The sequence below is a fragment of the Dermacentor albipictus genome, chromosome 4 (genome assembly GCF_038994185.2).
Source record: "Dermacentor albipictus isolate Rhodes 1998 colony chromosome 4, USDA_Dalb.pri_finalv2, whole genome shotgun sequence".
Lineage (NCBI taxonomy): Eukaryota > Metazoa > Arthropoda > Arachnida > Ixodida > Ixodidae > Dermacentor > Dermacentor albipictus.
The window spans coordinates 22,282,783-22,348,596 of NC_091824.1; the positions used below are offsets into that span (position 1 = coordinate 22,282,783).

Genomic DNA, 65,814 nt, shown 5'->3' on the forward strand with positions numbered 1-65,814 from the left:
TGCTACTCCGCCTTCTGCGCTCTGGGCATCCGTGATTCCTCGCCCGCTGACGCTTCCTCCGTCGTTGAACCAGCAATGGGCATCGATTGTTATGGTGATTGCTTGTTTCAGCTGGTGTACCATCTTCTGTTTGAAAAAGATGACGAAACTCACTTTCGCAACATCCCTTGTGTAAACAAAAAGGTGCGAAAGAGACTGATCTAGTGTTGGGAAATATTTAGAAGAGCGCACGATCACCGAATGTAGGCGTAAAGTTACGAGTGCAAAGACCGCAGTATTGTCTCGACGTGCATAACTGAATCCAACATTCGCTGTCCCGAGGCTACCGACACTTTGTTTTCCCTAATTTATGGCTGGTGGTAGGGTATGCAAACAGAAAGAATATTTGCTCCTATTGCGTCTTGTTGGGACAAATTATCATTCAGAGAAAATTATTTACATCTAGTAACATAGGTGCTAGGGATATTTCTTATGCTTTCTCGGACGATACGAACTAGCATGCTGCTATATATCAAGGCATATGTAGGGAGCTCTTAGCGATGGGACCAGTGTTTTCTTTTCGTGTTTTAATTCGGAAGTATGTCTAGAAGCATAAAGGAACCTATGTAAAAATACGGACCAGTTTTGACAATATCCATCAGGAGTGTTGGGTTTTCATCGTAGCGTGTGATCAAATGCACAGAAATTGCATAAATTGAATCTGACTTACGAGTTTTTACCACCTTGCTCAGGTGTTGGGGCTCATGGTAGGGACATCTTGCGCAACTCATAGCACAGGGTTGCGTGAGTTGAAAATTATCAGAGGCGCAGGAAATTATCACGGGTGTCCTTCTTCCATAGCATTTACCACAGCAATATTGCATTCGCTCGAGCCCATATTCTTCCTGCTCCCCAGAACTCGACCCGCACAGACCATGTTCTTAATGTAAAACCTATATTCGCCACGACTAACGCTTATCGAAATTCGCCTCTAGTTTTGTCTAGTGCCGAATGGAACTCGCTACCTGCAAACATTGTCTCGCTTACGGAATCATCATCACTTCGTGCAGCATTGCTAACCTTTTCAGAGTACATCAACCTGTCTGAACCCACATTTGCTTGAATATTTACTTAAACAGTGTTTTCATGTGCTTGGCACTGTATAAAATTCATTCCGTTTCATCTGATATGTATCTGTCTAGGCTGTTTACCTAAATCATCATTCGATTGTATCCTTAAACTCGTGTTCTGATGAGTACTGATTGTTTGCAGCCCATTTTAGGTTTTTATGCGTGTTTCACGCTACTAAACTTTGTATACACTCCGTTTCCGTTTTCTTTCTTTCTTTCTTTTTTTTTCTTTTTTTTTGTTTGCTTCTGCTAGATGTTTAAAGCACTTTTTTATTGTTCCTAATGCCTTCATATATTTGCATTAGACACATTTTACTCATGTTTGAACTTTTTCGTCCCCCCTATCTAATGACCTAACGGGCCCTTAGGGTACTCAAATAAATAAATTAATAAATAAATTGTAGTGGGTAATATGCATGTGGCGCTGAGCGGACTGCCACCGCTGCGGCGCGAGACCCGAGCTCAGGCTGCTGATGCGAACGCCTAGGACTCGCGATCAAGCGCTACTTGCGATCCCGCGTACGAGCTGCAATAAACCCCCTTTCATTTGGTGGAGGTGTGGGGTAGACCTCGGAAACTGGAACTCCGAAGCCGGACGCTACCTACTGCTGCGACCATGCCTGACGAAACCACCCAGGAAGATGCACCACAGCCTCCGGCGGTCATCGTTTCCGGTGTGTTGCGCCAGCGTGATCCTGCCATCCTTAGCGGCACCGATAATCATGACGTGGAGGATTGGTTGTCATCTTATGAACGGGTCAGCCAGCATAACAAGTGGGAAGACTTCACCAAGTTGCACAACGTGCTGTGTTACTTAACCGGCGTCGCGCACCTCTGGTTCCGAAACCCCCAACACGACTGCGCAACATGGAGCACATTCAAAACAAGTTTTGCAGAAGTGCTCGGGCGCCCCGCTGGCGCAAGCTTCGCGCAGAACAGCGCTTACGAGGGCGCGCGCAACATCACGGTGAAACGCTCACAAGTTACATCGAAGATGTCATTGACCTGTGTAAGCGCGTGAATCCGTCAATGTCAGAACAGGACAAGATAAAACACATTATGAAAGGCATTGATGAGGACGCCTTTCAAATGTTGTTAGCGAAGGATCCGCGTACCGTGGCTGAAGTTATCAATTTGTGCCAAGGTTTTGACGAGCTACGGAAACAACGCATCCTAGCTCGGCGCCCACCGCCTACGGAATATTCGTTAGAAGCATTAATTATTGGCGACAACCACACAACTTTGCTGACGCAAATAAAAGAAGTTGTGCGCGTGGGGGTCGCGCGACAGCTCTCGATTTTGCCGACCACGGAGAATCCTTCTCAATGTTTGGTTCCAGTGACCCGACATATAATTCAAGAGCAAGTGGCCGGAGCTCTTCCACCTGCGTGTCAGCCGGCTTCCGTGGCCGCGCCTTTGACGTATGCTGAAGCCGCTGCACGGGCGCCTCGTGAGCCGGGGTTCTCTCCGCCTTCAGCGCCTCGCCCGCCGGTGTTTTCTCCTCCGCCTTCGCCTCGCCAGCCGGCGGATCCCTTTTTCAGTGCACAGCAGCAGGGTACAAATCCTTGGCGCACTGCTGATAACCACCCAATATGCTATGCCAGAGGTACCCCGGGTCATGTAGTGCGCTTCTAACGCCGGCGCTTGCCGGCCTTCGTGGGCAGCCCGCGACGACCCAGCTCCGACTTCCGACCTTTCCGTATGCCTCAACGACCACCACTGGAAGTCTACGCTGCTGACGACATACCGGCACTAGAGTCACAGCTCTAAGGCACTCGCGGCTCGCCTTTCCCTCGTCGGCGCTCCCTATCACCCATGCGTCGTAGACCCAGCGCCAGTACTACTGAGGCGGAAAACTGATTTCCGCAGTTCCTGAGGCACGAACTGCGTCATCGTCGGAACATCAAAGTCCTCGTTTTTCCCCCGCTAGCGTTATTGAAGTGTCCGCTGATGGCATCATATCTCGTGCGGTCGTCGATACAGGTGCTGCTGTATCCGTGATTAGTGAGAAGCTTTGTCGTGCATTACGGAAAGTGACCATGAAGCCGTCGGTACCATTGCTTAGAACAGCCAGTGCACAACTAGTACAGCCAGTCGCTATGTGCACTGCCAGGGCGCTGATTCGAGACATCTTGTATTCGATTGATTTCTTTGTGTTAACTTGTTGCTTCCACGATGTGATTCTCGCTTGGGATTTTCTGTCGCGCCATCATGCCGTCATTGACTGTGCACGTGCTGAGGTTCAGTTCTCCGTTCGGTGCGATTTGCCATCTCACGGCTTTCAAGTTCAGGATCTCAGCAAGATCTGTGTAGCTTCAGATACTGACCTTCCTTCTCACAGTGCTGTATTTGTCCCTCTTTCATGCGCATCGCTTGCCGAAGCGACGGTCATGTTTACACCCGCTGCCGTCTTCGTTCGCCGCCAGCCTATATTGTTGCCTTTCGACCTCCTCACGGTTCACCATGGTGCTGCAGAAATACTGATTGCAAACCCAAATTCGTACACTTTGGCTTTGCACTGTGGCGAGACTATTGGTACCATCGAGTCTGTGGACGCTGACGCTATTGTGCATTTCCCTATTGCCGACAACGTAGATACTGCCAACGCAACAGCACTGACACCCCATGTGCCATCTAACCGAGTACCACCGGATGTTTTTTGTCGCTCCATTGCCGATGACCTTGAGCCGACACAACGTGAGCAGATAATAACTCTTTTAAATGATTTTCACGCCTCTTTTGACTGGAACCAAGCATCATTTGGCCACACAAGTACCGTCTCTTACCACATTGATACGGGACATCACGCACCCTTACGCCAGCGTCTGTACCGTGTGTCATCCACCGAGCGTCGTGTCATCACCGAGCAAGTTGAAGAAATGCTTGACCGTGGTGTTATCAAGCCATACTGCAGCCCTTGGTCGTCGCCCGTAGTACTCATTAAGAAAAAAAGATGGCTCGATTCGTTTCTGTGTGGACTATCGTCGCCTCAACAAGATTACACGAAAAGATGTGCATCCTTTACCACGCATAGATGACGCCCTGGATTGTCTACATGGTGCTGAATTCTTTTCTTCTTTGGACTTGCGATCGGGCTATTGGCAAATGCCAGGGGATGAATCCGACCGCTCGAAGATAGCTTTCATTGCGCCTGACGGCCTGTATGCGTTTACTGTAATACCATTCGGCCTCTGCAATGCGCCCGCGAGATTCGAAAGGATAATGGATAACATTCTGCGAGGCCTCAAATGGAAGACGTGCCTGTGTTATTTAGACGACGTGGTAGTTTTCTCCCCTCACTTCACCACTCACCTTTCTCGTCTACGCGAAGTCCTTACTAGCCTAGCCACCACCGGACTTCAACTTAACTTGAAAAAGTGCCGCTTCGGAGCGCGCCAGCTGACCATACTTGGCCATGTCGTTTCCAAAGACGGCGTCCTTCCCAACCCTGACAAACTTCGTGCTGTCACAGAATTTCCGCGGCCGACTACACTGAAAGAGCTCCGAAGTTTTGTCGGCCTTTGCTCTTATTTTTGAAGCTCTGTGCGCAATATTGCCTGCATCATCGCTCCCCAGACGAAGCTCCTGGCTGGCCCTGGTGACCTTCGCGATTGGACTCCGGCATGTGACCACGCCTTCACCACTTTGCGTCGTCTGCTTACCTCACCACCTGTTCTACGCCACTATGACCCGACTGCACCGACCGAAGTTCATACGGACGCCAGCGGCGTCCGTCTTGGAGCCATCCTTGCGCAGAGCAAGCCTTCCTTTCCGGAATATGTGGTTGCGTATGCGAGTCATGCCCTCACAAAGGCAGAAACCAATTATTCTGTCACAGATAAAGAATATTTGGCTATAGTTTGGGCGTTAAACAAATTTCGCCCTTACTTATATGGCCATCCGCTCTATGTTGTGACAGACCACCACGTGCTCTGCTGGTTTGCGTCTCTGAAATAGACATCTCGCCATCTTCGACGTTGGGCTCTTCGGCTCCAAGAATTTGACATTCGCCTCATCTATCGATCCGGGCGCCAACATTCTGATGCTGATGCACACTCCCGATCGCCTATGCGATCCGACGAAACGCCACCCTCATCCATAGAGTGCCCGGTTGCTACACTTGCTGTTACTGACATGCCGTCTGAACAGAGGAAAGATCCGTGGATTGTGTCTCTCATTGACATTCTTCACAGTTCTTCAACGGCTACATGCCCTCGAGCCCTTCGTCGCCAAGCCACCCATTTCGTGCTACGGGACGCCATCTTGTACCACCGAAAGTATCAGCCGGACGGTCGCAAATGGCTGCTAGTCATTTCTCGCCATTTGCGCTCCCACATACGCACGTATTACCACGCCGACCCACAACAAGCTCATGCTGGCGTCCTGAAAACCTACGAGTGGCTCCGCCAGCGCTAATGCTGGCGCGGCATGTATTCTTATGTCCGCAAGTACATTCGGTCATGTGTAGCCTGCCAGCGACGCAAGGCATCTCCTCATACGACAGGCCCTCTGCAACCTTTACCGTGTCCTGCACGTCCTTTTGATCGGATTGGCATTGACCTTTATGGGCCTCTTCCACGCACTGCTAAAGGAAATCGTTGGATAATTGTCGCAGTAGACCACCTCACAATATATGCCGCAACTGGTGCACTTGCTTCGGCTGCTGCTCGCGACGTCGCCGCATTCATGTTACAGCATTTCATCTTACGGCATGGCGCACCGCGAGAACTGCTCAGTGACAGAGGCCGTGTCTCCTTGTCCGAAGTTATTATCAAGCTACTCGCCGCTTGCCGCACTATTCACCGCACCACTACGGCGTATCACCCACAGACTAACGGTCTAACGGAATGGTTCAACCGCACTCTTGGTGACATGCTCACCATGTATGTTGCGTCTGATCATTCCAATTGGGACGATTTCCTCCCTTTTGTGACGTACGCGTATAATACCGCCGTTCAGGCTACCGCACGCTTCTCACCATTTTTCCTTCTTTATGGGCGTGAACCATCCACTACCCTCGACACCGTGCTACCATATGATCCGGATGCCTCTGAATTCACCCCTCTTTCCGAAGTTGCTCGCCATGCTGAAGAGTGCCGCCAACTGGCTCGCTCGTTCACGCCAGTTACCCAAGGAATTCACGAAGATCGCCACGACAATGGGCAGCCCACAGAGTCTTTCGCCGCGGACTCTCATGTCTAGCTTCAGCTGCCCTTCCAATCTCCATGCCTTAGCGCAAAGCTTGCTCCGAAATATCAGGGTCGGTACCGGGTCGTCGCGTGTACATCGCCTTTGAGTTATGTGGTCGGACCAGTGATGCCATCTTCGGACAAACGCCGCCGTGGCCGCGAGACGGTTCACGTCAGCTGCCTGAAGCCGTGCCACGACCCCCTTATCGTGTCTTCATCTTAGGTCGCCAGGATGGCTCCTCTTCGCCGCGGGGGCAATTGTAGTGGTTAATATGCATGTGGCGCTGTGCGGACTGCCACCGCTGCGGCGCGAGACCCGCGCTCGGGCTGCTGATGCGAACGCCTAGGACGGTAGTGATAAATTACGCCACAGCAAGGGTGTGTGGTGAAGCCGCGCGTGTGTTGCGTGTGGTCGATCTCGCGAGTGAAAGTCGGTGTGTGGTGATAAAGTGGTTTCCGGCCCACATGGGCAGTGATGTGTCGGATCGCGGCAACGCCAACAACAACGAGACCGCGAACGCGGCGGCGCGAGGACTAACCAACCGTGCCGCTGCTACTACAGCCGACCCGTCGTGGTGGTGGGAAACCAAGGACAAAATGACTTCCTACAATGAGATTGTGAAATGGTACCGACTAGAGCGAAGGACTATGCCGCCATTTCATCCGGGCTTGACCCGTAAGGAGGCGGTTTTATACCGACAACTTCAAACGGGGTCGTTATTCACCCCGGTGCTGATGAGGCACGTATGTCCAAGTGTTTATGAAAGTGATCTGTGTTGTGTGTGCCGAAAGGAACGAGCCACTGCAGCTCACATCCTTTGGGGATGTGCTAAGAATCCGCATGAAGCTGCAACAATAACAACGATCCCGCCGCGGCTCGAGGCTGCGACGAGCTGCTATGACCAAGATGTCCAAACCCAGGCCGTCCAGCAGATCTCGGCGGCCCTCGAAAGGCAATGACCGAGCGAAACCGGAGGGAGGCTGCCACCCCAAAAGAGGGGCAGGCGCGGTCGACCAAAGGGAATAGTGCGGCCGCGGCCGAAGTAGAGGCGCCACACGCTGCGAAGACGTCATGGCCGCGTCACGGTAACGCCTCCCTAACAGGGGAAGGCTAACCGTTCTGCAGGTGTTCATAACAAAGTTTCGTCACTCACTCACTCACTCACTTGCGATCCCGCGTACGAGCTGCAATAAACCCCCTTTCAAAATAAATAAGTAAATAAATAAATAACATAAAATGGTTCCACTGGATTTCTTGCAATTTTCTTGATTTGTTAAACAAGAGATGACATTTCTAAACATTCCCCACAGCGTAAACAAACCGCAAAATAGCTCACGGCGCAATTCCGAGGAATCTTTCTCATCCTTTTTCTTTATCTTTTTAGGTCGGTGTCAAAACATCGCAGCGATCGATGGGACATACCATCAACCGGTTGGTCGCAATCTCTGGAGTCGACTCCTTCGACTGCGATTTCCGTCGCATGCAGCCCGCAATTACCGGTAAGATAAAGATCGGCTTGTGCTAAACGCCCTTAACACTCGTAACGAGGACAAGCTGCTGTCTTTAATGTTAAGCACCACCCTTGGTACATTCGTGCCCTAATTTTGTTAAGCACACAGGGCAAGAGCTATGACACATTTCATTGTCATTTAGATGGTGACATTTCGAGCGAAATATGTTCTTGTAGGATTAAGCGTAAGCAAATTTTATAAACGTGTTTCCTTCATGAGATTCAAACGTGCACTGAATTGTTGTGCAGACAATGTCTCGCGAGAAGTTGTAATGTTTTCTTTTTCGGCTGAAAGCTTTACGCCATGTTGGCATCCATCTCCAGCAGTATGTATTTTGTGAGTTAGTCTGTACGAAACTGCAGCAGCCAGAATGCAAATATTGCGGATGAAGCACAGGACTCTTACGAACAGCTGACAAGCAGGGAAGCAACAAGTGGAGATATGTTTACTTGAAAGCGCACCTTGAAATATAATGGTTTAAGATCAAATTTTGAAACACATTTAGAGTAAAAATTTTGCTTAGAGAAGCCTTCAAATATTTTTTTCAGCTATTTCCTTACAGCCTCAAAAAGTTGACAGTTGCGAGCACTACATCTCTAATGGTTTCCTGAAAGTGTATCTTAGCATTGCAAACAAGGAGATGCAAGCTAACTCAACAATAATATTTGCCAACCTCGTGTCTCGTCGATCTCAATGCAAACGATAGGCGACCACTTAGAATTCGAGAAGAGCTTCACAAATAATTCAAGATGAATGCAAGATCAGCAAAGCTGTTCAAAATGTAGAGATTGAGAGCTTTTCATTTGTCTTTTTCGGAAACTTCGAGAACCTCGCCGAAGTAAACGACACTTTTGTTTGGCTTTCTCGCGGTATTTCTTGCGCGGTCGTTCGTTTTTTTTTTTTCGTCGTCTTCGATCCGCGGGGCTACACATACATAACGAATGAGCTTATTTATACATGTGTATTATTACTACAGCTGTTCCGGAGATTTGGTATCTTCTGTACTTAATTACGCATTGAAACGTGAGCTCGCACCTAAATATTCTCGTTTCGGCAAGTATACGTCGTGAAGCGCAATATTCATGAAATAAAGCAAACCAATACTAGCTTGGCCTCCCGGGGTTCCACACGCCTGCTTTGTTCTTTCTCGCTGTGTAACGTCAGCCCATCCAGAGACAATATAACAGTAAACTGGCCCGATCCAAGAGTGGTATTAAGAGGACGTGTTGTTGGGCGAGTTGGTCACAATTCATCATGGGTACTAGGCGCGAAAACACACACGACACAAGGAAGGAGACGGGACAGAGCGCCCCACAAGGAAGGACACAAGGAAGGAGACGGGAGGCGCTCTGTCCCGTCTCCTTCCTTGTGTCGTGTGTGTTTTAGCGCCTAGTACCCAAGACCCAGAGTGGTAGAATGATAGGTTGGGAACTAGCTTCACTGTGAGCGCTAGTGAGCTTGGCGTATGTTCACTCGTTTTATCACATTTTCTAGTGATAACAATGAATAAAAGCTGAAAGTTACTGACTGAATGATTATCAGAAATTCCTGTATGTCATGCAGTTTTCTTATAATAACAAGGCACTTGCGTTCAGGCAATAATTGTGTTTGTGTTGCAGTTTGCGAAAAGTGCGGTGAGCGCGGAACATCATAATTTAACGCCAATTACACATGTCGTGTGTTCTCTAAAATAATAACCTTTATTTTTAACTTTTTTCACAGCATAGGCTACGTGGAGCACTTGACATGTTATAGCCTAAGGCCCAATTTTTGTGGGTATTGTGGTTTACGCTAAGACAACATTCAATTCGGGATGGGCCTTAAATCAAACTTATTTTCTTCAATGTTGAAAACACAATGGCTAAGACTAGAAAACAGTCAAACGCAGCTAAAAAAAAGGCAATCTTTAAAGGAACTCGCATCAAACAGTGCTCCACATATTTCACCCTGTGTGTCGTCTCTGAGAACACACTATCCAGAAAAAAGAAAAAAGACATCGCAGAGTTTGGGGAAAACAAAAGACGAAACTTTAGCGCAAGACAAGATACTTGGAATAAATAGCACGTCGGCAGCAGAAATTTTTAGAGCTCGTCCACACTTTTCAATTGGGTAAAACGCGGTACAGCCTACCACAGAAACCCTAAACCACTCATAAAGTCTGTGGTTCCCGCAGAAGAAGCAAACAGCATGCGATTTTTAGTTTTCGTTTATGTGTACGGCTCTGAGTGAGCCTGCACCATGTTGAAGAAATTCAAATACGCTTGGCAAGTGAAGACTTCCGAGGCAAGTACGTGAAATTTCTATTAGTTTTTATTGTGCGCAATGAAGAAGACAACAAAAAATTGTACTTTCATCCGTACTGTGGAGCAGCGATGTGATATCTGGTGCGATTTCTTACCCACAGTACTTCTTGCGATCTTTCGGCTGGTGTCAGTTGGAGAAAACATTCGCATAAGTGTGCGAGTGAGCAATGTGGTCTTGTGGAGGCAAAATCTATCAGTGCCGGTTTGCAAGTTGGAGAGAGAGAAGGTGCAGGTCGAAGATGAAACAACGCGGAGAAACGACACGGCTGGTATGTTCTGGACGAGTCACATTCTCCGTTGTCTTTGGTGTATATTGTCATGTATTGACGGTGAAAAAAAAGACAGAGCCAAAAGAATGAGTCACGAATATAACTCTTGATTGGGTGAACTTTTGATCAGAAAAACAGGTTACTCTAATAGCGCAGCGATAGTGACTAGCACAGTCGCCCGTCGTCGAAATCTGATTGGCGGATTAAGTACGTTGGCAGTTTGAACATGACTCATTGTACATCCCACCATTATCGCTGGTCAACACGCACCTTTAGAATGTACATCACTATTTGTTTTGTGCACGCAATCTGAATAGACAAGACTCTTTCGCTATAAAAATGAAGGCAACATTTTAGAAAGTTGCAGTAAGTGAAGCCAGGTCCTGCGGCGAACGATAAATTTGTAACTGTGGTTACCCTGTAAAAAACGGTCGCCGGGTAAAGATAAACAATGTAACGCGCGTTTCAATATTAGGGACGTTGTGTGTCTCACAATTGAGGGGAGAAGCGAATGCTGGGAAAGGGCTGATTCACTCGCGGCCTTTATCTTTTAGTAGAAAATTGTGCGTCTTTACGAACCATCCTCCGCACATCCGCATTTGCGCTGCCTCTATAGGTGATGTGCACGTTGTGGGAGGGTGCTCCAATTCCGTCAGCTGCCCCATCATTGATAAAGTTCTTATTACGCTGCCGACGTATGTTCTACGACGTATAATCTACATCTAGTGTGATGTCTAGCGTTCAGAATTGGCGATAATAGGTGTTCCACTGAATTTCAGCATTCCTCTACGTACGCAGGTAATGAAAGCAGCGCATGACGTCAATACGAGGTTTCTACTAAAAGCAACCGGCAAAATTATTTTCATGCGAATTATGGCATTGCAGTATTCAAACGCAACTTGGTAATTTTATTAGATATCTACCGCACTCTCTGTTTCACTATTCTATTTTTATCTTTACAGCTATTAAAGAAATTTCGAAAATTGTCTGTTAGCGAGCCGCTTTACATGTTGCCGAAGACTGATTTATATTTCAGCGTCTACTTCAAAAAATTTAGTTAAATAACGTTGCAGCGATCGTATACAAGAAACCCGCCGTGTAGTTTTTCTTAACTGCATTTTCAGAGTTAACCACCAAGATTATAGCGGCGAGCGTCGTTATGCTTCGAGATATAACTCGGTAATTACATTGCCAGGGCGATTCTCAACTGCATTTATGGACTGTCTTTATGCAATGAGTAGCAAAAAAGGCTTTCACTCGGTTTGCAGGCATTCGCAAAATTGAGCCGCGCCACTCTAGCATAAGACCTCTCCTGTACACGAGCGCTTAGTGGCAAGTGTGAGGCTCATTTATATAGCTGTATGAGCGTCGCTAAGCCTGATCTTCGTTCTTACCCAAGCACTCTGCCACTAGATGAGTCATAAAGTTCCAAAAAATTTTTGACTGGGGCAACATAAACCACCACTTCTGCGTGGGATGAATAGGTGGTGGTTATGTGGCCCGCATAAAACATTTCTGGTGCTCGGAAAAAAAATCTCTTAATCCAAATTGCGCCACAGCCGGACGCATTTCAGCATAGTATGAGCATAATAATAATAATATTTGGGGTTTTACGTGCCAAAACCACTTTCTGATTATGAGGCACGCCGTAGTGGAGGACTCCGGAAATTTTGACCACCTGGGGTTCTTTAACTTGCACCTAAATCTAAGCACACGGGTGTTTTCGCATTTCGCCCCCATCGAAATGCGGCCGCCGTGGCCGGGATTCGATCCCGCGACCTCGTGCTCAGCAGCCCAACACCATAGCCACTGAGCAACCACGGCGGGTATAGTATGAGCATGGCTGCGCGATAACAGTGGAGCGCGCAATGGCCGAAGTGGAGCGCGAAATGGCCTTTCTGACAAACACTCTCTTTTCAACAAAATCCTGCTCCTCACTTTTTTGGGGGTTGAGTTCTTTTGTAATATAGAAGATTCCCATACGCAGCTGCCATCAACCAAGAAAAGTGTTCGTATCAGCGGGCTTTTTCCTCCTGTTAACTGTGTTATTTACTGACGCAGTTGAATAAACCGGCTGAGGTAAGCGAAAGCCACCTGTAGAATTTCGATAATGACTACTTTCGGAAGAAGTCGACTATCGTCTGCTATCGCTCGGCCATGGCCGCCCACTTAGGAATGAAATTTTTGGTAGTCTGCTTATGGGTATCGTAGCCGTCTGTTCTCACCAGCTGCGGCTGGTTTTGAACATTCAACTAGCCACAATCCACGTGACACTTACGGTCAGAGCACAAGCACGCTTGCCAGCGTGCGCTCACTCCTGGCCGCTCCCGGTTAGAAACTATGACAGACTTCACTTCGTACTGAGCTATTGATAGAGTTTCATAATGTGCAAGTTGGATCCGTCGACCAAGTTGTTGCACGACGAAGCATGTCCGCTCCAGGTAGCGCGGTTAGACTGGTCCTTATATGCACCAAGGTGCACTCGAGCGTTGTCTCACACGAAGGAAACGTTGCGCATGCGCGGTACACTTGCATGCAGCTGCGGCCTGGTATACTTAGCGTAGATACCGCTGCCGCCGCGGGTTGCAGCTACGAGTCACGCTGGCTGAGCCCACTGCGGCTCAATAAGGAGAAGGGCGTTCAGCGCGCCGTCTTAGCCACAATCGTATATAGTGGCGTCTGCGCGAACACCTACAATTAAATCTGAACTGCACACCACGGCGACATTCAGCGCGCAGAGCATTGTGGGCACTCCCGACGTCTCATATACCGGGTGTCGCGATTAAGATGGACCAAGATTTAAAAAAAGCCTAGGAACTGTACAGAAATCGCACCGACTGCATATTAGCCGTAGTCGTGTTTATTACAGCCAGTATATTTGCATCACAAAGTAAAAATCAATTGATTATTGTAATTAGTGAACGTAATTATTGCTAGAATTGCGAACATATCAAAGACAAAGCTGTAAGGCACCTCAAATATCCTCCGAAACAAACATTCCTTTCCTGCTCAGCTTTGCCTGGTTGCTCTTTCCGAGAAAAAACAAAAGCGCGCGAAACATCCAAAATAAGAAATGGATACGCGCCCGCGCACCGCTACTCTAGCGCTGCCAAGCGAATAGCCACTGATACACGGCTTTGTTAGCGGCGGCAGCTCGATAGAGGGTTTCCCGCTATGTGATCGTCGCGGTAACATGAGAACTTAACGCTGAGGCATCGATAAGCGCAGCGCCGCCGTAGAGCGGGAGGGGGGATTTCGAAGTCGGGAAGCCGTGACGGTGTACTTGGGATTGTGAATTCGCGCACTAATCTCAAGCTCTCAAGCGCACCCGGAAAGTTTGCTCCTTTTGTTCCCTGTGGCAATAGAAATAAACTTTGCGCAGGCTATGTTCATCTAATGAGTTTTGGCAGATCTGTACTGCCCACAAATGCTGTTATTGATTGCGTAAATCATTTTTTCTTAACATGTCAGTGCGTGAATAAAAACGGGTTATCTCAACGGTACCACGTCAGTGACCTGCTCTTCAAGAAGACATTCATGCCCTTCACGAATGATCCCAAAGCTAAAATGATCCTGTCTCTGGGGCGGCGCACATGTGACAAGAGGAAGACAGTCAAGCTATCCTGGATGTGGCATTGTGGAGGATGCCCTAGTCCGTCAACTATACTTGAAACGTGCAAAATCTTTTGTGAGACGGGTAGGTTCACGAGAAAGCGACACAGGACTGCGATGGTAGTTCAAGAAGCGCAAAAGGGTTTTTTGGCATTCTTTGGTGCTAACCCTCGCGGTAGCGTGCGCGACGTGTTAGTGCGGAGGCCAAAACCTCAAGGTCATCGGTCTGGAGAACTTTAAATTAGGTCATACGCACCCGTACCGTGTACACCTTCATTAAAAACTTCAAGACCGACATTACAAAAGCAGACTTGACTTTGCCGGTTTGATTTTCTTGAAATGCGAAGAACGGGACTTTCTCACTCGCGTGTTTTGGACGGATGAGGCTCATTTCTCAAGAAACGCACAAGTTAGTTTTCACAACGCGCATTACAGGAGTGATAGGAATCTCCACTGGCCGACACAAACAGGACACCAGTACCAGAGGTCGTTCATTGTGTGGTGCGGTATTTTTGATGGCAACACCATCGGACCCACCTTCTTTGACAACACAAAAGACGCAAGGACATCCTAGAGGACGCTGTGAACGACGTCTGTTGCAACGTTCCACTTGCACACCTTCTGAACATCTGGTTTCAACACAATGGTGTTCCAGCGCATAGTAGTAGTCAGTCTCGTGCGTGGCTCAACCAGCTTTTCCCTGGATACTGGATTGGCCGGCATGGACCTGTACCCTGCCCTGCAAGGTCGCCGGACATGAGAGCACTGGACTTCTTCTTGTGGGGCTGCGTGAACGTTTGTGTGTATAGAAGCGAAACTACAAGGTTTCGAGATCCGGACGTCGTTGGCCAAAGCTGCAACAGCACAAGTGTTGGAAAGAAGCAAAAAAATTAATTTTGGGGTTTTACGTGCCAAAACCACTTTCTGATTATGAGGCACGCCGTAGTGGAGGGCTCCGCAAATTTCGATCACCGGGGGTTCTTTAACGTGTACCTAAATCTAAGTACATCGAAAGGGGGCTGCCATGGTCGGGATTCGATCCCGCGGCCTTGTGTTCAGCAGCCTAACAGCATAGCCACTGAGCAACCACGGCGGGTGGAAAGAAGGATGTACTGTATTGCTTCATTCGGTGACTTGTTTCAGCACGTGCTATAACTGGCAGTGGTAAATAACCGCTGAGAACTGGTGTGAAACGTGACTGTTTATTTCATCATCATGATGTATGTAACCCTGGCCTTACATAAAAAAGCTTGCGACAAAGATAGAATTAGATAAAAAACTGCCTTGTTTGGCCTTTTTCTAGGAGTTCAAGAGACAGAGAGAATAAATGTCTAAATCAATTCCAGGTTTGGATATTTGTGTGGGGGTGGATCAGACGCCTTACGCGCTCTTGGTTCAATCTTTGTTGAAATAAACCCTTGAATTGTTTTCTGTTCTTCCTAGAGCTGTTTTCCTTTCTTTTTTCGTGCTCTTTTGTGCGCACTATTTTTTATAATATTTTCAATTTCTTTTGCAGCTTTGTTTCAGGATACGCGAAGGCTACACCTATCCAAAGTCCCTCATGATCGAGTACAACATTCTTGCGTCCGCAGATGTTGACACTTATCGCACCCTAGTTGGGTTAGGAAATGCCTCGAGCCATTCTACATGACGACGCGGTATACGATGAGGCGATAAACTAATGCAGGCGCATATCTTTCAAATGTTGCTTGGAGGTGCTTGAGTAGCGGTGTGCGAGCGCGCACCATTCTCATATTTAGCGTATTTGGCGGGCTTTTGCTTTGAGAAAAAAAAAACAGCGCACTTCAGCACGAAATAAATGTTTTATTCGGTGTTTCTTTAAGGTGCCCTACAACTTTCTAATTGACATGTTTGCGATTGAAGCAATAATTGAAAAAGTGAAAAAAAAACAGTGGCTGCAAGTGCATTGACTGCCGCTACTATGCAGTCCGGACAATTTCTCTAGAGCTCTTGGTTTTCTTTTTTTTTCTCTAATCTTCGTCCAAGTTAACTGACACACCGGATATATAGAAGGTCTGTGCAGGCTGCTTGATAACCTGATGCTACTTGGACCTAAATTTCTATTGCAAAGCCCGGCATGACGAAAGCGCTGACGTCGAAATCTCCACGGCTTATTCGGTAGCCTCTCCTTTTTTTCGACGGCACTCTGACCTGGTAGCATGACGTCACAGATCGAAGTGCACCGGCCTTGGGTTATCTAGGAGGCTTTGGCACGCCCCGCTTCGCCGCAGCCTTCGTAATGCGGGGCATTTACGAAGAAGCGGGGGCACCGCGACGGGGATATTTAATTGTAAATAACTCCGCTTCTGATGAACGCATTCAAGTACTGCTTGTCGCAAAGTATTTCTGAAATAGTGTATGTTAACATGAAATGCATTAGACGACTTCGATAAACAGCAGTTTACGGCTTCTTTAAGCGTGCAAGCATATGTGCGCAGCCTCGACAGCCCACTCACTTTTCTTTCTTTCACATCTATGCCACCAGCCCCGAGATACTGTGCAACAGCATGTCGTCAGAGTTACCCCTGGAATCGGAGAGCGTGCATGCGTGGTCTAACGATGCTCTGGCTGCACTACAAAGGAGCAGGAAGTGGCATAAGCCACACCTGGACACATAACCTTGCGTGAGTTTGTCTGGTTGTAACGCGATAGCGTTAAGGAGCTCGTGTCGCAGAAAAGCCGGTGTCGTCGGCGTCGGGTGTCGGCGTCGGTGTCGGCGTCCGCGGCGTTGACCGTGAGCGATAAATAACGGCAGGCACTTCATAAATAAAAAGCAACTTCCAAGATGGGCTGGGTGGGAATCGAACCAGGGTCTCCGAAGTGTGAGACAGAGACGCTACCACTCAGCCACGAGTTTGATGTTTCCAAGCGGTACAAACGCGCCTCTAGTGAATGCCGTGTTGCCTTCGAAACGAGCCGTGGAAAGTTATACTGCAGTGTATATAGGTAATTATGAACATGTAACTTACAGAAGTCGCAATTACACGAGTAGCGAAGTGCGTTTCCACTGCATTTCTTCTGCGCTTTCCGCACACGCAGAGCCATCTTGCGGCAAACACAGAAGACGCCCTCCTCTCCATGTAGGGCGCTGCCTCGACAGATGGCGCGCCACGCGCGCATTGGAGCTGTGGAAGGACCGGTGCGAGGGGGGTCGTTGCCCGGACTCTCTCTCCCCTGACAACGCTTCGCCTTGCTCCCTCTGTAGAATCAAGCGTCCTTGCTTTCTTTAGATCACTATCTGTCTATCTCTCTGCCCGTGCCGATCACGACGTTTGGCTGGCGTGCATCATTTCCCCCTCCGAGATACCGAGTTCTTTGGTTCGTTCCGCTTGCTCAGGCGCACGTTTCGTTGCTGCGCCGAACGCCGCGTTGCTCGACCATATGGCTCGACGCTCACTGCGTCCGATGCGGGGCGCCTCGTAAGTGATGGCTGCCCTGTAGCCCATTGTCTTACACCCCTTGGCGGGTCGACAGGAACGCTGTCGCGTTCCACTCTTGAAGGCGAAGCTTAAGCGTCCTCCAATTTTTTATTCACCGATGGCATTAAACAGCTCTGGAACTTCCTTGCTATTTTCCTGAGCCATTCCACTCTGTGAAGGTGCTTGATCAGCTAAGCTGTTTAGCACACCACACGGAGGTGACATATAATATTGAACAAAAGTACGAACTCCGGGTGGTCATCGCGACGAAAGGTACGCACACTCATTTATTGTCTTCGTCGGTGGTCATTAATTCAGTCGCTACTGCAATCGCATTCATTGATAGCGTCAAATCGATGCACGTACGCTGCTGTGTGGTTGGGTTGGCCGGATCGCTGTGGCATCAAAAAGGATATGTCTGAAACACGGAATGCCTATACCATTGAGTTTCTCACTATATTACCTAGAGGGAAATCCGGCGCTGCTGCGCTGTGGTATGCATGGGAATGCCGGTATATTGTGACTTCGGATTGGCATCATTCTCGTACAGCCAGGCAAGCACCGTTCCGTCTATCACAATGACTCATTTTCTACTAAAACTGCACGTAACAGAAGCGTCGCAGACACCTATACCGTCGTTCCCATGGTGGCACGGCGCCCCTTAAGAACTCCCATAGACGGTGGCGCCAGATTTCCCTCTAGGTGCTCTAGGGAGAAACTCTATGACCTATACCGCTCCCTTTTCGGTACCGACATATCCACATTGAAATCACCGACAACGACAACAAGGGTAGTGTCATCGCAGCTAACTCACGCAAAGTTAGTAGCCGTGATCCTTACGGGACCATAAGACCTTGCATTTTCTGCTTGCTTACGGGAGTAGGAGCCATTGATGCTGACAGTTTTCGACATGCTGTTCTGTATATTGTATGCATGATAACAAAGGAATTTAAGCACTGTTCGCTTCACTTTTCTTAGTGCCTGTAGCCTCTGCCTTACGGGGCTAGGAGCCATTGCGTTTTTTTGGTTGCGTGCAGTAGCATTAATGCTTACGGGGATACGAAAAATGGATGATGATAGTTTTTTTTTTTTCACGCAGAACAACAATGCATGGTACCCTAGCCATGTATAGCTTCGCTTTCAAAGAAGAAAAAGACAAGAATAAAGAAGGACAGGAACAAGCAGCAGACTTCTGCGAGCTTGCAGTTGCAATGGTGAGAGAGACAACTTTATTCGTCTGAGTGCGAAGCTAATTCATGGGCTCCTCGGGAACGCTAGATGACCGCCAGTCGATGCGTGACGGGTACTTCCTAGGCTCGCTCCACGGCTTGGATTTGCACGTCAGGGCTGGAGCTAAGCAGCACTTCCTCCCACGATGAAGGTGATGGAGAGACCAGAAGATCAGGGGACCGGGGCTACGTCTCACAGTCTCAGAGAATGCGACTGAGCGTGGCAAGCTCGCCGCACAGGTGGCAGTACGGACTTACTATGTCCAGGCAAATGTGAGAGTATACATAGGGGGTCCCGGTATTTGTGTGTCTGTAAACTGTGACAGGTGATCTCCTGACTCTTCTTTAGCTTGCTGTGGGGTGTGGGCCTAGTGTGTCATGCAAGACGGTAATATTGTGTTGTGTCGTGATTCGAGTGCAGGACTTCGTTTGAGATCACCGGTTTTGGCAGGCCCTCGGCTCGGCTGATGAATCCTCGAGCATGTTGGTGGGCCGTTTCGTTCCCTGAATTCCCCGCGTGAGCCGGGAACCATATCAACTCTATTGAGCGTGGTTCTTGTCTGTTGTATAGTAACTGTAGGAGATTTGGCGTGGTCTGTGACAGTTGCACGGAAGATTTACGTTGCCTCTAAATAAAAACCCATAATTTGAACACACTCCGGTATGACTCGCTCACTGCAAGCTTGCCGGCATATAACGCTTTCTATTGCTTTTTCTTTCTTCATATATACTGCGATCCCAAAAAAGGGACATTAGTAGGGTGCGTTGATACAGTCGAGTATTAGAAACAATTGACAGGAAGAGGAAACAAACATCCACTTAAACGCATACGTAAGCCACACCAGGATGAAACAAGAAAACAGAACCAAGAGTTGCACAAAGAAATCCATAGAATGATTCGCAATAACTTGCGACGCACTAACTGTCGAGATACGCTATTCAAACGTTTCGAAAGATTCCTGCAAAATGACATTTCGCTGCTTGTTTCACTTGCTTGACGTCCTTCGACAAAAGGAGTACTAGAAGGAGATGCCCGTTCGAAAAGTTATGTCTAGGTCATTAATTTTTCTTCTAAACTAAGGGGAGGAAAATGATAAAATTAGCAAGGTGTACCTTATTGCGGCAGTTATTTATCTCAAAAACTTAAGCCGAGAAAATATATTTGTTTTACTCAGGGAAAGTATATTAGTGAGAAAATGAAAGTAAATGTTTTTGAACCTCGCACCGAGTGCTCAACGCCCCGTAAATGTGACGTCAGGGATTAATTCATTGATAGATATCTACGCACAGCTCACACAAAGAAGTGAGAGAGCATGGTACAGAAACATAAGCGCCGATTCACACATGAAAGCTTTATTCTCATTATATGTGTTACAAACACCTGTGCAGCCAATTCATTTAGGGCAAAAATAACACAAACAATTTGTATAGTAAGGAATAATCTACACGCTAACTAGCAACACACCGACACGACTTGAACATTACTCTTGCAGAGTAAGTACTTACGAGCAATTTCGAGTTGTAGAGCTCACCCGTGTTATATCTTCATTTGTTTTTTCGTCACAAAATAAACTGCACAGGTATCTATATCATGTTTAGCGACAGCAGGTATAAGCTGTGGGTAGTCGAATATTAAGCACGCAAATTGAGATTTTTGTAGAGTTCCACCCACACCACGTACTGTGCGCATACCTTAGTTCTTGGAAGCGTCTTTGGTGGTTTTGTTCCAGGATGCGAAACGCGACCAGAGTTTCAATGTAATGAATGACTGACTGAATGTACTGACAGAAAATGCCTCCCTGGAACAAAATTGACGCTTGCTATTTAATACAAACCGTATCATGAAGGATCTCTACCGCGTATATTATAATGCGCATAACAGTCATCATTGATCGCCCTTAATTATCCACGAATTTAGCAAAAATAGCTGCTTTTTTGTGGAGAACTCAGCAGGTGAACAATTTTATTTCAGGCAAGACAAAAAGAAAATGACAGAGAAGAAAGCCCCAAGTCGGCGCAATCACCGCTCCTTGCATGCAGCCACGTGGGTCACCCTGGCGAGTTGGTGCCATCGTAGCGTTTTCCGCTCTCCCACAGCTGCCGCATGAAACTCGACAAGTGGCCGCCACCGTGCTGGCCGTGCTCCATGACAGCGTCGGCAGCGCTGCTTCGCTGGGGCCGGTGAGCGGGCGGCAGTGCGCGATGACTGCTGGCGACATCGTCCGCGTGCATGCTGAAGCTTGCAGTAGAAGGGGGATACCAGCGATCAGAGACCCTGGAGTAGAGGTGGTGTTCCAGTGAATACCCAGTGGCCAGGTCGATTGTGGCGGTCGAAGTGTGCGCTCCTGCAAGTGCAGCTGCGTTCGACGAGGCAGGAGGCGTCGCCGGCAGCGGGGCACCAGCGGCCAGCATCTCTGAGACGGTCGGCACGCTCAATCGCGTGGAAGTGGACGTTAGAGTTGGTGCCACCCGAAAAGCAGAGTGAGACTGGCTCCTTGGTAAGGGAGGCTGTGACGACTGTTCCACACCGAACTCGAATGTAAGCTGTGGTTTGCGTGCAGTGCGGAGGGCGGAGCTTGGGGTCGAAAATGACACCCTGGTTGGACCTGGTGCTCCTGCGTCGATGGCACTGGTTTCTGGTGGCGTGGTATTCTTGAAGTGCGACCTGCAGTACGGCCCGTCAGTGTCGTGGAATAGCCTGGCCGTGGGGTTGTCATTTGGAAATAACTTGAAAGCCGATGCGCAGTGTTGTACCTGCATGTATCAGTGAAACAGTTATAGAAGTGAAAGGAGAACTCGTGCGTTTTCTTGTGCCTATGCCGTAATGAACGCAATGGTGGACGGTAATCTGAGCGATGTAGCAACTGGAAACACGGCGGATGAACCTGCTTCCGAGTTATCGCCTTGCCATAAGTAGAGCGTCCTCTTCCATGAGGAAGTGGGTAAACAGCATCTTATGAGTAATCTGCAGTCTGAATCATTCGACATGCCTTTAATACATTACCTCTCACTTCAAGTTCAAACAACCCTTTCAAAGCACTAAGCCTAATGTTCAGTGGCCAAAAGTCTATGGTTTCATTACGTTATAGTGACAGCGAGTATGCCAGGCTAACAGCAATAGTAATCTGTTGGTCAACATAGTTTCTCGTACGATTTCTTACTCGAAGTCTCCCATTGTCTCTGTGTAGCAGAAGAGGATCTCAACGGCTATGTTCTTGCTCTCCACATGCGCAAGTAGTTTGTGCAGCCATAAACATATCATGGCTGGAATGTTTCCTCCACCACCTATTACGTGAAAAACGGTTCTTCTATATGTGCATCACTCGCGAGGAGATGTGATTTGACTACAACATCGTGCGCTTGCCGGTTCTTCTTCCTGCGGCTCCAAGATGGAGAAAGGAAAATCAGCAGGTAAGCCCCACGAAGAACTGCTGGGACCAGGTGCGGACAACAGCGCTCGACGCCCAGAGGGCAGCGATTCGCTGGCTCGGCTGTCGCTGCTTGTGGTAGAGTTGAGTTGTCGCCAAGAGGGCAGCCTGCTGTCCTGTGTGTACTCCCATTGGTACGTACCCCTTCCAGACGACTGATAAGGAAGAAGGAAATTGTAGAAAACACTAACAATTAGTTTGGGCTCTGCGCTTTTACGTGCCACGAACTATGCTCAAATTATGAGGCCCGCCGAGGTGGTATAATCTCGGCCACCGGGAGTATTTAGCGTGCAGCTGAAAGTACATGAGCGTCTACTTTTTTTGTATTTAGCACCCATCGAAGCGCGGACGTCGCCAACGCCATTTCACAAAAGCGCAGCAACGTAGCTCTATATCGACTAGGCTACCACGGCGGGTAAAAGAAAAGTATTGAAGGCAGTGAACAAAAAAGTAAATGTCAATTTTTCTAAAACTTCCTTTTATTATTTGCATTTTTAAAATCCTTTTGTTTGTGCAAGGAAATATAAAACGTTTCAGCTCAAAGCAGAGGAAATATTGTCACGTGGAGTAACGTATGAAGAACACAGTAGCAATACTGAAAAAGACGACACTAACATTTATTGGGCGAACCTGTGCCCACAAAAAGAGGCTACACTTAAAGAACGGCGACAACGGCGAACACAGACAGCGATCGTAAAAATCTGATCAGCGGGTCAAGCGCGTCGGCTTTTATAGATCAGTCGTCGAATGTTCCAGAGTAACCGCTGGGACCCGCGTGCCTTCCACAAAGTTCTACACAATTCGTGTCGCGCATGCATGCAATTAGATTACACAAGGTACGGCGACAACAGACAGCCTATAGAAGCATCGATAACATTCTAGAAACGTTCGATACATTTTAGACGTTAAAATCCCTCACCCGCAAAAGATAAACGAGTTCACGTGTCAATTCCCCCCTCTCAAAAGGCATCGTCCCGATGCTACAAAGATAACAGGAGAGTAAAACGCAAAAGGTCACTTGTTAAACAAAGTAAGAAAACAACAAAAAACAAAGCCCAAGGTGACACAATAAAAAAAGTCAAAAGTTCAGCTATGCGACGTCCCCATAGTTCATTAGCGCTGGTGGGTGGCTTAAGTCGCACATGAACTACTTCAGGTCGTGAGCGGCGCCGCTGTGATAGCGAAATGCCATCTGGCACGACCTAATAGTGGAGTGTGCCAACGCGTCGAATGATCTTGTATGGTCCGAAATAACGGCGTAAAACTCCTCGCTCAGACCTCGTCGGCGTATAGGGGTCCGAACCCAAGTACGGTCGCCGGGCTGGCACTCGACCTAGCGTCGGTGAGGGTTGTAGTGTCGGCTGTCGGTCCTCTGTTGGTTCTTGATCCGCAGGCGGGCGAGCTGTCGGGCTTCATTGGCACGATGGATATAGGTGGCGGCGTCAAGATTTTTCTTCGTCAGTGACGTGCGGTAGCATGGCGTCGAGCGTCGTCGTGGGGTTCCTGCCGTAAACCAACTTGAACGGTGGGATCTGTGTTGTTTCTTGCACCGCCACGTCACTTACGTTGCAGCCTTCCACAACTGGATGCAGCGTGAAAAAAATAACATAACTCCCTTATAAAAAAACTCCCTATAAAAAAACTCCCTTATAAAATAACTCCGTTATACGCCGACCTTCCAGGGCGGCACTCGGACTATTCGAGTGTATGAACACCAACGAGCTCCTGAGCCTGGGGTAGAAAATAGCCTCGAGGAAATTGCGGAAGCGCAACGGACCACCCAGCTGGAGCGACTTTCTATCATCGAAGGCGGCAGGCGCGTACTTCGATACTTGGGCTACACGCCCGGGGCGAAAAAGGCGAGTAGCAACGTTTCTGTCCCGGACAGGACCCGGTGTCGGATTCGGGTAGAGCTCATCCCGAGAAACATCAACCCGGAAATTAACAAGGAACGAAGAGCGGCGAGGGCCAAGGCCCTCATCGACTTTCACGCCAAGGACGAGCACGCAAGGTTCGTGGATGCGGCAGAACACCAGGGAGACTGTGCGGCTTTCGTAGCTGCCGTCATCGAGGCGTCGTCCGGCGCGACGAGGGCAGCGGCGACGGCGAGCTTACGGGTCCGTTAGGCATGTCAGGCGGAGGAGGTGGCCATTGCCTTGACCATCGCCGACCCCAGGTGCCAGATGGTGTTGTGCGATTCGCGAAGTGCAGTGCGGTATTATGCAAAGGGCTAAGCGTGTGGTGAGGCTGTGCGCGTTCTGTGCTCGGCTGACCTGCAACGAGAGAATCGGTATGTTGTAATCAAGTGGTTCCTTGCGCACGCGCGCAACGATGCGTCGGAGAAGCACTATAATCACAACGAGACGGCACACGCAATGGCGCGAGCGCTAACCAACCGGGCCCCTGCAACCGACCGTCCAACGTCGTGTAGTGCCAAGGACCGCATGACGACGTTCAAAGAACTTACACAGTTCCACCACCGGGCTCGAAGGATTTTCCCACCCCTGCTGCTCTTGAAAGACAAAGGCCGAGCGAAACCGACGGAACATTGCCCCTCAGGACGACCGACCATGGCAGTAACACGCGCTGGAGTTGAGTACAAACTACCCGCTGAGAAGACGTCAGGGCCCGCGTCACGGCACCATTTAGTCATGATGTCGTTCTGCAGGCGACTACATGAAGTTGTTTCTCTCTCTCTCTTGCACCGCCGTGTTGTAAAGAAAGGTTACGTACGGCAGGACCGTGTCGCAGGTCTTGTGCTCGACGTCGACGTACATTGCTAGCATGTCGTCGAGGGTTTTGTTCACGCGGTCCGTGAGACCGTTCGTCTGCGGGTGGTAGGCAGTTGTCCTCCTGTGGCTTGTCTCGCTGTATTGCAGAATGGCTTGGATGAGCTCTGCTGTAAAGACCGTTCCTCTGTCGGCGATGAGGACTTCTGGGGCACCATGTTGCAGCAGGATGTCCTCGACGAAAGATTTTGCCACATCGCCTTGCCTTCTTTCGGAAGAGCTTTAGTTTCAGCGAAGCGGGTGAGATCGTCCGTCGCCACGACGATCCGCTTATTTCCGGATGTTGACGCCGGAAATGGTCCCCACAAATCCATCCCCATCTGCTGAAATGGTCGGCAAGAAGATTTGGTTGGCTGTAGTAATCCTGCTCGCCTTGTCGGTGGTGTTTTGCGTCGCTGACCGGCTCTGCATGTCTTGACGTAACGGGTGATGTCGGCGGTCAGACGCGGCCAGTAATACCTTTCCTGCATCCTCGACAGCGTCCGGGAGAATCCGAGGTGCCCAGCGGTTGGATCGTTATCTAGGGCATGCAGTACTTCTGGACGCAGCGCTAACGGAAAAACAAGAATGTAGTTGGCGTGGAGTCGTGAGAAGTTCTTCTTCACGAGGAGGTTATTTTGTAGCGCGAACGAAGACAATCCACGCTTAAATGCCCTAGGGACAACGTCGGTGTTTTCCTTCCAAATACTCGACGAGGCCTTTTAGCTCCGGGTCTGCTCGTTGCTGCTTAGTGAAATCTTCCACGCTTATTATTCCAAGGAAGGCGTCGTCGTCCTCGTCGTCCTGCAGCGGGGGATCTATGGGGGCGCGTGATAGGCAGTCGGTGGCAGAGTGTTTTCATACGGACTTGTAGATTACCATGACGTCATATTCTTGCAGTCTGAGTCTCCAGCGCGCCAGCCGTCCTGAAGTCTCCTTTAAGGTACCTAGCCAACACAACACGTGATGGTCGCTGACCATTTTGAATGGCCTGCCATGTAGGTAAGGGCGGAATGAGCGGCACCACTCACTGACCTGCCCGGACTGGGCCAGTGTATGAACGGTGCTGCGGCGACAGGTAGCGCGCTGGTGACGGCGAAGCCTCGCAATCCCAGGTCACGGTACGGGCAACGGCGGTACACATGGCCGGCTTCGTCAGAGGGGTAGCAGAGCGGGTGGTGGTCGGAGGCACGTCAATTGTCTGTCTTCCTCGCGTAGTTGCGCTGGGCGAAGGGTGGGCGTGGTGGCGGCGGACGACGGAATTGGGGCGTTACAGGGTCCTGGCGCGTTCGTGGAGTGGGACCTTGATGGCGTGCGACGGCGGCGTAGGTCATTGCTTCTGGCTGGGACTGCGGTAATTGGGGTTGCTCCTCTGGAACTCCAAGCGATCGCTGAACCTCATCTTTCATGATGTCAGTGATCGAGGCCACTTGAGGCTGCGACGAAGGCAAGACCGTGCGCAGTTCTTCGCGCACAATGGCCCCGATGGTCTCTTGCAGATCACCGAAGCCCAGTGCTTTGATGGCGCACTGAGGCCTGAGAACATGCCGGTTATATTGCCAGGCGCGCATTTCTAATGTTTACTCAATCGTCGTTGCCTCTGGCAAGAACTTGGCTACGGTCTTCGGTGGGTTTCGGATTAGTCCGGCCAAAAGTTATTGCTTTACGCCTCGCATCAAGTAACTCACTTTTTTCTCTTCGGACATTTGCGGGTCGGCGTGCCGGAAACGACGGGTCATCTCTTCCGTGTAGATGGCGATGGTCTCATTGGTTAGTTGGCCTCGGGTTTCCAGCAGAACTTCGGCCCTTTCTTTACGGACAACGCTCGTGAACGTCCTCAGGAAGTTACTGCTGAACAAGTTCCATGTCGTAAGGGTGGACTCCCGGTTCTCGAACCAAGTCCTCGCGGCATCTTCCAAGGAGAAATACACATGTCGTAGCTTATCCTCAGGGGTCCATTTGCTGAAGGTCGAGATCCTTTCGAAGGTTTCGATCCAGGTTTCCGGATCCTCCGACCTAGCTCCACGGAAGGTAGGGGGCTCTCTGGGCTATTGAAATACGATGGGTGACACTGGGGCTGCCATTGTGGTTGCCTTGGCCACAATCTTCGTGGTCTTCTCAGGTAGGATTCCGTGCTCCGGGGGCAGCTGTTGAAGACGGCGGCTTGCTCGATGGTCCAGGGCTACGTTGGTGTGCTCTTTGTAGTCCGGATTGGATCACGGCTCGTTAGGGGCGTCCGGTACATGAACGAAAAGCACCCCTACCAGATGACAGGTGGAGTGACGTACGAAGAACACAGTAGCAATATTGTGAAAGACGAAAGTAACTTATTGGGTGAACCTGTGCCACCAAAAACAGGCTACACCTGAAGCCGCCGACAACGGCGAACACAGTCGACGATCGTTAAAATCTGATCAGTGGGTCAAGCACGTCGACTTTTATAGATCAGTCGTCAAATGTTCAGAGTAACCACTGGGACCCGCGTGACTCCCATGAAGTTCTACGCCATTCGCGTCGCGCATACATGCAATCAGATTACACAAGGTTCGGCAACAACAGACGACGGATAGAAGCACCCATAACATTCTAGAAACTTCCGATACATGCAGACGCGTCCGGCGCGGAGCGATAATATTTCTTAGACGTTAAAAGCACTCACCCGTAAAAGATCAACGTATTCACGTGTCAATATTGACAAACAATACAACTAAAACAGCCCAGGGAGCCACCGACCTTCCACGGATGATCGTTTGAAGACGTGGAAAACTGGCTGGAAATGAATGCAAAAATCACTAAATTTAACAGCGGTAACGGCGACGACAAGCTGCGCCATTTTTATTTCTTGTTGGAAGACGCCGCCAGGACGTGGTTTGAGAATCGAGAAACCACCTTAACAGCGTGCGAGCTATTTTGCCACAAGTTCCTACATGCCTTCATGAACGTCGTGCGCAAAGAGCGAGCGCAAGCGCTGCTGGAAACCGGAAGGCAACTGTCCATTGAGACCACCTTCGTGGAAGAAATCGCCCGCCTTTTTCGACACGCCGACTCGTAAATGTCCGGGGAGAAAACAAAATCCGCTTGCTATTGCGGAGCGTAAGGCAACAACTTCTTGCGGGACTGTTCGACAACCCCAGAAGAGCGCAGATGACTTCTTGACAGAGGCAATGACGATTGAGAAGACGCATAAAATGTGCACCTGCCAATGTAACCACCAAATGGTTTCCCCGAAGAGCGAAATTCAAGCATTAGGCTCCGACGAGCTCCGAGAGAGCAGTAAAATTGTCGTAGGCGAGAACTCTCCAATTTGTTCCCTTCAGGCAGCCTCAAGTAGCATCCAGAGCCGCCGTGGTTGCTCAGTAGCTGTGGTGTTGGACTGCTGAGCTCGAGCTCGCGGGATTGAATCCCGGCCATGGCGGCCGCATTCCGATGGGGGTGAAATGCGAAAACACTCATGTGCTCAAATTTAGGTGCACGTTAAAGAACCCCAGGTGGTCGAAATTTCCGAGTCCTCCACTACGGCGTGCTTCATAATCAGAAAGTGGTTTCGGCACGTAAAACCTCATAATTTAATTTTTAAGTAACATTCATTGCTGAAGGTGATTCTGCAGTCACTTGGAGTCCCCAAATAGCCGCGGACTCATGTGGAAGCGGAGACCTACGTCTCCGAAGCCTGCCATCAGGATCCTCCACCGCGCCCGGGCCAGAGCCCGCTAACACTGCAGTTCCGTCGTCCGCCAGCTCGTCCACCCGTGCCAAGCGCAGCTGCCCAAGGAAGACAGATGCATGGCGCGCTCCTGACCATGACCACCTCTGCTATCACTGCGAAGAAGCAGGCAGCTGCTACCGCCGGTGCGCCCGTGCCCATACCGTGACTTGAGACAGCGAGGCTTCGCCAACAATGTGCCCCGTCCACAGATTGGCGAACGGCCTCATTATATCACCGACTACGCCGCCACAACATAGACGAGATACCGACGTCCTTCACGTTCGCCATGACCAGTATGCTCCTTATCGCGGCAGCACCGACTGTACGCAGGGCTAGCCCGTGGCTGGTCCGTAATCCCATATCCAGAACACTAAACGCACCAACCGATAAAGGTGTGATTTCTTTGAGTCCAATTACCGAAAATCCTCCACTGACGACGACGTTTCGAGATATGTCTCGAAGACGCAGAAACGACAGGCCGACATCCAGATGAACCCTCGAACCCAAGTATGCGCCGACAAAAGCAGACCTGACGACGAGACGTACCAGCTAGAAAACAACGCGATCCAGCCGTGAAGAGATGTCACGACCAAATACAATGCAAGGCGACGAACCAGCGACCACGACGTGCTTCTCGACGGCCACACCGTCACCGCTCTAGTTGACACAGCATCCAACTACACCACCATCAGTGCGCCTTTCGTTAACTAGCTGAAGAAAGCCAAGACTACTGGGAGGGCTCTTATATCCAGACAGCTAGAGGGCAGTTTGTAACGCCGACTGGAATCTGCACAGCAAAAGTTATAGGCCATAGCCGCACCTACATTACAGCCTTTTTTATCCTTCAAATTTGCTCACGTGACCTAATTCGCGGCATGGGCTTTCTGAAACAACATGTCGCAGACATTAACCAAAAATCGAAGTCAGTCGATAACGCTGTCCACGACCAAGCGGTTCCACCTGAGAGAAATTCCAGTCAGCGTTCCTTGAGATTACATGAAAATCATGTCAGCATCCCACCTCGCTCCAGTATTGGTATCTTAGTCGGTACCGATACACCAACAGACGTCGAAGGCCTCATCGAGCGCGACCAAGGTCGTTTATTAATGGAGCTAACGAATCTTAACATAAACAGTAGGATTATAAATTGGATAGCAAATTTTTAACCAACCTAAGTCAATCGGTCTACGTGAATGGATACTCATCGTCTCTTTCGAATGTAAAATCCAGTTTACAACATCGTTTGGTCCTGGGTCCGATCTTGCTTCTGAGTTATATTCACGACATAGGAAACACTTTATCTTCTACAACCAGGTTATTCGCAAACGACTATACCATCTGCAGACGAATTAGTAACGCCGAAGACGAGAACTCATTACAGGTAGACCTCGAGAAACTCGCGTTTTGGTGTTGCCAATGGCAAATGTACATCAATATTTCTAAAACTAAGGCCATGACGTTCACGAGAGGACATAACCCGGAATTGAGCTACTACACGATTCAGCGAATCCCTGTTGAGAACGTGTCCACAATGAAATATCTATGAGTTCATTTATCCTCTGATTTATCTTAGAACGAGCATATTAATGCCATAACCAGTAAGACATCTAAAACAATCGGCTTCATTAAACGTAACTTATACTTGGCGAACTCTGCTACTAAGGTATTAGCATACATTACGCTTGTTCGTTCAAAGTTAGAGTACGCATTCATTAGCTGGAATCCCCATCAAACGTATCTGATCGATGTACTCGAAGCAATACAAAATAAAGCAGCAAGATGTATCACAAAGAAATACTCGCGAAACTACAGTGTTACGCATATCAAGGAATCACTTTCATTGCCCGCTCTACAAAACCGCCGACTAATACCATTGTAATCACATCATCAGATTTTCACGTGCTTTATCATAGTAAACCCATGTTACGCGAATCTTACATCAATGCAGGGGCGCTATAAAGCAAAACTATTCCAAACTTTTCTATTCCAATTCTGTTATCAGCCCTCCACGATTGGTCGAAAACTTTTTTCGACCACCCCCACTTCACCTGTCTGTCACGCGACGTCACGAAAACCGCGATACCTCCCCATCTGATATGAAGTGTACACACTGATTATGCATGATTTGACAGAAAAAGGAAAAGCAGTTACTTCTGATTCGACGCCTTTTCGCCATTAGTCCTCGGCTATTGGTAAAAAGCTTTCGGGCTGCACCCACTTCACCTGCCTGTCACGCGACGTCACAAAACTGCAAGAACTCATCGCGTCAAAGTGACGTGTACACGATAAAGATGCATTAATATGCCGAACAAAACTGAATTTTCTTCGGAATAACCGCAGGCTGCCCCGTTCCGAAAGGAATAAAAGATCGCTGCCGCCGATCGCTCAGACGCTGGCTACTCGCACCTGCCGGAGAGCATGGGTGTATTTGCGTATAATAAAACTTCTTGCGTGGCCGTGTAACGTTTTCGAGCACTTTTGGCACATTTACTCCCTCATTCTGCCAACACTTCTTTGCTGAGGGTCCATTTTAGCGTCATTCTTGAGCTTCCGTTGCATGCCGCCGCGATTTTCGACCAGCCACCGCAAGGTAAGTAAGGGAAAGCCGGCCAATCGTAGACGCCGGCACCACCCTCTTCATCCGGTTATCGACTTTCAATGCAGTGGCTCGGCCCCATCGAATCCCTCTCCACTTGAGCGTTCTCCTCGCCTCTTGTGAGCCAATTAGATACGACAAGCCGCTCAGTGTAGGCAATGTTATTCGTTTTTCAAGCAAACAAAAGTGATCTCCTATGAACGAGGAGAGCGTTTGATTGGTCTGTTCATACAACCCTGCGGGTAACCGCCTGGTGCTTGCGTTGGTGGTTACGCAAATTTGACGTCAGAAGATTGGAATAGAAACATATTGGAATAGTTTTACGTTATAGGGCCCCAGCTCACAGTATTTTCAGCGTTTTGATCACTCATTTAAAGTGCAACCCTTTTTTGCTCGCTCTAATCTGTATCGTCTTTCACCATTACTTTTGGCAGCATATCATTGCAATAACGTACCGAGGGACATTGTATCTGCCATTAACCATGATGTTTTTGTTAAAAAGTTGAAGATTTTTCTCAATGTATGATTAGTTCTGTGTTGCATGCTTACTTGCGTATGTTATTCTTTCTGTATATAATTATGTCATTGTATCTTACCAATGTTTTTTGCACATTTGTAATTGTAACTGTCTCCCCTCTATGTAATGGCCAAAGGGCCTTTACCGTATATGAATAAATGAGTAAATAAATATTGCTCGACCACGAATGTTGCGAAGGAAAAGCGAAATTCGTGCTGACCAATTTCATCCAGGATTTCGAGCACGTCCAGAAGGGCACGACGACCGCATACCTCGAGGAAATCGTAGAAACTAGCAAGGTGTTCGCCCTCTCAGATTCTGCCGCATCTATCTCAGCGACCATAGTTCCCCAACCAGTCTTCGAGATAAATACTATCCTCCTCGTGAATGCGCAACAACAGTTCGAAAGTCTTCGACAATAAAAAGACTGCCTTTCTACGTCATCGAGGATTCGGTGAACACCAGTTGCTAATCATCGCATAACATCCGAACAATGCGCTCAGTCGCTCTGCCGAAGAGCTTAAAGAGATTCGACGCAACAACCTGAAGCGATAAGGCAACAAGTCGATGAAATGCTGCGCACGACATCACCCAGGCGTCTAAAAGCACGTGGGCATCTCGTGTAGTCTCGCTGAAGAAAAAGGACGGAACCCAGCGTTTCAGCGGGAAATGACTGTCGGTTGAACAAGATCACAAAGAGGGATGTATATACCGTCCTACGCATTGACGACGCATATCAGCTCTGCAACGCAAAGTACTTCTCGTCCATGGATTTCAAGACTGGCCACTGTGAAATAGATGTCGACTAGACGGATTGCTAGAACACCGCCTTCATCACGTCAGGCGGCCTCTGCGATTTCGAGCTCAAGCCATTTGAACTGCGCTCGGCACCTGCAACGTTCCGGTGCTTGTTGAACACGGTGTTAGCAGGGTTGAATTAGGGAACCTGTCTCGTCTACTCGGATGATGTCATCGTCTTCGCCGGGAACTGCGACTATCACTTTAGCCAGCTAGGAACAGTAATAGAGGCCATAAAGTCATCAGGGCTCACTCTGAATTCGGAAAATTACCGCTTCGCTTAAATGAGCTTCAGTTCATGGGCCACGCCATCAGCAAATCCGGAGCCCACACTGATCTGCAGAAAACATCTGCCATGGTAAAATTTCCATAGCCCGACGTCAAGAAATGAGTGCGCAGATTGTTTGGCTTCTGTGTCCGTTACAGGCGCTTTGTTAGGAACTTTTCCCGCATCACCGAGCCATTATTTTTCTTACAAATAAGACGTCAAGTTTAAGTAGGAAACGCCGCGAATCGAAGCGTTCGAAGAGCTTAAACGACGCCTGCAGTCACCACCAGTATTCGCCCATTTCGATGAATCAGGCGACACCGAAATCCGCACCGATGCAGGTAGCCTAGGCCTCGGCGCTGTCGTAGTCTAGATGAGCGACATTTCAAAGGATCATTGCTTGGTCTAGCCGGTCACTTAGTCTAGCCGGTTAACATTACGGCAGGCCTTTAATGGTCGTAAGCGACCCCCATGCCTTGTGTTGGCGGGCAAATTTAAAGGACCCTTCAGGACGCCTCGTACGTTGGAGTCTCAACTCCACGAATCTGACATCACCGTCGCCTACAAATAAGGACGCAAGCACTCTGGTACCGATTGCCTATCACGCAGTCCCCATTGACCCGCCACCGCAACAAGACGAAGGTGACGACGCCTTCTTAGAAACATCAAGCCCGGAAGGCTTCACTGAACAACAATGAGCAGACCCGGAGACAAAACACCTCGTCGAGTATATGGATGGCAGCACTGACGGTCTCCCTATGGCATTTAGGCTATTGTTGTCTTTGTCTTCCTTGCAAAACGACGTCCACGTAAAGAACTCCCCAGACCGCGCCAACTACCTTCTCTTTGTGCTCGTAGCATTCCAGTTTGAAATCGTGCACGCCCTGCATTATGATCAAATAGCCAGGCACCTCAGATTTTCCCCCATGCTTGCAAAAATACGAGAGAAGCGCTGCTGACCGTGCCTCAACACCGACGTCGTCCGTTATGTCAAGACATTCCAGACAGTCACAGACGCAAGACGTCACTGACACCACCAAGGCCAGAAGGATTGCTACAGCCAATACAGCCTACGTTCCGACCGTTCTAACAAATCGGGATAAAATTATTAGGGCCACTTCCGACGTCAACATCCGAAAATGAGTGGATCGTCGTGGCTACCGACTACCTTTATCCACTACGCTAAAGCGAAATCCCTGCCTAAAGGTTATGCGACGGAGGTGGCGAAATTCTTCATCTAGAATATACTGCAACGACATGGTGCCACGGAAGTGCTCCTCACCGACCGACGAACGGCTCTTACAACGGGGCTCACACAAGCCATTCAGCAACACAACCGGACAAGCCACAGGAGGACAGCTGCTTACCACCTGAAGATGAACGGTCTTACGCAAAGGCTAAACAAGAACCTCGCCGACATGTGTGCAATGTACGTCGATGTGGAACACAAGAAGTGGGATGCCATCCTTCCGTAAATAGCCTTCCCTTAGAAAACGGCCGTGCAAGAAACGATGCAGACCACGCCATTCAAACTAAATTATGGAAGGAACCTATGACGACTCTAGACGCCATACCGCCGCACATCACCGACGAAGAGAATCTCGAAATCGCTGCGTGTTCGCTGTGTTCAGTGCGCCGAAGAAGCTCGACAGCTCGTTCACCTGCGTATCAACAATCAGGAAAGGCGCAACAGCTGGCACAAGAACCTGTCCTAATACATAAAAATGAATGAATGAATGAATGACACCGATACGTGGAGTATTAGACCGGCGACGGTGTTTGGGTTTGAACCGCAATACGCAGATGAGGTCTTAGTGAGAACTTTCTGCGACGCCCTACACCTTCTACTCCGGACCCTACGATTTCTGTCAAATTGGCGCACTGGGCTATCAGATCGTGCCAGACGGCATTTCGCTGTAAAAGCGGTGCCACTCACGACTTGAAATAGTCCATGTTGTACAGCTTAAGCCGTTCTACCAGCGCTCACAAACTTTGCGACTTTGCTTCTTTGCTACTTTTTCTTTTCTAAGCGTGCTTTTTTTTTGCTCTCCTGTTGTGCTTGCAGCATCTGAATGGTGCTTAAGTGACACGTGTATTTGGTTATCTCTCTCGGGTGACCGTTTTTTTCACCGGCTAACTAAGGTTAAACTTTGTCACTCGGCGTAGGATACACCTACATGTACCGGAAGTTTCTGGACTGTTATCGAACGTTCTGTAATGTGAACGTATAAGCGACGTAAATTGTGTAATACTTTCCGGAAGACATGCTGCCACTAGCGAATACTCTAGGACCTGCGATGACTGATGCATAAAAGTCGACGCGCCTGTCCCGCAGATCGGATTTGGACGGTCGCCGACTGTGTTCGCCGCTATCGTTGAGCCCTTATATGAGCCCTTTCACTCTGCGAAGGAGGAGGAGCGATGCTGCGTTGGGTTTTACCTCAATCGAAACATCTATTTATAATACGTTTCCTTCTTCTTCTTCTTATTATTATTAATATTATTATTACAATACAGAACGCCCGCTGTTGGCAACGGCGTGTAAAGGACGCAGGTGGCCGTTGAAGCGAGCCTCGACGCGAGCGACGATATGGGTTGACCTGGGCGCAGTCAAATGAGCGCACGAAACGAATCACGCTTGTTGGCAATTCGCGTTTGAGTACACTGCCTTGTTATTAAGCTAAATGTAACTTGGAAGGGCTCGAGTTTTATTCTAAGCGACAAACACGGCGCTTTCCGTTTTCCTCCCGTAGAAGTAGATGTGTTGACAGCCGACGGGAATTCCGCGAAATTTGCAGCTTCACTGTTAACGTCGTAATTATGAACAGTAGATGAAACTCGGCGTAATGATATAGTGGTCTTAGTGACCAATTTAAGTATAATTTATTCGGAAGATACTTTAAGACTATTGGATTTACAGCTACTGAGCATTCGCGACAAAGTGGAGACGACAATTTTTTATATCGACGCGATGCGTAGACGCACGGATAGCCACCACCACTGGGGGGGGGGGGGGGGGGGGGGGCAGCTATATACAGCTCCGCTGCAAAATCATGAGCCATTCCAGTCTGTGAAAGTGGATGACCAGCGAAGCTGCTTAACATACGACACAAAGCTGATATAAAATTTTGAACATAGTCAAGGGCTTATTTACCGCCATTTTTATATATGTTCGCGTGGACGACGGTACCACCGCCCCGAGGAACCGGAGCAAACTACACACGCGTGACGTTTCAACAGGACTGCCACCACAGGAAAGCAGGAAGAAAGGAGATACGCAAGCGCTTGGAACGCCGACAAAGAGAGGGCGGTGTGAACGTAGACATGGCTGACGTGGGCCAAAGTGTGGTATCTGTTTTGATGAGCTTCATATCTGTTACGCCTTGTGTTTGGACCAGAAATATCGAACCTATTTTTGTAAGTTGGTTGAGTGCTTAAAGCCTGCTTCACCTCTAGCATGGGCCGGCCCGGTATTGCACTATGTTATGGATATCGGCCCACGGTTTTTAGTCTAAGGACATCGATCCGTTGGAAAACGCCATATACATATTTTTTTATTCATTTTTATTTCGGCTTTGCTGCGAAACCTAATTGCGTAATTCACAGTTTAGCGATTGCTTTCTTCAGCTCACTACAACGTGACAATATGACGCCCGCCACATGGAGCTCAATGACTAGAATTGTGTTATCTGCCACAGGTGATTCTAAAAATCTTTAGAATAAATAAAGCAAGTTTACCAGACTGTGTGTTACATCGGCGCAGGGAACCGTAACCACATAGCATAAGTAAAATGGTTATGCTGCAATCGTTTCCCTAGTTTCCTTCTGTATCCTAAAATTTAGCGGTTTCATTTTCTTTCTTTTGTCAGCGTTTTTAGACATCTCTGTTCGTCTGCTTTCGACGACCTCGCCCGTCATCGCTTATGGAAGAACTGGAAAGGATCATGACAAAAAATAATAATAATAGCAAATGAAAGAATTAAAAAAATTGTTCGGGCCCTTAGTGTCTCAACGATTCGCTGTTGTGTGAGGGGAACATGGAATACAAACCTCAATACATCGCGAAGGCATTTTTACTGGTTACACAGACAATGCTCGTAATAGCTATCCTGCAAGTCCAAAAAGGGGCTTTCTCTTCCCTTTCCTTCCTTTCTCAAATTCCTCCCTTTTTTATAATGGACGTCCACCTCGTATCAAATGGGTTCGCAACCCCACATTCGACAATGAGTCGTTGAATGAGTCCTATAAGTGTGTTATTCATAAGTTTTTCGTATGGTTCAGAATTTAATTCCACATAAGGTGCGTTGTGACCTGCTATTTGCTGTTTGCTTCGTAAATTATAATGATGGTACGGGAATAAAAAAAAAGATATTATTGAACTGTACACCTCATTTCAAGTGCTTTAGGATAGAAAGTACGAGCATTGTCTTTATAGCCAGAGGAAATGCCTTTCACACGAGTTCCGTTATAGTGAGAGAGGCCCCATGCAGATGTTTTACGGACCAGTTTCACCTTTTGTGTCCCTGTGCGCGCATTATTCAAGCATTGGAAAATGATTCTGGCAATAACGATAAACCATGATACACGTGGCTTGCTTATTCTTGCTTGCTTACACTTTGCGCATAATAGCTAATCAGTTGGGGTTTACAGATTTTACTGTCATTTCTCTGGCGATTCATGCTACCCGTTTCAACGGCGATATTTTAACTAATTATGCCCATTCTCAAGCGCCGTGGTGGCGAGCAGAGCTCTACAACGATCGCCTCGATTGGATAGAGAGTTAAGCGTTCTCGCGTCGTGTTGCCTATCATCTTGTCATTAATGTGTTATATTTAAAATTTCATGATGCAATTATATGCGCCAGAACAAAGATGTTATCGTGAAGTATCCCGCAAGGCGGGGGGGGGGGGGGGGTCTGTAACATGCAACTAATGGATGGTACATGGGGTTCTTTTGCACTTCGGTCCCACCGAAACGTGGCTGTCGTGCGCGGGATCGAACCCGCTAGCTCGATCGAGCTCAGAAGCGCAAACCAATTGCCACTGGGCTATCATAGCAGGCTCTGTGCTGTATTACGTTAGGAAACATTGCGTCTACACCAAAGAAATGGAATTAATAAGATGGTGATAACCTCCTAAGAACTTATTCATGGCCTAGGCGTTTACGGCACATCAGGCAGATTTGCAGCCCGTGTCGTCGTCTGTGTCTTGTAGAATAAGACACATAGACGACGACACTATCTGCAAATGCGCCTTTTTAGCGGCAAATGTGTGTTTCAGTGTCGTTCGTTTGCGTTTGTTGAGATTGTTTCCTCGCGCTAGCGGAAAACAACATGGTACTTCCCCTAATAGCTCACGCATAAGCTTTGCCGATCAGTAAAGGATTGCGCACCTTTGGTAAAGATGGAGCTGGGGTCAGTTCACGCAGGCGCCCAGCACACGTCTCCACCCTTGCTGCGAGTTCCCGGATCTGGCTCTGCAGTTGAGACAGGCACTGCAGCGTGTGGTCGATCTGGTGGCGCAGCATGTCACGCGTCTGCTCCAGCGAGTTGATGTAGATGCGCATTTCGTGGATGCAGTTGTGGTCGCGCTGTCGCTCGGAGAACAGGCTGAAGCAGCAGTCACTTGTGCAACGCATCAGCGGCTGCTGCAACGCAACGCACTCGCGCCAGTGCGCCGGCATTGCCGAGGTGCTCATCGGGGCTTCGCAGTTCGGGCACAGTACCCTGCCGAACTCGCACGTCTCCAGATGGTGGTTGAGCGATTCTAACGCCACCTGCAACAGTCACGGATGCACTATTTTATTCCAAGAATATATGGACTCCTACATGGATACATATATGAATACTCCCGGTGCATTTCCGCCGTTGTCGCCGCCGTGATGTTCCGTGAAAGTCCTAATATAAGAAGACCGTGGCTGTGCGCCGCATGCCGCAGATGTGAGTGCGAGTGTGCGAGGGTGAGCAGAGGATTGAGGTTTGACCTCGCGCGAGGAAGGCAGGCACAGTGCTAGGCAACGTTGGCGGGGGGGGGGGGGGGGCTGAGGGGTCCTACAGAGTATTGCGCGACTGATCGTGACCACGTCGGCCATACATTTAAAACAGTCGGTGATGAGTATACAGTCTACGTGCATTAAGGGTTGATAGCTTCGTGGGTGCTGTATGCTCGTCGCTTAGCTAAAGCGAGAGGCAAGGTAAACTTGTTGGCTGCTGCTGCCGCTCTTCTTCACGCTGGTGTTTTCGCAGTGTGTCCGGATTCTTCGAGTGAAATGCATTTATATTTGACTGTTCGCTTGTCACACCATATTTCTTAATTTATTCAGTAAGCGAATGTTAAGTAGTTTATATGGCCAATACAATTGCTATGTTTGTTCCGTATAGTCCCAGCGCAGTGGCAGATGAAAGTCGGTGATAGCGTAGAGATCGCGAAGATGAAAGGGGAGGAGAAGGATGTAACGAAACCATGAAGCGGAAAGTGGAAGAGTGCGGTATGACGAAAGCGTGAGAAGAAAAGCACACTGCCGCGCGAGACAGGATTTGCAGCAACGATGGCTGCGACTTGGCGAGAGGGTAATGTCCGTCGTCTCTAGTAAAACAAAGCGCTGCATTAGTGGAGGGTCCTCTGCGGAGCCTGCTGGGAATCGCGCCCACCCGTCATCCACGCGCCGCCTCTCGCCATCTCACGATGGGCGAGGCAGTCGCGCCACACCTTGCTCCATTTGCAACGTGCCGCACGACACAGGTTCTCTGCGCTATCCTATATATCCCGATATGAAAATGCATATACAGTTACACTCAAATTTCGCTTTACGGGATATCGTAATCGTCGGTTAATTTTTTACCACCTAGAGCTCTTAAACGTGCCTTTTTGCCCGGCCTTATGCCACATCGGAATGCGGCCGCCGCGGCCGGTATTGATCTCGCAACGTCTAACTCAGCTAGGCAATGCCACAGCCACTGTGCTAATATGGCGGGTAATATAGAGTGTCTAAGTTGCACAGTGCTGCTTACATTTATGTAAGGGCTGTCATTATTGGAACAAAGTTAAATACATAAAATTATCATTGAGTACTCTAAATGGCGAACAATATCTTAATTCGTAAATAGCTATTGCAAACTTGCGAAGCCTTGAAGTGCACCCGTGTAACACCTAAAAAAACTTAATTACAGACGAAACTAGCATATCGAAGATAATCATTGTCATCAGTAAATAAGACAAAAATTTGCTGGGAGCGCTTCAGGAGTAATCAGTGAACTGGGTAAACGCTGCTTGGGAACTTGCACTTATAGGGAAAACGAACGCTCATGGCCCGCTGTGTCCACTGAACTTTAGCACTACGGTAATGCCTCCATGAAAAGATCACATACGACTGGTGCGTAAGTACTGTAGGGCTTTTGACTCTAAGGTTGCGCTCCATCTATCGCCATTGCCATGATTGACACTGGCTAGCACTCACAGGGCTAAGTTTGTACATAGTGACAGAGATCTAGTGAAAATTGTGCAAACTCACTCGGTCCTTACATGGAAGAAATGCCTTTGCGTGTGTGCTCTCTTGGTGATATCATCGTATTTCCTTTTATGTTTCTGCATCTGCGGTGCTTCGACGAAAAAACTGCCTATCTCGCACAAAACACAAAAAAACACATTTGAAAGTGAGAATATCAAGGCTCTGGGAGAGTTCCCCCATTTTGCTAAGGATACAAAACAGGCACATTCGAAAGCGAGATTATCAAGGTTTTTGCTCAGTTTCTCTAGAAAGAAAATAATCGGCCGAACCTTGTAAAAAAATGCCGCAGTCGTCAACCTTATTGACCCGCTGTGTCAAAAAGACCAGTTCCGTTTCCTCGGCCTCGTGTCCTATACTTCAGAATCTTCCTGCGCAAGTTCGCAGTACTTGCTTCCACGACACATCCGCTCCTTGCAACTGCCGTACACTTCCGTTGAGGCTATAAGAAACCTCTTTTATGCAGGCCCTGACGTTCACCGACTAGGGTGCAGATCCGATCCTATGCAGTCCCATCCATCTTCCTCTCTGGCGCTGGCGGTCATGGTCTCGGCATTGTTCTCTGGTAGCGCGACCATATTTTCCATGAATGATTTCTTGCTTTTGCTAATCATTCGCTTGTCATTGTAGCCAAAAATATATGAGTGAGCAGTGGTGCCTTCTCGGTCATGACCGACCATCACGCAGTCAGCTGAGTTTCGCAAGCACAAGTACGAATTCAATGTTATCTAATGCCCAGAAAAGAATAACGATACCCCAACCCGCTTTCTCGCTGCCGTCTCCCCATCCCTGATAGCTCACCATCGCATGTCTCGCGTCAGCGTCTGTACGGATTCGTGTCCACTTCTTCACTCTTAACACCACATGGGCTAAGCCCCCACAGTCACTAAACCCCAATTTCTCACCAACAGGACGAAGAATACTGTCCGATTGTTAATGAGTGCGTGGGAGACGTCTTTGCGACTCCCATGCATTCATGGTCGAAATTCCTTCAATGCAAGCTTGACGATGCGGCTTTCAACCACTACAGTATGAAAGCCGAAATTGCCATCCATTCGTATGTAGCCCGAAGCTACAAATCAAACCCATGCAGGTTACTCCGGAAAAAAAAATGTGTTCAGGAAGAACTCTATAGGATGTTAAAAAAATTTTAAATGCATGAAAGTAGGACTGCCACCAGATTTGGCATTTGAGCTTCTCCCAAACACTAAGGAAAGTTAATCAGCGAATTATTGTTAATACAACTTGTGAAACACCTTATAAGCCGCAGCATATGTCCACCTGCCTTTGCAACTTCTTTAGAAAAACACCAGGTTCTCTAAGTTCGCAACATTTTCATAAATACCTGCACCGCTTAAAAAAAAATGCCGTATAGATTACGTGACATCTAACTGGATGATTTGTCCAATGTGGTAGGTGATCATATATATCAATACGCCGACGATACAGTTATTGTACCCTGTGAAACTAATCTCTCCGATGCAAGTAGATCCTTACAGAATAAGGTAACTAAAGCTGTGGACTGGTTCGGGGCGAATTTGATAAGCGTCAACCCTTTGAAAACGCAACTTGTAGGTTTGAATAACCGTATGGAAAAAAAATCCTCCTTTGAAACCGTAATTCTTACACACTGGTGTACACTGTTACACTGACTGTTATACATGCACATGTCAATCAGCTAAATACCCATCTTCTTTTATCTTGGGTTGCGTTTCGACTGTGATCACTTACGGAACTCGCATTTGTCCCACCCCTGTAAGAAGTTGCGCGCGGTTTCCTGCGTATTATTCAATATCCGATGTATTATACCAATCTCCGTGCGAAAAATTATTGTGAAGTTTTACTGTACAGTGCGCCACGTTATGACTTGACTGTTTATTGTCAATCAATGAACCCCTAGGTGGAGCTCAAGAATTTACTTATTTTTACGTTCACGGTTGTCAATAATGGCACACGATATGTGTCCAAGGAAAGATACAGATGTCTTCAAGTTGTTGAATTTGCCAAACTTCGCTTCCCTAGTTATCTAAAATGTGGTGATGTTGTAACACTTCTGCAATAATCATTTTGAGATACGGTAAACACCAGCCCGTAGCCTTAGACCGAAGGAATTCTATGTGATCTCCAAGAAGGGAACAAAGTGTGGAAGAACACGGCAATATTATGTTCCAGCCATATTTAATAAATTACAAATGCCTCTGTTAGAAGCTAAGATAAGACGTGTGATCCAGAAAATACTCAGGATTCTTGAAGTTTAAAAAAGAATCGTATGTATAGCTTCTTCAGTATTGCGTTCCGACCCGCTGATAGCTAACTCCGCTAATAACCGCGTGCAATTTGTGACCTGACTGTCAGGCACTTCCATTCAAGCCTTCTGAGACTCTGGCTGAGCTGAATCTGTATTTTGTTTTTCTTTATGCACAATAAAGGTTGTATTGTGTTGCATATACACTATAACGAACATCCTTATTTCATCTGTGACCTATAACGCGATTCTACTTCTTGAATTGGATTGCAATGGAATCCGTGTATTTGCTGATGCATACAAATACAAAAGGAAGCAATTACTGTAAACTCATTTATTACCCTCTAAATTATTAGCTTTATGGCACATATTGGTAACCACGAATTGTGGATCAATTGTTCGCAGCTCACATTCATTTGAACAATGAATTTAAGGTCGACAATTGAAGAAATACATTTGTGTTGCAGTTATTTCCAGGCGTCCTTGTACAACAATGCGCTTGCTTAAGAAAGTGAGTCGAACAAAAGTGCATTTTTCACGCAAGCTTTACACCACTTATTTCAGAGTTGTGGCTAGATTGAAACTTCGTTCCATGCAGAGGCCCCTGGCTTCAATTTGCTAACTGCTGAATGTGTGCGGATTCAATTACTATAACATATAGTTTTTGAACATTAATTTCTTCACTTTGCATACAAAATTTTGAGCAAGTAATGCCCACATCGTTCAGTCATTTAGCGATTTGAGACGATTTGTGATATTCGTTAAACGTGATTTTTCTTACTCTGTTACCGTTCACACACGCGCACACACGCGCAGTCCACCTACGCTATATAGAGCGTTAGCACCCAACTGCTACCTCTCATGACCTTTTTGGCGATGCTACCTCTCATGAACTTCCTAAACATGTCATCATTATAACAGCGTTCGAGTAGCTCAAGTGCAACGCTAAACCATGCTATCACTATCAACGCTAGCGATCAGTGCGAAACTGCTGTTATTTTTGCGAAAACTTATCCCGGGACGCTCAAGACGCCCCTTTGTGTTGACCCTTGTTTTCTGTTCTTTTTGTTTTCTGCCTGACACCCCTGCTAATCGAGCACCTGCAGCACCGCTCTCCCTTTGCCGACAACTAGTCTTACAATATTAATTGCTCTTTTTGATAATCTGCGGCTCGTTTACTTTCGTCATAGTGTTTCTATACGGAATTGTGCCGCGCGATTCAAGCAAAGAGTGAGCTGAATGTATGTGAATCCTGCTATGAAACGCAGTTATTTTACAGCAAGAGCTTTCTCTCTGTCTAACCACTGAATCCAGGGCTGACTTTCCCTCATTACCCGCTGTAGTACACCATTTCAGCTCTGGCATGGAATCATGCGTACTGGGCTGAACTGAGCGCCACGTGAGTCAGGCGATATCCAGGGCGACGAGACAGCAACTGACGCGAAAGCCTATCAGGTTCGTCTATTCGCTTATTAGATAGAACGGCGTTGAAAATATTGCTTCAAATTGATCGTTTATGACGGAATTTCAAGTGGTCCTCTTATACGCAGTTCAATGCTGAACAAATGAATGTATTTTCCTGCTGTTCTAGTGCTCTAAAAATAACAAAATTGATGTTACCGTCACAAATTGTTTTGTCAGGGTGGCCGGTTGTTCTGGGAATTTCGCAAGATTGTTCATATCCAAAAAACGTCCCCTGCTCTACATGAATTCATAGTCAGTCACCAGGAACGTTAGTTTGCATAGCTGTCGAGACGCAGTTCAATGCCTCTGTGTGTAGCCATAAGCCCGCCTCGTGCAAGGCATATTCTAAAAAAACTAACAAACCACTGTTCATGCGTAAATATGGAATTTTTCTGACACATAAAGGATAAATTTTTCTGATCCCCCCATTATTATATTATTCACTTCTTGCAAGCTTACTGTAGAAAAAGCGAGCGATTAAAGAGCTACGCACCTTTGCTGAGCAGCCGGTCTCCCTGTTGGGGCAGCGGATGGTGAGGCGTGCGATCATGTTGTTTACGAGGGGAACAACGGGTACAACCTGCGACGCAGACATCTCTCTGCGACACAAAGGACAGCTTCCAGTTCCGGGAATCGTGCCAACTGCAAGCCAGCCATTGATGCAGATGGAGCAGAAGACGTGACGGCATGGCCCTTCCACAGGGTCACGGTACACACCCTTGCACACGGTACACACCAGTTCCTGTGGAGGCCTGGGCTCGAAGTTTTCGACGCAGTAGGTGGCCGCGTCGCTTGGCATATCGGCACGCCTGGTCACACTCCGGCCAGAGTATGGTGCGACCCGTGGATGACGGCCTAAATGGCTTAACCAGTCTCGATCAGGTGATGCCATCACCGATGTTCTGCGGACGACGAGACATAAGCCGAAGCACACAAACTTGTGTCTCACAGATGCCTTGTAGAGTGTGAATAAGTTAATATTCGCCAATATTTTAACGAATATCGATTTTTCTAACGCAAATAACACCAACTGCACGTTATTTACACTCATGTAAGGAACAGCCCTAACCTACATCAGCTGCAATGGTGTACCTTGCAGAACTAAGTATGACAACAGTTTTATTCGGTGTCGATTTCGCCGAGCAGTTCTTTTCGATGATACTATCACCTCCGCAAGATTTCGCGCTACTCGGCACCCGAAGCGCAGAAAGTAAAAAACAAAAAACGTTCATGGCACATTGTCAAGGTAGGGAGCCTGGCACAATCGCAGAAAAGCAGTCAATATTGAGCGCCAACGGGTCACGCGTCGTGTCACGGAAAACCTTGCAAAAACGGTTCTATCATTGGCACTGGCACTACGCATGGTCACTACAATAGCAACAGATGTTACTGCGTGAGTAAGATGACCACCTCTAAAGCATGGCCAATTGCAAAAGTGGTAGGCAAAGCAAGCTGTGTGAAACTTGCGCGATCAATTGGGGCTCTTCGTCGATACTAACATGCGAGTTAGGCCAAGCCGTTCAAACACTTCTCTGATTTCTTGCATGGTGGCTTCTTTGTGTTCAGTGGGTATCTTTGCCACCCTAATATAATTAGCGCACAGACTATTAAGTTTACCGCATGTTTTCTTCAAGAGCCCTCTGTAATTTATGTGGAGTCATGAGTAGCTCTACCCTGCTTCTGGCCTCGGTACTGGTGTCTGTGTCACTGACATTCCGCTGTCTTGTGCGAATACCGCGCATCTAAGCTCAAGTCATTGAACGCCTGAATTCAATATCCTGTACAATGAGATGCTCAGGCCAGGTTACTAAAGTGAAACTTTCTTTTTCTCTTCCGCCGACTTTCAGGGCGCTGCCGTTATGGTATGGCCGCGTGTGCTGCTGGGTTTTCTGCAATACCAACAGATGGCGCTCGCCTCCATGCCACACAGCAACAAAGAAGGTCATGCGGAGAGTCAGAGAGGTTGAAATATTCTCATGGGTGGCGACAATGGCAAAGTAACTTGCAATGATTAACTAAAGGGAAAAAAACGAAATCAGGAAAGAAACAATTTTTGATAACTTAAAGGGAAGCTCGTTACTATTCGAAGTGAGACGAGGATGCTTTAGAACACGCACTTATAAAGCGAGTTATAAGACGCAAGAAGAAGCATGTGCTTGCTGCAATTAACCCAGGGAAACGGTGGAGCATCTTTTCTTAGAATGTCAGGCTATCTGCCCAGTGGTCTATTTAGGAATCACTGGCCTCCTTGCAGCCCTTGGTTCCAGCGAAAGCAGGGGTAAGGTAAACATGTCCGCAATAGAGATTAGTAAGAGGCGGTTGGAAGATTGATACAAGAAAAGTAGGGAAACGACAATAAATAGAGACGTATAAAAGCAAAGTTCACAATAGGGAGTCAAAAAATTTGGTTATGGGAATTAATCGTTGTTTCTTTATTTTTTTTATTTTTTGACCTAGGTAGGGCATTATGCAGTATAAGAGCAAGAGCTTGATGGCGCAATCCACCGCTCCGTTCCAAAGGGTATGCTCATGACATCCATCCACCAATCCATCCAGCCCTGCTGGCTTTCTTGCAACAGTACCAGGCATGGTGCTCGCCTCCACACATCCCGGCCCGGCGCCGCCGCGACAGCATTGCAAAGTCTGAGGGTATGGCACGTGCTGTGCTTGCTTTGTTATTCGATATAAATGCAGGTGCTTGGCTATAAAGGCCGCGTTCTGGGCTGTGATAGCGTAAACATTACAATCGTCCATAACCTGAATGAAGGGTGCGCTTTCAGCTGGCGTCTCAACAGCGTGCCGGCCACGTATGCAGAAGGAGAACGTAAACACGCGCTATGAAAATGGCTCCAAAGCATGAACTCAGCGTCGAGGACATCCAGGCCCGAAAGCAGCGCGGCATGTAATAGGAGCGTACTCGCTACTCATCCAAACACGGAGCAGACCGCGCATGTATGTGTTCAATGTATACATATCATTCAATTTTTTGAATGACGTACAGCCCCATGATCCATTAAAATTTTACACCTCTGCGACGTTGCGATGCGGCATGTGAGGCAACGATAATGCTCAAACTTCTCAAACGTTACGAACAATGTCGCAAAACAAAGACGCAAGCAAACATACTTTCCTGTATATACTGCGAACTATGCAGAGAAAGAGCAGTGGTGCGTCCAAGGTAACGTTAACATCCACACGCCATTCTCGTATTGGACTAAACGCTGAAGTAATTGAACATTCTCCGTCAGCATCACCGATAATTATCTTCAATCAAAGCCAACAGCATACAAAGCTTCCGTTAAATCAATTACCACAGTGAGTGGGTTTGGCCGATTTTTGTTTCTAGCCCCACTAGGCGTCTTGATGCAAGAGCTCAGGTATTCCGGAACACGAACCCATAGTTCACTTATGCTTCCTATATCTTGTTCAAATAAGGCACGAAATGTTCAACTGTCCTTTCCAGGTATTGAGGCTAGCCGTATTAGATTCAACTCCTGATTTCACGCAAGTTTCTGTCCACGAGCAGTGAACGCTCTCATTCTTAAGCACTATCGCGCAGGCTTTTTGCATCTAGCATATAGATTCCTTCACGATTTTATCAATGTCATTGTTTCTTTGTGTCGAATGATAGAGTGCATTTACACTGGTGGTGCTGGAACCTTCTCATTTAAGACAGGTATATCTGCAGCCTTCGAGCATCCATTACCAACTTTGATAGAGAGCTCCTGCTAAGGCCTAATTGTGTTTATCCTCACCAAGAGAAACCCTTTCAGCAACTTGTGGCCTGTCGAGAGTCTAGAGAAGGTACTATAAGGTAGCCATGATAGTAGTTAACGCCAACTAGAAGAGCCGGTGCTTTTTCAAGCTGTACTTTTTTTATCTGTCAATATGCGGGAGCAATGGGGCAGTAGATTACTCCAGTTCGATGAATCAACAGCGCTCTGACACCTACTGGAGTAGCGTCGCAACGAAAAGGAATGTGCTTAAGAAGCGGAAATGAGCATAAATTTTCGGTTTGAGTGAACTTTTTAACCTCTTAACTACCCTGATATTGCCGCTCCCCATGTTCCGAGTGGTACCCTTTGCCAAAAGAGCTTAAAGTGTACCATAATACTTGGAAGTTATGTCAGCATTTTGTCTCCGTATTTAATGGGTCAACACTTCGTAGGTTGTTCTGGGAAGTGATGCAAGGCTTTCGTTGTCCTCAGTTCTATGACCGCTCGCGTCACTATAGTGTGCGGGAGTCACTTCCTTTTGATTGGATTGGTATTCGTTCAGGCGCAGATCATGTTCTCTCAGGTGCTGCAAAACTTGTTTGACAACCGTGGAATCTTTGGCCTCCTCAGCCACAATGACGCCGATCTGTATGTACACTTGGGTTCGCTCGCAGAACGGCTGCCATGAGCCGCTGAGATATCACGAGTTCTGATGATATTCGGAATAGAAGGCGGTTCATGCAACACTGTGCGCAGTCGATACCGCTAGCTTCTTGGCATACCTCTCCATCAACAGCTGAATAAGCGTTTGTTCCATGAAGTCTACTGAAGAATTTTTACCCTATGAAGTCGAGTGTGACGGAAGCCCGTCTGGTCAGCATGATTCTGTTTTAAAGGAGGGATCATAGCACGAAAAAAAAATATTTTGAATCGTTTGTAACTTTTTGGCTCCCTCATGGGAGCATTGCCCACAATGGTTGAAAACCGGCACAGTGCGCGGCTTTGATATGCGGCGCATGACACGGTTGTTAAGGCATTTCGCATACTCTGGCGGAAGTGCCACCGTCGCGACTAAGAGGGTGCGCCATGATTTGCATGATTTTCATGAGTCTAAATGAGCTCTCTATGATATGGCAGCCACAGTGAGGAATTAAAAACTTTCAAAAGTGTGAGACAAGGAACTATATCTTTATGCCTGGTTAGTTCTGAGGAATCTCGCAAGATGGAGGACGGTTAATGAAGAAGAAAAGTATCATCCACCAAACTGTAGCCACTAAATTCGAAAGCGAGTCCAAAATCTATTAGACCACATATTAAAACCAGAACCGACGCGTTTCTGCTATAACCAAGAGTCCAACAGATCGCTGAGCCAGGCCAAATAAAACGACAATTTGAAGCATAGGGACACAAATAACGGCTAATCAGTCCTACGGATGATTGCAAGGGAAACCATTCGTGAAAGGAAAAGTTTCTGTTGAAAATATTCGAATTTTGAGAGCAAAACTGCAGCCTTTGTAGCTTCGTGCTATGGTCTAGTGGATGATAATTTTCCCTTTGGTGCACTCTGTATTGGGTGATGTAGTGGCCAAAAACACGCCCATATTGCCATAGACGCAAGTGTAGCATCGTTCGACGAACGGATGCCGTGACGGATCGACTTCATTCCCCATTATTTCTCTTAATAACGCAGCTTAGACATTATTTGCTGGTGTTCGCGTATATATCAGAACGTAAACAATATTCGCGACGCGTGCGTAATAAGATACTCTTGTATTGAACCAACATATGACTTATCGGGCATAATCTGCTCTCATAAACACGGAAAAGAAGTAAAATGATTATGCGAGATAATACTACAGTGCAATGTGGCACTGTGCCACAAAGCAACCTGCTCTCAATGAGCGCTGCCACCAGCCCGCCGTATAGCGATCTAGGATATCTACTCAGACAAAGTTAATATTTGCCGTTTTCGCCCCTGCAATGTAATTAGGCGCAACGACGGCAATAAAGTATGTCAGTAGAAAGCTTGAGAATTAGAGAGCACTCCTTACCATATGGGCTAAGTGCTAGAGTAAAAAAAATGGGGAGACACTCAAGCCCAGCCTTTTACAGTAGAACTTGGTAGCATTAAGGGGTGTCTGACTGTTTCTCATGCTCTCATACGTTGACCACGAGCTGGTTCTCATCGGATACCTATTTCTTTATCACGAATGACCAATCGCAATCTATCACCAATCACTAAGCAGCTATTGAAGATCACTAATCACTAATTACTACGACACTCATGTATAATACATTAACTTGTTTTTGATATTCACAATAACATCTATTCTAATTCAACGAACATTCCGAACACTCACATGTCACCTGCCTTTACCTTAATAATTTACCCTATGCACTCATTAAAGGTATGATCGAACCACAACCTTATCATCGATACATCCTACATCGAGTCATTTAATTTCACCCAACCACCACGCACCTTATCTTCAGTCTTAATTACTATGCTCACAATTGCAATGGACGCGTCAGTACGTTTCCCTAAGACACTGCCAAGTCAGAATGCAATCTGTTTATGAGTACTTCACAGATACACACGCATTCATTTGCTTAAGTACAATAAACCATCCCAGCACCCGCATTCACTTCAGGCTAATGAGGACATTCTTAATTACTGTACTCAATTACCTAGAAGGCAAGAGTGCGTTTCTCTAAGACACTTTACTAAGTTACCACCTTCACTAAGTTACTAAGACCACCAAACATTCACTACGACCCCCGGTGGAACGCTTGAACCAACGAGCGAGCCCTCGTGGCCGTCTTCCATTCGGAAGGTTCTGGGTTAGATTTGCTGCTAAACACCAATTTTCTTTTCCGTTCGATTGCTTTGGTTACGAGTACCTCCCCGAGAAATTGGGCGCCAATGCGAACATTATTTGACCTGCGAATAATTCTTTACTTCCATCGGGAGTTTTCGCTCACGTCCAATGGACGGCCAAAATGCGATCGACGCACGAGCAACGCCTACGACAACGATATTTATGGCCAACGGGACCCTTAAGCTCTCGCTTCAAGGAAGATATTCCACAAAACCAAAACCCGCTGCGTCATAAAAGAGGTTAACATGGTTACCTGTTACGCCAACGGGGAGCTGCTAAAAACGCAGAGTGTGGGCAAGATGCGGGGATCCGGTACTGCGATGCAGAACGCAGCTGACGCGACTCTTTGTCTCCGGTGTCACGTGGTGACGAAGCGCCCCGGTGTCGGAGAGGCGCGCCCGGTCCTCGGACGGCTTGGCCAGCTGCGGGTGCTCGAGTGCACCGTCAGCCGGACACGCCCAGCCGAACCCGACGTTCGATCACAGACGAAGGCCTGGCGCGTGCCAGCCGGTGGCTCGTGCATGGGGTGACAACGCGAGCATACGCGCTCCAGCGCTGTCGTCGTTTTCTGCCGAACGTGTGGGTCATACCCATTAATGGGGAGCCATGAAATCGGAGGATTCTTTTATACGCGAATCTTTTTCCAAGACTGCTGTAGAGTAAGTGCTGTTGAAAGGTGGAGGAACATTTGAAAAGGAAAGTCTCAGTAAAGGCACTTCACAGCTAAATATTTACTGACTATTACTCGCACAGGAAGAAGAGAAAATACGCAAATTTAACGGGCTGTTTGGTTGAAATTAAAAAAAAATAAGAAATCCTTGACTGCGGATCAAACACCCCTGTAGCAGAATTTCAGAGGAGATGCATTAACTAAAATAACTGATAGCTCTTCAGTAGAGATTTATATATGACAATAATGACATTCACCAAAGAAATAGTGCTTGCCCACTATGGGGGATTGCTGTAAATTGAAGCAAATTTCCCAATCCAAATTTCATCCCTTTTTGTATTTTTGATTATTAAAGCGTTTCTCATTCTCAAATACGAAGCTTATGTGTATTCATGATCAATTGTATCTCATAAACATTAAACTATGCGTGAAAGAAAATCCTGCACAATCTATCTCTGGCTGAATATCCACGCTAGCGCAATTTGCATTGACGCAATGTAGGGACACATCGCATCGACACGGCCGGGACGCACCATTTAATTCACAGCCTGACTCCTTTGTCGCGCTTCTCCTCTAGACGCGCTAAGCCGGTGGGGGGCATCGCCCGGAAGACGGCTGTTGGCTGAAATGTAACTATTACACGTGGGCGAATGCTGAAAATTTAGAAAGCGATTCGAACGTTGCTAGAAAACTATTCCAACCTCATGCGAAAACGGGATATTTGGTATATTAGAAAATAAGTCAGCATTTGGTAAAACCCAACACATTAGGCCTTATTACTACGCAGCGCGCTGAGTCGTGTACCTCAGGACTTTCCTTAAAGTTTTGCATCCATGCATCCATCCATCCATCTATCCATCCATCTTCTCCGTCTGCTAAACAGAGTATAGCTTTCGGTTTCGCGGCTGATGCTTACATGGCAACCTGTGAATACTGCTCGTAGTATCTCATGTGGTGTTTCTCGCTTTCCAGTTCAGTGGTTGAAGTAGCAACTTAGCGTGATAAAAATCAGAGACAAGAATGGTGCACAAAGACAAGCGCTATTTTTGAGTACACACAGGAGAAGAATTGCCCAATGTATGAGAAATGTATTCTAGAAGATTTAAATGTTGGGCTAGTTGGTTTCCATAATTAAAGTAGTAACCTAGCGCGATAAAAATCAGACAGAGAAGAAAGGTGGACAACCACAGGCGCTTTCTTGTTTCTGTGATTTTCATCGTGTTAAGTTACTGCTCCAATTACGGAAAACCAACTGTCCCAACTATCAACTATTCCAGTTCAGTAGCTTTTCCAAGCAGCGCACCCCTTATATGTGTTTACAGTACTCGATTCCGTCGGGAGGTTTTATACAGCGCAGCTCCTAATGCCCGTGCCTGGGCGAGCGTCAGCGTATCTGAGCGAACAAGCGCAACAGTGAAAGTTTAAAGAGCGAACGCCGAGCCCCAGATGAAAGACGCGCGTCGCGACGGCGGAGACTGATGACAGCGGCCCCTTCAGGGGCGTATATGCGGGAATCTAGTTTCATGTGGACCCGCCCGACCACTCAATGCGCAATGGTATCCGCAGTCTGCGACCACACCGTTGGACGGCTGGCATCCCCAGCCATCAGTGTCCTGCGTTCCGCCACCGTCCCTGCGCGCCCGCTCACGCGGAATATCCTGATTAGGAGGCGGCCAATTTGCACGGTTCGCGATTCGACTAACCGAGCTAGCCCGCACCAGCCGGGACTGGATACGCGGGAAGCGCTGCTCGCGTACCTAATATTGCACTACCGGCTCTCTCGTCTGACCTTCTCCCTCGCGACAAATCTCTTTCCCAGCACCGCCAGCACTTGTGGCGCCTCCTTCAGGCCCACATCCTTCTTACTTTCGCATGTATTTACCTCCTCCACCCCGGGATGCACTCGCCGGCTTGCCCTTTATTTGACAGCTCCCGCGCCGATTGCGCTCACGTCTTATTAGCCTGAATAAACATCTTGGTACCTAATCAGTCAGCAGCAGTGGGAGGCTGCTTTGTCCAGCACCGATCCGGATCTCCAACATCGGCTGGTCACCTGGGCAGAGGACGTCGCGACTATACTCCGTTCCATACATAGCACTCAACGCTGTAGAGGCTAGAGAGACTTCTTGCACAGGCTGCGTTCACGCTAGGATATAGTTCGATGTTTCTTGGCCGCTGTTGTGTGCAACTGCCTTTTATATAGGCTCAGTATTGAATGAAAGAAGTTCTATTCCTTATAAACATACGCTGTGGTATACGACTGCTAATGCGTTGTTTTCGATCATTTTGATTTTTGTTGTTCTTTTAGGGTTTTTTCCTCGCAACCCATATCGGGGAGCCTCATGGGCACGCTCGCGCAAGCGAACGCTGTTGGTGCGCAGCCAAGCATGGGCGGAACGCACGGAGTGACAACTTTTCTTAACCGCACTTTTTGCGTAGCTTCCACAGAGTTAACTGCTATTTATGAAACGGAGTATAGGCCTGGCCTCAACGCCACAACGGACAGCCTAAAGGCCGCCTACAACGCTGCGTTCTAAAGTGAACCTTTCTTCGCCTCTTTAACTGTCCGCAACAGCTGTTGCTTCTGCTGTGGTCGTGCATACCACTAGCGTCGACCACGTCGGGACGTAGTTAAGACGCACGCCACAAAGCGGGACGCGTTGGGACGTGGTTGAGACGTGGCGATGTGACAAAAACATGAAAGGCATGCTCTGTTGTTGTTTTGTTTGATTACATTTCTTAATGAGCTGACATTCCTAATGTTCCGACGAATAACGTTGTAAAGAATGTAAGACAAGGTATGCGCCACGTGGAGGGCATGCGCTGCTGTGGTTCAGAATGATTATTCGTCAAGTGACGGCTGCGGCCTCGACACCTGCTTTTCTCCGACACGGGGCCTTAAGGTTATCGCGTTCAGGCACGTACCCAAGGGGGTACCCGAGGCCTCTCCCCCCCGAAGATTGAGACGCATATTCCCTCCCCCCCACTCCCTACCCACGCCACCATTACTCAAACTCATTCCTAAAGCGCCGCCAAAAAAATGTTGAGACTTGACAGCTATTTGGCGGTCAACATTTTGCTGCCTTGTTCACTCATTTTGGATGGCGGTAGTTATCGGCGTCTCCTTAGATGTGATGGCAACTTTCCTCATCAATTCGGTGCCCGCATGATTAACTCGATGTGCATTCAGTTGTTACCGTCTATTCAACGGTCACGCCTATCGTTGTTGCTTCTTAAGTTCAACCTTCTACATTTAGACTGATCCAAGAACCAGGAAAGGAATTCAGTTCATGGTCAGCTGGTCTGAATGCACGTGGAACGAGTTGCGACCAGAGAAAATGCCAATTGCGTTAAACTTTTCTTTTTGCTTCATTATTTCCTCGAGTGACGGCTCGCCGCGACGCTGACAGATCCTCGGAACCATATAGCCGTGATGTGGGTTAGATAAGGTGAAAAACAATATAATGCCAGATAGCATCCATCATCAATCACTGGAATAACCTTGAAACTGATAGGCAATATGACTGTCACCTGTAACTCTTCTGGTTTTTCCCTAATTGTGAAGCTCTCTTCGTGCAAAACTGCCAACTAGAAACAAGAGTCGCAAGGATATGAGAAATTAAGCGATCTACTAAGGGACAGAGCCAAGGCAACAGCCAAACAGGAAGAAAAAGCGATAATTAACAAATGTAACCGTTGTTTATGAAAGTATTCATAGATCAGCATATTTTTATTTAATAAGTAGAGCGGACGCCACCGGAGGTGGAGGAAAATTCTGTGTGTTCTGAATGACGCTTCTACAGTTATCATTCGAGCCGCTCAACGTTGCCACTTCTCTGCTGTACTTATGTAGATGTTTGTCTAACGTTCCGCGGTGGGCGCAGTACGTGTAGAGTCGCAGCTTCCTACGCCATACGCGGTTGTATGTTACTGGCGGCCACGCATCGTTACCTAACTTCCCAAATAACAATAAAAGTCGGTTGTGCCACTTAACTACTTACAGCAGTGAACGAGGGATCCAAAAGAAGTGTGATTGTTCGGCAAATATATATTTCTGTATATTGCGAGACAGCTGTTAAGCCGCAACGGTTTATTTCGCAGGTCGCGCGCTAATACCGATGACGGTGGCCATGATGATGAATATATACAGACGAAGAAGATGAAGGGGTAAAATAATGCTCACACAATTGCCCCCGCGCGTGGAAGCAGCCAACCTGGCCACTGGTTACGCTGGATATGGCGGGAAACGCATAAAAGGCTTTAAACGCGAAACATGCGCAATCTCTGTAGCACGGCAGCGGCCGTCCAAAGGCGGAACAACTGGAGTGACACGATAGTTAACCGGTGAAGTCTGTTCGCGGAACAATGTGAGGCCTGATAAAACAGGACAGAAATTTCTCGCCCAATCCAGGAGGGCGAACTGGGGTCCACAGTAACACTCGTCTCCAGGGTGGAAGGAAACGCCACGGTGGGATGCATCATAGTGAATTTCGCGGTCTTGTTGACTGGCGTCGGTGTTGAGGCGGGCATGCTGGCGACACCGGGCAATGCGCGAAACGAACTGCTCACACACTGATGCGGACGAAGGCACGGTGACACCTAAGAAAGAAACCTCGAAGGTAGTGATCAGTTGGCGTCCATACACAAGGGAAAAGGGCGAGTACTCCGTAGTGCGTTGGACGGACGTGTTGTATGCGAAAGTGACGAATGGTAGAATGACATCCAAATTGGTGTGGTCAGGGTTGATGACGGTGGCCATGATGATGAATATATACAGACGAAGAAGATGAAGGGGTAAAATAAAGATATCATGTCGGACAGCGTGCGTTGAAATCGCTCTGTGAGACCATTAGTTGGAGGGTAGTAGCTGGAAGTGGTTTTATGGATGGTATTGGACGCATGGTGGTGGTGCAGCGGTAGCGTAGAGGTAGAACACCCGTCCCGCGTGCAAGAGGTCCGTGGTTCGAATCTCGGTGCCGCGCAATTTTCCACCGGATAAAAAAAATTAAAAAATCCGCGTGTTGATGAAATTGCATAATCAGGCCTGGAGTGTGGCCTGATCCCGGTGACCAGAACCGGTAACGCACTCCCTCACCAGAGAAGGATTGGCCACCCTGGTACAGCACTTGGCCCCAACCTCGTATATGAACACAACAAGCAAACTCCAGCCCTCAGTCCCCAGCAGCTGCGAAGCAACTCACCACGGCGGCGGTCAGACCTGCGACGCAGCAGAGGGTGCGAAGAATCCCTGGCTCCGGACAGGGCGCCATTGGAACATGAACCTGGCAACGTTTAACGCTAGAACGCTATCTAGTGAGGCGAGTGTAGCGGTGCTATTGGAGGAATTAGAGGGCACTAAATGGGATATAATAGGGCTCAGTGAAGTTAGGAGGCCATAAGAAGCATATACAGTGCTAAAAAGCGGGCACGTCCTGTGCTACAGGGGCTTAGCGGAGAGAAGAGAACTCAACAATTGACCATATTCACACTATCAATCAGGTGATAGAAAAATGTGCGGAATATAACCAACCGTTATATATACCTTTCATTGATTACTAGAAAGCGTTTTTTTTCAGTCGAAGCCTCAGCAGTCGCGGAGGCATTGCGGAATCAGGGTGTAGGCGAGCCGTATGTAAAAATACTGAAAGATATCTATAGCGGCTCCACAGCCACCGTAGTCCTCCATAAAGAAAGCAACAAAATCTGAATAAAGAAAGGCGTCAGGCAGGAAGAGGCAGCTCCCTATGCGAGCCCACTGGCCGACGTGGCCGCAACGGGTGTCACTGAAACTACCGGCGCTGCAGTCTCGTCTTTCGTCATGCGCCGCGCGTTGTCTGCTCCTGCTGCGACACGTCGCTTGTATCAACTAGCCTGTAGGCGCTCATCCGTCGGTAAATGTGGTTTAGATACGCAGTCTGAGATTTGTGACAAAAGTTCCGCGCTTAAGTAACGTGGACTTCACGGTCTCTGTGCACAATCGGCTCTGCAGTGACGTATCTCTCACGCAGCGCGCGTCGTCTACTCCTGCGATGTGATCTCTGCGTTGGGTCGTTTTCCCCAAATGGCCTGCGCCGTTCACTCTTTGACGCCTGTGTTTTGGCTGCCCGAACAATATTTTAAGCCAAGGACCTTTGAATGACATGTCTAGCTAATTTTAAGAGGCTGCAACTACACCGCAAATGAGCGGTCGTGCACTGCGATTCCGCTTTTCAACCAACTTTTTCCCTATAAAAGCGCCACGGTGCTCCCTTCAGCGGGTGCTTGGTCTTTGCTGCTTATTCTTAAGATGTGTATTAATTAAAGACGGCGAGCGCCTGTGCAGACGTAGGGACATTAACGCATCACGCCCAGCAGTCGCTTGAGACAACGCTATGATGAATTGATCCACCCCCTTCAACGCTTATTCGCCTAATAAATTTAATTGACACATGTATTTTTTTATAGTTGTCCGCGGATATTATTGGACGTGCAAATGAGTTGGAAGTGATCTGCGAGCAGTGACAAGGACGGGGTTAAATACTATGAACATATTTATGTCAAACCTTAATTCATTTTCTTTTTTACGAACAAAACAAACAAGAAACACAGTGACACTTTTTATTTACTTTGCGCACAAAAAAGTAATCTTGAGCTACTTTAGCTCAAAGCAATTTCGCCCTCTTTGTGGCTGCTTGCACCTGCTCTGTCAGCGAGTTATCGAGGCCAACCAGCACAGCTTATATATGAAATAAACTACGGTAGCTCACTTGTCCATATTTGTGCTTGAGCAAATGGTTGCGTACACACTTCAGGGCATGTGGCACATCACACAGGAAATAAAGGCACTCAGGCAGGCATGGATGTGGAATCTTGTGAGAAGGTGAGGTTACGCTGCCGCTGATTCCCATCTGCTGTCACATCGAGCGATTGTTCCCAGCTCCCTAACTGACTACGGCGATCACCGTAGCACCATGTTTATGCAATCGCATTACTTCTTGCAACACCAGCTCTGCTAAAATCCTGCCAGGCACAGCACCTTTCGTGGCAAAGGTGGCAATTGGTTGCACCCAGCGCTCCAGAAGTGGTACGAACATCAGCACGAGCGCATGATCTGCAAGTTGTTAAGTTCCTTCATTTGAAGTACCACCGTCCTCCACTAAACCAAGTTTGAAGGTTGACTTGTTGAAATTGTAGGCCTGGCGCAACTTAAATTCATCCAAAATCAGTAAGCCGAATTTCTCACCATCTGCTCTGCTGCCTTGCTGTTTCCCAATCGCTTCCATACAGAGAAGATTAAAACCATACTTGCATGGTATTCCTTTCAGAATTTGTGTGAGACGGCTCAGGGAGGGCAAGGGCAGCATGTTCATTTCAGATAGAAGCTTATATGCTCGAGGGCTCGCTATGCTCAGCATTAAACAATTCAGAAGGAAGTCCACATTGTACCGCGCGCCACACGGAGACTTTGCTTTCAACTGTTTAAACGATGTCATAAATGCAAGGATGTTCGGCCAACGCTTCCTCAATTCTGTTAACGCGCATTTCAGAAAGCCTTTTCTTCGGAGCCAAAATTTCATTCTTGCGCTTTTGATGTGCAGCAGCCGCCCTAAGCAGCCTCTTCTTCACATTGCGTAATTTCTGATTTCGCTTGAGCGTTGCGCTCGGAGCCTTAATGCTCAGTCGTAGTTTCCTTTGTAGACGGAGACAACGCGCGCAGAATAGTTGCTTTGTAAGTACATTGCACTGCTTGTGGTGCATATTATCTGGTGTCGCCATGTCACGCTGGCCTGCTATCACGCCCGCACATATGTTCAAACTGTCTGTTTCTCTCAGGATTCTTTCCAGACTTGCAATGCTAATCGCAGCTCGAAATAGCCTCTTGTGAATTTTGCTGTAGCCCTTTATGCAGCAAGACCCATCCTCTTCAAGCAAAACAGTTTTCATTACTCGCAGATGCCCGGCTACCAGTTGCCTCATATAAAATACTCCACATCGCTTCTGTGTTGCATCGTCCTCAACAATTTCGAACTTCCAGAGCGCAGAAGGCAGTGTCACGTTCGTGAGCTCGTTGAGCACCAAGTGTGTAGCGCATATTATGCGAAGCATACTAGCCGCACAACCACGCTCTTCCTTGCTGCGCCGCGCGCGCCCGCGTAGCTACCATGTGACGTCATAACCACTGCAAAAGCGGCGGCTCAACTCGTACTGCGCCTCGGTAAAGCCAAATCAAAACGCGCCAAGCGTCTCAACGTGCTCGCTTGTCCGCGAGGAGTTCATAGCTCGAAGAATTACTCAGCGGCGCTCGATTGCATACTAATGCTTTCGCATTCGCTCGTGCGCTCGCCTGTGGTCGCACATATGCTACTGCGGCCTAACTCCCGCTCCTCCCGCTAGGGCACTGACGTCACAACAGCTGCAAGCCGGGCTCAACTCTTGCGCTCACCTGCGGTCGCACAGCTGTGCTGCGGCCTAACTCCCGTTCCTCCCGCTAGGTCACTGGCGTCATAACAGGTGTATAAAAGAGCGGCGCGCTCTTTTATACAGAACGTATCTCCAGCCAAGCAACAGCAGTTCACCAGGCTAAACAGTGGTTCAACAACTAAAAGAAAGGCTAGTATGCTTCGCATCCTGGGCTTAACCTTAGCTAAGCCCCAGCCATTTTTTTTCCAAGTTCCTTCTTCCATGCCCAACAACAGGTCTGAAGTTGAAGCGCTGTCACTAACAGCTTCACCCGATGTACTTGCCGGCACTTGCGCTCGTTCTTTCGGTGGACGTCGCTTTCGCTTCATATTTTTTGGCTTTGAGATGTGCTCAGGCAGCCCAGGAAACAGCCGAGGAAGTGGGCCGGGAACAAGCATCCATTTCCCGCGAGGAATCACTATTTCTTTGTTACGCACAACATGCTTGTAGTATTTCAAAATGTCGTCGTCGTCCTCAAAGTGGCGTTCACACACTTCTGATTTGTTTGTGAGGCATTTGTCTTTTGAGTGTAGCATGCGTTCCCAACTTTTAAGCTCTCCAGCGTCTTGCGGCGGTGCGAAAAAAATGGTAACCCGCGGTATCGTGTCTCAGGCCGCTCGTGTAGCCGGGGGCAAAACAGCATGGCATAGGGAACTTCTTGCTGTCATGAGACGCGGAAACGCTTCTTGAAGAAGCTTTTCAAGGGGGCAAATCACGACACATCGCACACAAGAGGAGGCATTGTCACAGAACATCTACAAAACGGAGAAGGATAACGGCAGACGATGCAGCGTAACCAACATGAAACCAGAAGTGAAAGCAGAAGTCAAGTTTCAAGTTCTTTACCAGAAACGCATTTACAATACCTAGCTCAGATGTGACAAATTTTCACAAAGAGGCTCAAAGTTAAAAACTGTGAAATAACTACTTCTCAAAATGGAAACCGGAAATCTACTAGAAATGGAGCAACTTCTATCAGAAAGGAAACAAAAAGCGATGAAAGACGCGATCGCAGCGCCACTAGTTCGCATGACCACCACTTCGGCCATCTACCGAGCGGAGCTGTGAAACTGAAGTTTCTCTAAGACCGTTGGGTGCTCGTGTGTATGAGATTGCTCATAACATATCAGGAAACGATGCCCAAACCATTCGCATGCTGATACACACAAGCGCCGGCAACGCGTTCCTATGGCATTCGCCAAAGACACACCAACGCCGTATCACACGCCGCGGTTGTCTCCACCCAGTACGTAGCGGCTGACGATGAGGATATCGAGTCAACTTGTTCATTTGCGGCAGCGGTAGCTGTGGCATTGCGAAAACTAGAAAGCGCGCCTTCACGCGAAGCGAACGCCGCAAGCCTTTCCTGGTCAACGTCAGGTTTGCATAAGCTGCGGTTGCCCGGAAGTGGCAACTGTGTTGCTGGTTCATATGTAGCGCAAGCAGCACGAGAAATGGTGAACCGTATGGATCTAGACACAGCTCTTAGAGCAGCAGTCAACTGGCGCTAGAGGGAAGTGCGTGTAAGTGTCGCCTCATACCCAGAAACACTTCCCGCGGGTCTTTCCAGGTCGGGGCAGGTGCTGCTGCATAGGCTCCGCTCCGGCTTCATCCACGTAGCGGATGTGCTGGAGCGGTGGCGGCAGTACCGGCCACGTCCCCGTTTCCTAATTCCCTTCCGTCACAGGAACACGGCCCCTATACAGCCTCCGTGGACCAAGAAGCACACCAGGAGCTATCTAAGCGCCCTAACTGTGGCATGGCCAAGCGGCTATCCGCAGCCCATCTGTTTTGGGAGTATCATTGACACGCTCAGCAGTGGGACCAACACCTGAGGACTATGCGAGTATCGTCCTACGAGGAGTGGATAGACCGGCAAGTGGCTCGATGGATTCTGGCAGGGTCATTCTGGACTCGTTCTCGACTTTATGCAAGGACGCGCAGCTCCTAGAACATCTCTGAATACGCCTCCCCTCCCCTCTCTATTCCATATAATAGGACTTCGAGCCATCCCCAATAAACACATCTCATCATCACATATACCACCGCGTGTCTATGCTCACCATTCGATTTCATGATTGGGGCGATGCCTCAGTATATCGCGAAATGAAAACACGTATAGAGATGCGCTCAATCGTCGCATTACGGAGTATCGTAATCGTCCATAATTTTTTTTTTGCCAAGTCCCTTTATTTTTGTTGTTTTGTATGGCTAGCTCTAGCCTGCGACAGCGTGATAGCTGAAACGTCTGAAAAAGAAACTTTGTAATTAGATCTGCTGCACCATTCTCTGCTTATGACAATAAAGTATCTGGTACTCCTAAAAGAGCCTGTTTTGTAGCCTTCAGATCAATTGGTTTCGTGCACTGATCTCTCCGAGTATAGAACTCCTGAGAATAATCACCAACGCGCCTACTTCTGCACTTCTAGCGTGCATACGTCCTTCCGCCGAGCAGGTGTTGGATTTATGGCATCTAATACATCAGGGATGTGTATACACCAATCCAAAGAAATATCAAACTACCTCTTTATCCACGAAAAGCAAAAAGAGCGATTTATCATTTAAGTAGTTTATAGTGCGATTCAGCGTACGCGTACTACCAGCCGTAGTAGTTAGTTCAATCTCTGCACTTCCTCGATATGAGGTAATTCCTCCGTCTACAAATGTTTTAACCCTGTGGTACCCATTACACACAATTTCTTCTTCGGAGTAATTCTTCGCGCTGTTCCTGCAATCACAGCCTAAGGATTCGGCAATTTTCATCTCTTTCGTAATAAGATGGCCTTATGCAGAAATGGAATGCTGTATTGACAACAGTGATAAAAGGTGAACGCTTGGCTATGCATTAGTTGAACATAAAGGAACTTTTATTCAATCGAAAGCCAAGCTTGGATTCTTGCCAATTTCTAGAGCTGTAGTCGCTTTCTCTTCCTTTGACGCTCACATTGTCCTGTGATTCTACTTTGATAAAAAGAACAGGCATCTGTAGTGGTTCTTGCAGCGCGGCATTTTTGAAAGACCAATTTTAAGCTTTCTATGAAAAGAATTGTGTTCAATCGCCTAGAAGGTTCAGGGGTAGCAAGAATTTTTCGTTATGCAGATATTTACTTCCTGTCTTTGCAATACGGCAATCGATACATAGCTTTTGTGGCGTTCGCTGTTTAATCAGTGTTTCGAGACTTCATCCCACCTTTTTTACTGCGACAGTTTCAAGTTGTGCAGTGGCACCAAATTTAGTCACCTCTCTAAATATCCAGTAATTTTTGGAAGGTGTACACAATATACAAGGTAGTTTAAACCAGTTTCTCTTTATTTGCCTTATAAATGATACAGGTAATAGGCGTGCTTGTCCAAAGCATGTGTTTTTTTCCACATGGCAGCAGCTCATTCAATTTCGGTGGTTGAAGTGTATACACAGTTTATCAACGAAATGAAGCATTGAGGGTTATAAAATGCTACTATTTAAAAAAGAAATTCAAACGACATACCACTAAAGCAAGCCACATTTATCCACGTGCCGTAGAAGGAGTGCAAGTTGCTTCATTTTAACTTCATAATAAAGGTGGTTAACTTACTCTCTTCTGTAAAAATTTAGGCAGTCACTTCGTTGAAAACTTGAAAGGGGGCACAGACATAAATACCTAAACAAACTATTGTAAACAAGTGGTTTCGTGCGGTGATGTTCTGCTGAATTTCTAATATCATTGAATGTTTTAATCCACAAGATGGGTGCTCTTCTTGGCTTTATTTCAACTGCAGATAATATAAATAAACTGTTCTTATTCCAAAAACTAATTGTTTGATAAATTTCTGAAGCCTCGTATCTTTCCCATACAGGACCGTGTTATATGATAATAGTCCTGAATGATGCAATGTAAGCTCTTGCCTCTCTAAACATGAGAAATGAATGTCCCGGCTTAACCGAACTATTGTCCCTACTGGACAATAAAATGATTATGCACCGCGATGAGGTATACTTTGTCTTTATTTCTTAAGAAAAAAAACACTAGCTGATATGTTTCTGCCAGTACCCGTTAAACTTTCCAAACAACGTTTGATTGCATAGGCATTCTTTGGAGAGTGCCCCAGCAACATCTGTCTGTGACGCGAACAGTGTAATGCTTTGTTTATGTGAAAAATTGATATTTTGCGAAGTAACGACATTTATTATTTATAATTGGATAAATGTAGATGTTTGGTAGCTTTAAAGGCCGTATAGAACAATAGAAACCAAAAGAAATTGATCAGTGAGAAAACACACATGATCAGATTCACGCATACCCATAGGATACATACGGCTCCTCCGAATAAACTGCCGTTGTTGAACGCGGTTAAACCAACTTTGTAGAGCTATATGGCATAGTTCTGCTTGCATTACGAAAGGGTACAGACGTGGCAGGAGCAGCAAGCGAATTTGCTTTCATGCTTCGTTTCGCTAGAACGCCAACTAAGCGTCGAAAGCACAGCGCACACTAAACTACCAGCACTCGGCGCACTTTCTACACATCGCAGCTAGCTGTGAAGGTGAGGGCCGTGCGACCGCGCACTTTGTCCACATTGCAGATCGCTTTCAAGATAAGGGCGCTGACGCGGCGTACGCAGCAGCCTCCGGTAGAGGCAGGCTAAGTCCCAGATTGACCTTGGGTAAGCATGAAAGTCATCATCATCAACATCATCAACAGCCTGTTTTATGTCCACTGCAGAACGAAGGCATCTGCCTGCGATCTCCAATTACCCCTGTCCTGCGCAAACCGATTCCAACCAGCGCCCGCGAATTTCCTAATTTCATCGCTCCACCTAGACTTCTGGCGTCCTCGAATGCGTTTTTGTTCTCTTGGTACACATTCTGTAACCCTGATGGTCCGATGGTTATCTAACCGGTGCATTACATGGCTTGCCCTGCTCCATTTTTTTTTTCACTTGATGTCAGTTAGAATATCGTCTATACACGTTTGCACTCTGATCCAAATCGCTCTTTTTCTGTCTCTCAACGTTATGCCTAGAAATCTTCATTCCATCGGTCTTTGCGCGGTCCTTAACTTGTCCTCAAGCTTCTTTATCAGTCTCCAAGTCTCTGGCCCCATATGTCCGCACTGGCAAAATTCACTGACTGTGTAACTTCTTTTTCAATGATAACGGCGAGCTTCCAGTCAGGCGCTTACAATGTCTGCCGTATGCGATCCAAGCCGTTTTTATTCTTCCATGAATTTCCTTCTCATGATCAAGGTTATCTGTGATTAATTGACCTAGGTAAACGTACTCCTTCACAGACTGCAGAGGCTGACTGGCGATCCTGAACTATAGTCCCTTTGCCCGTCTATTGATCATTATCTTTGTCTTCTGCATATTAATCTTCAACCCTACTACTCTTACAGTCTCTCAGTTCAGGTCCTGAATAATTTATTGTAACTGGTCTGTATTGTTGCTGAATACAACAATGTCATCGGCAAAGCGAAGGTTGCTGCGATATTAGCCGTCGATCCTTACTCGAAAGTCTTCCCATTTTAATAGCTAAAGTACTTCTTCCAAGCCCGCATTGCATAGCATTGGAGAGATTGTGTCTCCCCCTATGACCCCTTTCTTCATAGTCATCTTTGTGCTTTTGTTGTATAGAATTATGGTAGCTGTAGAACCTCTGTAGATATTTTCCAAGGTATTTAGTAAGCGTTCTGTGCTCCTTGATTACGTAATGCCTCTATGACTGCTAGTATCTCTACTGTGGGTATGCGCGACTCTCACGCGTCCCCTGATATGTTGTTTCCCCCATAGCCCCCGTCTCCTGTAATCCGGCTTCGCCGTATGGCCTGGGGCCCATGGAGGTAGGTGTGGTTGAAGCGCAGTACGAGAGATGGCACGAGTGTTGCGCTGCTAGCGCTGCCTCACGGCGGGGTTACTTGGGCGCGGAACAGGAAGGCTCTTCCTCTTGGGCTGCGGGCCGGCGAGCGCCGTGGACGTCCCGCGCGTGCGCCCATCCATGCTTCTGTGAGACCGCCTCGCGTGGCCGCTTTCGAATGAGCCACCATTCGCGTGACCGCACGCGCGAATGACCAGGCGTTGAGATCCAACATGGGGCGAACATATTCGCTCGTTATCTGGTTGCGGTGAGTCGGACTGCTAGATTTGTCGCGCGCCCATCGGTATGTTTTGTGGATAA

The 65,814-nt window shown here is 47.8% G+C and overlaps 1 protein-coding gene and 1 pseudogene across 2 annotated transcripts; one reads left to right on the forward strand and one right to left on the reverse strand.

Moving 5' to 3' along the window:
* Nucleotides 1-20,609: 20,609 nt before the first annotated feature.
* Nucleotides 20,610-51,079, reverse strand: LOC139059037 (TNF receptor-associated factor 6-like). Of its 2 annotated transcripts, XM_070536851.1 has the most exons (5): nucleotides 50,805-51,078; nucleotides 44,450-44,858; nucleotides 38,136-38,519; nucleotides 22,028-22,246; nucleotides 20,610-21,417 (listed from the first exon to the last, which is right to left on the reverse strand). In XM_070536851.1, the coding sequence occupies exons 2-5, from the start codon at nucleotides 44,846-44,848 to the stop codon at nucleotides 20,713-20,715; spliced, it is 1,707 nt and encodes a 568-aa protein (XP_070392952.1). In that variant the 5' UTR covers nucleotides 44,849-44,858; nucleotides 50,805-51,078; the 3' UTR covers nucleotides 20,610-20,712. The 2 variants fall into 2 exon arrangements, with proteins under 2 accessions (XP_070392952.1, XP_070392953.1); XM_070536852.1 differs by lacking the exon at nucleotides 22,028-22,246 and having other exon boundaries at nucleotides 50,805-51,079.
* LOC139059750 (U2 spliceosomal RNA) lies at nucleotides 36,069-36,250 on the forward strand (annotated as a pseudogene).
* Nucleotides 51,080-65,814: the final 14,735 nt, after the last annotated feature.

Coding starts and splice junctions, on each gene's coding strand:
- LOC139059037 (XM_070536851.1), bottom strand. CDS start 44,848: ATGGCATCACCTGATCGAGACTGGTTAAGCCATTTAGGCCGTCATCCA. Junction 38,520..44,449: donor AGACCGGCTGCTCAGCAAAG/GTGCGTAGCTCT, acceptor TGACTGTTGCAG/GTGGCGTTAGAATCGCTCAA. Junction 21,418..22,027: donor AGCCGCAGGAAGAAGAACCG/GCAAGCGCACGA, acceptor TGATACATGCAG/GTACAACACTGCGCATCGGC.